General features: G+C 47.5%; 1 protein-coding gene across 2 annotated transcripts; it reads right to left on the bottom strand.

The window, feature by feature from the left end:
- Positions 1-24,460: 24,460 nt before the first annotated feature.
- Positions 24,461-39,424, bottom strand: LOC119921717 (zinc finger protein 695-like). Of its 2 annotated transcripts, none has more exons than XM_038741782.1 (4): positions 38,687-39,424; positions 31,579-31,678; positions 28,168-28,238; positions 24,461-25,009 (listed from the first exon to the last, which is right to left on the bottom strand). In XM_038741782.1, the coding sequence occupies exon 4, from the start codon at positions 24,894-24,896 to the stop codon at positions 24,528-24,530; it is 369 nt and encodes a 122-aa protein (XP_038597710.1). In that variant the 5' UTR covers positions 24,897-25,009; positions 28,168-28,238; positions 31,579-31,678; positions 38,687-39,424; the 3' UTR covers positions 24,461-24,527. The 2 variants fall into 2 exon arrangements, with proteins under 2 accessions (XP_038597710.1, XP_038597708.1); XM_038741780.1 differs by having other exon boundaries at positions 24,900-25,009.
- Between the last annotated feature and the right edge of the window lie 32,665 nt (positions 39,425-72,089).

Genomic DNA, 72,089 nt, shown 5'->3' with positions numbered 1-72,089 from the left:
AGCACTTTCTACTTGTCAGGCACTGTACTAAGGGCTGGGATGCAGCGTGGCTCGGCGGAAAGAGCCCGGGCTTTAGAGGTCAGGGGTTCAAAGCCCGGCTCCGCCAATTGCCAGCTGGGTGACTTTGGGCAAGCCACTTCACTTCTCTGGGCCTCAGTTACCTCATCTGTAAAATGGCGATTAAGACTGTGAGCCCCTTGTAACCTCCCCAGCGCTTAGAACAGTGCTTTGCACATAGTCAGGACTTAATAAATGCCATCGTTATTATTATTATTATGATTATTACTTCAATTCTCTGTGCCTCAGTTCCCTCATCTGGAAAATGGGGAGGAAGACTGTATTTTTATTTTATTTGTGCATATTTATTCTATTGATTTTATTTTGTTAATATGTTTTGTTTTGTTGTCCGTCTCCCCTTTCTAGACTGTGAGCCCGCTGTTGGGTAGGGACCGTCTCTCGATGTTGCCAACTTGGACTTCCCAAGCGCTTAGTACAGTGCTCTGCACACAGGAAGCGCTCAATAAATACGAATGAATGACCGAATGAATGAGCCCCACGTGGGACAACCTGCTCACCAGTGCTTGGCACGTAGTAAGCGCTTAATAAATGCCATCATTATTGCCATTAGGAACCTCCCCAGCGTTTAGCACAGTGCTTGGCCCGTAGTAAGCGCTCAATAGATGTTATTATTATTATTATTATTATTATTATTATTATTAATAATAAAATAATTATTAATTATTATTCCCAGCCCAGTGCCCCCAGCGGGCTGCAGCCCCCGCCCCGGCTCGCCCCCACCCCCTGGGGGGTCTGCCGCTCCTTTCCCTACCGCCCGCCCTGGGCCCGAGGGCTCCGGGGGGGTAGGGGACCGTCTGTCTCTCTAGGTTGCCGACTCGTACTTCCCCAGCCAGCGCTTAGTGCAGTGCTGTGCCCACAGGAAGCGCTTAATCCATCCGCCTGAATGAAGGCCTGAATGACTGAGCGCCCCGCGGCCTCTGCCCTGCCCCGTGGGGGCGGCCCGGCTCAATGCGGCGACGGAAGCGGGGGATTCGCGGCTCCTCCTCCTCCCCTTCCCCCTGCCTCCCCTCCCTCCTCCCCCTCCTTCCTCCCTCCACCCCTCCATCCTCCTCCTCCTCCTCCCTTCCACCCCTCCATCCTCCTCCTCTCCTCCTCTTCCCCCTCCTCCCCCCCTCCTCTCTCCTCCTCCCCTTTCCCCTCCTTCCTCCTCCCCCTCGCTCCTTCTCCCCCTCACCTCCCTCCTCTCTCCTCCCTCCTCCCCTTCCCCCTCCTCCCTCCTCCCCTCGCTCCTCCTCCCCCCCTCCCCTCCGTCCTCCTCTTCCTCTTCTCCCTCCTCCCCTCCTCCCCTCCCTCCTCCTCCCCTCCTTCCCCTTCCTCTCCCCTCCTCATCCCCTCCCCCTCCTCCCCCTCACCTCCCTCCTTCCCTTCCCCCTCCTCCCATTCTTCTTCAATCGTATTAATTGAGCACTTACTGTGTGCAGAGCACTGTACTAAGCGCCTGGGAAGTTCATGTTGGCAACATATAGAGACGATCCCAACCCAACCGTGGGCTCACCTCTCTCCTCTTCTCCTGCTTTCCTTCCCCCTCTGCTCCCCCTCCTCCTCCCCTTCCCCCCCCCTCCCCTCCCTCCTCCTCCTTCACTCCTCCCTCCTCACCTCCCTCCTCCTCCTCCCCCTCCCCCTCCCCTCCCTCCACTCCTCCCCTTCCCCCTCCTTCCCTTCCTCCTCCTCCTCCACTCCTCCCCCTCCCCTCCCTCCTCCTCTTCCCCCTCCTCCCCTTCTTCCTCCTCCTTCACTCCTCCCCCTCCTACCTCCCTCCTCCTCCTCTCCTTCCCTCTCCTCCCCTCCTCCCCTTCCCCCTTCTCCCTTTCCCCCTCCACCCCTCCTCCCCTCCCTCCTCCTCCTCCCCTCCTTCCTCCTCCTCCTCTCTTTCCCCCTCCTCCCCTCCTCACCTCCCTCCTCCTCCCTTTCCCCCTCCTCACCCTCACTTCCCTCCTCCTCTTCCCCCTCCTCCCCTTCTTCCTCCTCCTTCACTCGTCTCCTTTCATTTATTCATTCATTCAATCGTATTTATTAAGCACTTACTGTGTGCGGAGCACTGTACTAAGCACTTGGGAAGTACAAGTTGGCCACATATAGAGACGGTCCCTACCCAACAGTGGGCTCCTTCCCCCCTTCCCCTCCTCCCCTCGCTCCTCCTCCCCTCACCTCCCTCCTCCGTCCTCATTCATTCATTCATTCAATCGTATTTATTGAGTGCTTACTGTGTGCAGAGCACTGGACTGAACGCTTGGGTAGTACAAGAAGTATAGAGAAGCTGCGTGGCTCAGTGGAAACAGCGTGGGCTTTGGAGTCCGAGGTTATGGGTTCAATTCCCGACTCCGCCACTTGTCAGCTGTGTGACTTTGGGCAAGTTACTTCACTTCTCTGGGCCTCAGTGACCTCATCTGGAAAATGGGGAATAAGGCTGGGAGCCCCACGTGTGACAACTTGATCACCTTGTATTCCACCCCGGCACCTAGAACAGTGCTTTGCACATAGTAAGCAATTAACAAATACCATTATTATTATTATTATTATTATTATTATTATTATTATTATTATCATTACCTCATCTGTAAAATGGAGATTAAGACTGTGAGCCCCACGTGGGACAACGTGATCACCCTGTATCCCTCCAGGGCTTAGAACAGTGCTTTGCACATAGTAACTGCTTAATAAATGCCATTATTATTATTATTATTATTATTACAAATCATCAACAGATAGAGACGGTCCCTACCCAACAGTGGGCTCACAGTCTCCCATATGGGGCTCAGTGTTTAATTTTCATTTTCCAGATAATAATAATAATAATAACAATAACAATAACAATAATAATAATAATAATAATAATAATAGCATTCTGAAGCGCTTACTATGTGCAAAGCACTGTTCCAAGCGCTGGGGAGGATACAAGGTGATCAGGTTGTCCCGCGTGGGCTAACAGTCTTAGTCCCCATTTTGCAGAGGAGGTAACTGAGGCCCGGGAGATGTGAAGTGACTTGCCCAAGGCCACACAGCTGACAATAGGCGGAGCTGGGATTAGAACCCAGGTCCTTCTGACTCTACTCACTATGTCACTTTGCTTCTCTTGGGAGCAGCCTGGGGGCCAGCAGACATGGGCACCCACTGGGTAGGCCTCACCCTGCTGACATCTGCTTTCATTCATTCATTCAGTCCTATTTATTGAGCGCTTGCTGTGTGCAGAGCACTGTACTAAGCACTTGGGAAGTCCAAGTTGGCAACATACAGAGACGGTCCCTACCCAACGACGGGCTCGCAGTCTAGAAGGGGGGAGACGGCCAACAAAACAAAACAGATTAGCAAAATAAAATAAATCGAATAGTAAATATGTCTGCTGTGTGACCTTGGCCAAGTCACTTCGCATCTCTAATATCAACCCCTTCCCCTCCCCACGGCACCCGTATATACTTGTACATATTTACTACTCTATTTTATTAATAACGTGCCTATATCTATAATTCTATTTATTCTGACGGTTTGGACACCTTTCTATATGTTTTGTTTTGTTGTCTGTCTTCCCGTTCTAGACTGTGAGCCCATTGTTGGGTAGGGACCGTCTCTACATGTTGCCGACTTGTGAATCTTCAATCAATCAATCGTATTAATTGAGCGCTTACTGTGTGCAGAGCACTGTACTAAGCGCTTGGGAAGTAAAAGTTGGTAACATGTAGAGACGGTCCCTACCCAGAAGCGGGCTCACTGTCTAGAAGGAGGAGACGGAGAACAAAACAAAGCATATTAACAAAATAAAATAAATAGAATAGATATGTACAAGTAAAATGTTCTTTATGACTTGTTCTTTGTAATCGGTTAGTACAGTGCTCTGCACACAGTAAGCGCTTAATAAATATGATCGGATGGATGGAAAAGAGCCCTGGCTTTGGAGCCAGAGGTCATGGGTTCAAATCCCGACTCTGCCACCAGTCAGCTGGGAGACTTTGTGCAAGTCGCCTCACTTCTCTGGTCCTCGGTGATCTCATCTGGAAAATGGGCTGTGAACCCACCGTGGGCCAGCCCGATCACCTTGTGATCTCCCCAGCGCCTAGAACAGTGCTTTGCACATAGTAAGCGCTTAATAACTGCCATCATCATGTCAGCATTAAACCATCAGCCCCACCCAAATCCCCAAGTGTGAGAAGCTCGGGAATTCATTCATTCATTCAAGCGTATTTATTGATTTGAGAAGCTCGGGAATTCATTCATTCATTCAATCGTATTCATTGATGATGATGATGATTATGATGGCATTTGTTAAGCGCTTACTATGTGCAAAGCACTGTTCTAAGCCGCTGGGGAGGATACAAGGTGATCAGGGTGTCCCACGTGAGGCTCACAGTAATCCCCATTTTACAGATGAGGTAACTGAGGCACAGAGAAGTTAAGTGACTTGCCCAAAGTCACACAGCTGAGCGCTTACTGTGTGCAGAGCACTGGACTAAGCGCTTGGGAAGTACAAGTTGGGAATGCGTTTGGGAGATGGCATCTTGGACACCTGTAAACAAACGGTTGCCACCGTAGGCGGGCGGCCACCTGTGGGCCTGCAATTCAGGAACAGCATCCCGCAAAGCTATTTTAAATTGTGTTTAAGGTGAGACCTCCTTTTTTAAAAAAATGGCATTTATTAAGCGCTTACTATGTGCAAAGCACTGTTCTAAGCGCTGGGAAAGATACAAGGTGATCAGGTTGTCCCTCGCGGGGCTCACAGTCTTAATCCCCATTTTACAGATGAGGTAACTGAAGCCCAGAGAAGTTAGGACCCCTGCCCAAAGGAGACTCCCGAGTGCAATCAATGCTGCCGATAGGCCGGGCAATATCTGAGGACTATGGGAGATCAATAAGATCAAAAGAGCACAGACGAAACCTTCTCAATTTTGTAAAGGAAGTAGGGTGACATCTGGGATTCGAAGAGAAGTTCGAAGCTGAGGGGGAGGGAAGATAGATTCCAGGTCACAATTTACTACCGGTTAGTTTTTGAAGAAAAAGTCTGACCTACTCCCTGTTGTCCGCAAGCAAACTTGGCCTGACGGACTCCATCTTGTGCATGCCACCAGTAACCCTTTATTTTGTGCAGACCGAAAGCACTCCGGTGTTTGTAAAGTAACATCAACCCAAGTGGCTCCTCTCTGTCTGGAATGTCCCCATCCCGTGTTGACCTTTATCTCCTGAGAACATCTTGTAAGCGGGGATTTTAACACTCACCAAACCGTGCCAAACAAACGGTTGCACTTCAACTTGGGATCTAGGAATGCCAATGCCTCACGAGGGTACCACTCTCGGGAATCCTTTGTATAGCTCAGATTTGAAACCCAATAAAAGCGAAAGAAGTGGCTGGGATCGGTCGGGGGCTGCTTGGCACTCGTCCCTCTCCCGGGAGGTGAAGGGGCAGGGAGCCACTTTCCTTCTTTCCTTCTCTATCTGAACTCCTGTCTCCGAGCATTTTTCCCCTCTGCCTCACCCACCCTGGGTACAACAACCCTGCGGCCGATTGACACCGGTTAACCTATTGTGCACCCTACTTGTCGATAACATTGCCCCTCCTCACCTCGCTCCTCCCCCCCCTCCTCCTCCTTTCTCTCCTTCCTCCTCCTCCCTCCTTCTCTTCCTCCTCCTCTTCCTCCTTCTCTCCTTCCCTCTCCTCCCTCCTTCTCTCCTTCCCCCTCCTCCCTCCTCCCCTCCTTCCCCCTCCTCCCCTCGCTCCTCCCCCTCCTCCCCTCACTCCTCATCCTTCTCTCCTTCCCCCTCCTCCCTCCTCACCTCCCTCCTCCTCCTCCTCTCCTTCCCTCTCCTCCCTCCTTCTCTCCCTCCCACTCCTCCCTCCTCCCCCGCTTCCCCCTCCTCCCTTCTCCCCTCCTTTCCCCTGCTCCCCTCGCTCCTCCTCCCCCTACCCTCCCTCCTCCTCCTCCTCTCCTTCCCCCTCCTCCCTCCTCACCTCCCTCCTCCTCCTGCTCTCCTCCCCTCTCCTCCCTCCTCCTCCCCTTCCCCCTCCTCCCTCCTCACCCCCTCCTCCTCTCTTTCCCCTTCCTCTCCCTCCTCACCTCCCTCCTCCTCCTCCTCCCCTTCCCCTCCTCCCCCTCCTCGCCTCCCTTCTCCTCCTCCCCCACCTACCTCCTCCTCCTTCTTGCCTTCCCCCTCCTCACCTTACTCCTCCCCCTTTCACCTCCCTCCTCCTCCTCCTCTCTTTCCTCACCTCCCTCCTCCTCCTCCCAATCCCCCTCCTCACCTCCGTCCTCCTTTCCTTCCCGCTCCTCTCCTCCCTCCTCCTCCCCTTCTTCCTCCCCTTTCCCCTCCTCCCTCCCCACCCTCTTCCTCCCTCCTCACCTCCCTTCTCCTCCTCTCCTTCCCTCTCCTCCCCCCTCCTCACCTCCTTCCTCCCCGTCCCCTCCCTCCTCCTCCTTCACTCCTTCCCCCTCCTCTCCCTCCTCCCCTCCCTCGTCCTCGTCCTCGTCCTCCTCCTCCTCCTCCTCATCCTCCCCCTCCTCCTCCTCCTCCTCCTCCTCCTCCTCCTCCTCCTCCTCCTCCTCATCCTCCCCCTCCTCCTCCTCCTCCTCCTCCTCCTCCTCCTCCTCCTCCTCCCAGGCCCAGGGGCAGAGAAGGTGCCCCCCAAATGGCAAGCGAGGTGGTCCAGCCAGCACACCTCCACACCCGGGGCTTGCGCACCCCTGCCCGCTGTTGCTTGGCCTCCCTCCCACTCAGCTGGGCAAGGCTGGTTCCAGGCTTTTCTCTCAGGAGAAAGCAAGCTAATCCTTCACTTATTCATTGATGATGCTGATGATGGCATTTATTAAGCGCTTACTCTGTGCAAAGCGCTGTTCTAAGCACTGGGGAGGTTCCCAGGTCATCAGGTCGTCCCACGAGGGGCTCACAGTCTTAATCCCCTTTTTCCAAATGAGGTCACTGAGGCCCAGAGAAGTGAAGTGACTTCTGATAACAATAATAATAATAATAACAATGATAATAGTAATGATGGCCTTTAGTAAGCACTTACTATGTGCAAAGCACTGTCCTAAGCACTGGGGAGGTTCCCAGGTCATCAGGTCGTCCCACGAGAGGTTCGCAGTCTTAATCCCCGTTTTACAAATGAGGTCACTGAGGCCCAGAGAAGTGAAGTTACTTGCCCAAAGTCATCCAGCTGGCAATTGGTGGAGCCGGGACTTGAACACATGACCTCCGACTCCAAAGCCTGTGCTCTTTCCACTGAGCCACGCTGCTTCTCATTCCATCCATCCAATTCATTCATTCCATTGTATTTATTGAGTGCTTACTGTGTGCAGAGCACCTTACTGAGCGCTTGGGAAGTACAAGTCGGCGACATATAGAGACGGTCCCTACCCAACAGCGGGCTAATCCTCAGGTGAGCCCGTGCCCGGCCCTGCAATAATAATAACAATTATTATTATTATTCTAGACTTCTAGACTCTGAGCCCGCTGTTGGGTAGGGACCATCTCTATATGTTGACAACTTGTACTTCCCAAGCGCTTAGTACAGTGCTCTGCACACAGTAAACGCTCAATAAATACGATTGAATGAATTATGTTGGGATTTGCTAAGCGCTTACTATGTGCCAAGCAAAATTCCAAGCACTGGGGTTTATTAATGGCATTTATTTATTTATATATGTTTATTTATAATTTATATATATATAATTTATAATTCATATATATATATTTATTTATTTATTATAAATGGCATTATTACTATGTGCAAAGCACTGTACTAAGTGCTGAGGAGGTTACAAGGTGATCAGGTTGTCCCACGGGGAGCTCACACTCTTAATCCCCATTTTACAGATGCAGGAACTGAGGCCCAGAGAAGTGAAGTGACTTGCTGACAAGCGGAGGAACCGGGATTTGAACCCACGACCTCGGACTCCCAAGCCCGGGCTCTTTCCACTGAGCCACGCTGCTTCTCTAATCCCAATTCTGCCACCTGTCTGCTGTGCGACCTCGGGCAAGGCACTTGACTTCTCTGGGCCTCAGTTACCTCATCTGGAAAATGGGGCTTAAGTGTGTGAGCCCCTCGTGGGACAACCTGATCACCTTGTGTCTAACCCAGCGCTTAGAACAGTGCTCAGCACATAGTAAGCGCTTTAAATATACCAACATTATTAACAGCGTGGCTCAGTGGAAAGAGCCCGGGCTTTGGAGTCCGAGGTCATGGGTTCAAATCCCGCCTTTCCACTTGTCAGCTGTGGCAGACTTTGGGCAAGTCACTTCACTTCTCTGGGCCTCAGTGACCTCATCTGGAAAATGGGGATTTACTGTGAGCTCCCCGTGGGACAACCTGATCACCTTGTAACCACCCCAGCATTTAGAACAGTGCTTTGCACATTGTAAGTACTTAACAAATGCCATTATTATTATTATTACTATTATTATAATGTTAGAACAGTGCTTTGCACATAGTAAGCACTTAACAAATGCCATTATTATTATTATTATTACTATAATAATGTTAGAACAGTGCTTTGCACATAGTAAGCGCTTAACAAATGCCATTATTATTCTTATTATCATTATTAACAGTGCTTTGCACATAGTAAGTGCTTAACAAATGCCATTATTATTATTATTATTATTATTATTACTACTATGAGTATAATCACGTTAGAACATGTGCTTTGCACATAGTAAGCGTTTAATAAATACCGTTATTATTATTATTATTATTATTATTATTACTATAATAATGTTAGAACAGTGCTTTGCACATAGTAAGCACTTAGCAAATGCCATTATTATTATTATTATTATTATTACTATAATAATAACTATAAACTATAACTATAAAATGGGGATTAAATACCCGCTCTCCCTCCTCCATAAACTGTGAGCCCTATTTGGGACAGGAACTGTGTCCATCCTTGTATTCATTCATTGATTCAATCGTATTTATTGAGCGCTGACTGTGTGCAGAGCACTGTACTAAGCGCTTGGGAAGTCCAAGTTGGCAACATATACCTGATCACCTTGTAACCTCCCCAGAGCTTATAACAGTGCTTTGCACATAGTAAGCGCTTAATAAATACCATCATTATTATTACTATTATTATTACAAGTCGGCAACATATGGAGACGGTCCCTGCCCAACAGCGGGCTTGTATCTCTCCCAGCAAAGTGTTGTTTGACATATAGTAAGCGCCTAACAAATCCATAAAAAAAAATTGAGAGTTTGGGTCTAATTCCCAAATCTGTGGCTAATTCATTCAATCGTATTTATTGAGCACTGACTGTGTGCAGAGCACTGTACTAAGCGCTTAATTCTTACCTGTATACGCTTTCCCAGTGCTTAAGATGGTATTCCGACCAAAGTGAGCGCTTAAATACTGTTACTACTAGAACAGTTATGTGCAGCTGTACTAGAGAATTGGGGCTTTGGAGTCAGAGGTCATGGGTTCGAATCCTGACTCCGCTACGTGTCAGCTGTGTGGCTTTGGGGCCAGTCGCTTCACTTCTCTGAGCCTCAGCCACCTCATCGGGAAAATGGGGATTAAGACTGTGAGCCCCCCATGGGACAATCTGATCACCTTGTAACCTCCCCGGTGCTTAGAACGGTGCTTTGCACATAGTAGACGCTTAATAAGTGCCACATTATTATTATTCTCTGAGCCTCAGTTATCTCATCTGTAAAATGGGGATTAAGACCGTGAGCCCCACGTGGGACAATCTGATCACCTTGTAACCTCCCCAGCGCTTAGAACGGTGCTATGCACATAGTAAGCGCTTAATAAATGCCATTAAGAAAAACTGATTAATCCTAGATATGGGATATAGAGCCATACAGAGCACTGTACTAAGCGCTTGGGAAGTACAAATCGGCAGAATATAGAGACGGTCCCTACCCAACAAAGGGCTCACAGTCTAGAAGGGGGAGACAGACAACAAAACAAAACATGGAGACAGGTGTCAAAATCGTCAGAACAAATAGAATTAAAGCTATATGCACATCATTAACAAAATAAAGCGAATAGTAAATATGTACTAAACGTTTTCCAATGGCTGTTAACACTGTCCAAATATTTCCTAACCTAGTGTTGTGATGACCCAGCCAAGAGGAAAAAGCCTCAATCGTATTTTCAACACAGCTGTCTCTTAAATATCTGATGCAAAAAGAAATATTTGATACCACCAGCATCTGAACCTTCTTTGTCCCATAGCAGGGCATTGGAGAATTTCATTGTTTGGAGAAAGTCTTGTAGACAGATAACCTCTACCTAGTCAGTGAGTAACAAATATCCTATGAATTGTACATACCAGTGTAAAAAAACAAAACACTTCAGGGGGACGGGCAGGGGGTTGGTAGATCAGACTCAAACTTCCCCATTAATCGAACTTTCCCGATTGCTGCTCCTGCATATTCCCCTCGGAGCCAGGATGCCAGCAATCCCCACTACAGTCTTCCCCACATCGCTCATTCTGGCTCGACAGCTTCGGGAGACGAAGGGTCTTTGTTAAATGCTTTAATAAGAACGGCATTTATTAAGCGCTTGCTATGTGCAAAGCACTGTTCTAAGCGCTGGGGAGGCTACAAGGTGACCATCCCCATTTTCCAGATGAGGCCACTGAGGCCCAACTACGAAGAGGCTGGAAAAAGACATGAAATGCGCCGATGTAACATTTGCCACAGACATACAATCTGTCAATTCCACGGTCTTTCCGCTGGCGATGTCTGGATCCGAAAGCCAGACGGTGAAAAAACAGGATAGAAATGACAACGATTTTTTTTGAATGGGGTGTTGGAGAAGGTTTCTGCAAGTACCGTGGACCACCAGAAAAGCGAACCAGTGGATATTGAAGCAAATGAAACCAAAGTGGTCTTTGGCAGGCCAAATGACTCGACTTAGATTAGCATATTTTGGACGCATCATAAGGAGGACTAATTCCCTTAGAAGACACTAATGCTAAGAAAAGTCCAGGGAAAACGTGGAAGAGGCAGAAGAACCGTTAGCAAGGTTAAAGATTATGGCAGAAGATGGGACGTTCTGGAGAAAATATATCCCTAGAGTCGCTATGAATCAGAAACGACTCGGCAGTACTTGAAGATGAAAATAATAACTGAGGCCCAGTGAAGTGACCTGTCCAAGGTCACACAGCGGATAAGTAACAGAGCCGGATTAGAACCCAGATCCTTCTCACTTCTAGGCTTGTGGTCTGTCTGCTAGGCCACGTTGCATCTCTTGAGCAGTTATGCATGCAACATTGTAAAACTCACGCATTATGAAACTATTTTCCCAGGAAACATACTTTTTTCTACCCCAAATCATCTTCCCTATGTTCTCTTTCTGATTTCCCAATACTTCCCTCTTCCCTTTCATTTCCTTCAAAGGAAAGTGGAGCATAGTTATACCTGGTGAACAAAAAAAAAGCCAACAGCCCCAATTCATTCGTTCATTCAATCGTATTTATTGAGCGCTTACTGTGGTGCAGAGCACTGTACTAAGCGCTTAATTCACCCCCTAAAATGACTTTATCAGAGAGCAGGCAGTTCTGCTGCCCTGTCTGTAGGTCCCCAGCACAGCGAAACGTTCAAAATACAAAATCAAAGTCTCTAAAAGAGATAGATTATAGTTTCGTCCTGCAGAATGTTTCATAAAGTGGCAACTATTGATACTGATGGTAACGTGAGAGATAATACTCATTGCAGCTTTTAATATGTGTGTTTCTATGAGCCTCTATTCCGCATTCTTTGTATTTTAATAAAAAATACCCGCCCTAGGGAAGGATAGCATATCCGATTTGTAGTTTAGTTTAGTATCTGTCTCCCTCAGTAGATTATAAACTCTTTGACGGCATGATCATGAATTCAGTCTGCTCCCAAGTGCTTAGTACCGTTCTCTGCACGGAGTAACAATAATAATAATGCCATTTATTAAGCACTTACTATGTGCTAAGCACTGTTCTAAGAGCAGAGTAGGCGCTCAATAAATATCATCGATTGATTGACCGGTTGAATGGGCCCTCAGGATGGTGTAGAGGAAAGGCGGGCTCTCCTTCACGGATTCTGGGCCTCCGAAGATTGCCCATGCATCGCTGCATCAAACAGAAACTCCTTCAGTCAGTCGTATTTATTGAGCGCTTATTGAATGCAGAGCACTGTACCAAGCACTTTAAAATCACACCTCCTCCAAAGGACCTTCCCTGACATAGCCCCACTTTCCTGTCTGAGACCTGCCTTTGGCGTCCTCTAGGCACTTGGGTATGTTCCTCTTAATCACTGTGATAGTCACCCCTTCCAGCCCCATGGCGCTCATGTATAGACCTGTATCTGTGTATATATGTTTGTATGTCTTTATTATTCTATTTATTTATTTTATTTGTACGTATTTATTCTATTAATTTTATTTTGTTAATATGTTCTGTTTTGTTCTCTGTCTCCCCCTTCTTGACTGGGAGCCCAATGTTGGGTAGGGACCGTCTCTAGATGTTGCCAAGTTGGACTTCCCAAGCTCTTAGTACAGTGCCCTGCACACAGTAAGCGCTCAATTAATACAATTGAATGAATGAATGAATGTAATTTACGTTAATGCCTGTCTCCCTCTCTAATCCCGTAAATTCACTGTGGCCAGGGATATCTGGGCCAGTGATATCTGGGCCGTTCTCTGCACACAGTAAGGTGCTCAATAAGCGCTTAGTACAGTGCTGTGCACACAGTTAGCGCTCAATAAGCGTTCAGTACAGTGCTCTGCCCGCAGGTAGCGTTCAATAAGTACGACTGAATGAATCGTCTTTATTGAGCGCTTTCGGGGTGCAGAGCATTAAATTCATGCATTCAATCGTATTTATTAAGCGCTTACTGTGTGCAGAGCACTGTACTAAGCAGTTGGGAAGTACAAGTTGGCAACATATGTATTCATCCGTGTTTTTGTGTCAGTTATTTTGTCTCTGTTCACACATTTGACTATGATCCATTTGTCAATTTATGTCTCCTGTCTTACTGATTTGGTTGAAGGTTCTTCAAGGACTGGGATGTTGAATTTTGCTTCAGTATATCTTTCAAGTGTGCACTTTAGTGCTTTGTATCCAGTAGGGACTAACGAGTGCTGTCAACTTTGAAAATATAGGACGGTTAATAAATGAACCACCTACCCAGAGTCTTAACCTTGCTAACACTGGGGAAAAGTAGGAAAGTAATTAGATTTCTAGAGGTCAACAATTCATATATTATTGACTACGCTTTGGAAAAATTGTCGGAAAGTTTATGTTCATTACGCAGTTCGAAATTTAACCATATTGAATGAAATACCATTGGTCGAATGTGTAAGTGGGGCTACATGGCGGCTGTGAATCCAATAGCTTAATCTATCATTCTGGGAGAGTTTTAATCACTCATATTTATTAAGCGCCTACTATGTGCAGATAATAATAACAATGATGGCATTTATTAAGCACTTACTATGTGCAAAGCACTGTTCTAAGCGCTGGGGAGGTTACCAGGCGATCTGGTTGTCCCACGGGGGGCTCACAGTCTTCATCCCAATTTGGCAGATGAGATAACAATAATAATAGTAATAATGATGGCATTTGTTAAGTGCTTACTACGTGCAAAGCACTGTTCTAAGCGCTGGGGGTGTTACGAGGTGACCAGGTTGTCCCACGGGGGGCTCGCAGTCTTCATCTCCATTTTACAGAGGAGGGAACTGAGGGACAGGGAAGTAAAGTGACTTGCCTAAAGTCACACAGCTGACAATTGGCAGAGCCGGCATTTGAACCCTTGACCTCTGACTCCAAAGCTCGTGTTCTTTCCACTGAGCCACGCTGCTTCTCTTCTGCGTCTACCTGATGCCCAACTTAATCAATCAATGAGTTTTATTGGGCACTTACTGTGTACAAAACACTGAACTAAGGGCTTGTGAAAGTACAATACAACAGAGCGGGAGAAAGTGATCCCTGCCCACAGAAAGCTTACAGTCTACAGGGGGAGACGGACATTAAAATAAAGTACAGATAGGAGTAGTAGAATAATTATAATAACAATAATAATAATAATGGCATTTATTAAGCGCTTACTATGTGCAAACACTGTTCTAAGCGCTGAAGGCTTTGGAGTCAGAGGTCACGGGTTCAAATCCCAGCTCCGCCAGTTGTCAGCTGTGTGACTTTGGGCAAGTCATTTCACTTCCCTGAGCCTCAGTTCCCTCATCTGTAAAATGGGGATGAAGACTGTGAGCCCCCCGTGGGACAATTTGATCACCTTGTAACCTCCCCAGCGTTTAGAACAGTGCTTTACACATAGTAAGCGCTTAATAAATGCCATTATTATTATTATTATTATTATTATTATTATTATTATTATTATATAGAGAAGCAGCGTGGCTCCGTGGAAAGAGCACGGGCTTTGGAGTCAGAGGTCGTGGGTTCAAATCCCAGCTCTGCCAATGGTCAGATGAGTGACTTTGGGCAACTCACTTCACTTCTCTGGGCCTCAGTGCCCTCATCTGGAAAATGGGGATGAAGACTGGCAGCCCCCCGTGGGACAACTTGATCACCTTGTAACCTCCCCAGCGTTTAGAACAGTGCTTTGCACATTGTAAGCGCTTAATAAATGCCATCGTTATCATTATTATGATATGTACATATGTTATGCGGGACTGGTATGAGTATCAAACTGCTTATGGGGGAGACAGACATTAAAATAAAGTACAAATGGGAGTAGCAGAAAAAGAATATGAACATAAGTCACGTGGGGCTGGCATGCGTATCAAAGTGCGTCAATAAATACGATTAAATGAATGAAAGAATGAATGAATGAATGAATGAATGAATGAATGAATGAATGAATGAATGAGGAGGGCTGACACTGATCAAGGCGGCTACGCCCTGCCTGAAAAGACCCAATTCTGTGTGGGCGAACTCTCTTGCTAACATCTCCTGCTAATAGGGTGCTAAAGTTTTCCCACGCTAGGGAATACTTTGTGGAGCTCGTTTAGAGAACCAAAAAAAATGGGAAAAAGCTGCTGGAATAGGGGCTGTTCATCCCTGGTACTCTCAGGAGGTGACAGGGGCGAGCAGTCGGCCTTCCTGCCTCTACCAATCCATCTGAACTCGGAGTTCAGGCCTCTGAACTCAGGTCTCTTTGGGTTCTCGAACCCTTCAGCCGATTTACCCCGGTTGACTTAGTTTCCCCCCTCCTTGGCGATAACAGTGGCTAATTTGAGCGACCGGAGTGCCGTGATCTGGAGAGGAACGACCTCCGCAGGTGAGAACGGTTGACTTTCATCGTCGACGGCCTTGTCAGTAAGGATCCGCTCTTAGGGTCCGAGTCTCCCTTTCTCTTCTGGTGGGTTGTTAATTTGGAGGGTCCGGGTGAGCGGATTTCCCTTCCCTGATTGGAGGGGAACCCCCTGTATTAAGAGGTAAGCGGGTTGTAGTCCTCAGAAGACAGACAACTTCTGAGGGGCCTAGGAGACGTCTTAGGGGTTCTTTCCCGGATAAACGGAAAGAGGGTCCTGGTTTTCGGAACCATGGGCTCGAGCCACTCTAAATTAGACTCATGTCTGTCTAAAATTCCCCAGTCATGGGACGAGGGTCACCTGCCCGTAACCAAAGGAATGTCTAAGAAACAACTTGTCGGGTGTCACAAGGTCTGGACTCAGTTCCGATTCCTGCAGGGTAATTATTTCTGGCCCGAGGGAGGATCTTTTGATCCCCAACATCTCCGTAAACTCCGGGATATTCTATCCTGTTCCCGGTTCGACGAAATGTTCTATTGGTATTGTTGTGATAAAATGAGCGAGACCCAGTCCTCTCCGTCCGAAGTAGGAACGTCGTCGCTTGTAGGAGGAAAGGCCGTGTTGCCTTCGGGCTCGAGTCTGCAGCCCCACTCGGGGGACCTGATGGGGGCTTCAGCTCCCCCCCCGACATGTTTATCCTCTGGTGCCACTTTTACCTTCCATAGACCCAACTTGGCAGCAGTTCCCAGCTCAGGATGGGATCATTCGAATGGCTGGGGTAAGGGCCCATGTCCCTCTTGACCCCCAAACCCTTATAACCTGGCAGGAGAATACTCCGCCCTTCCAGAAAAATCCGCAGGAAGTGTATCGGAGGGTCTCGGGAATTTTCCGGATGCATCTTCCATCGTGGGCGGATGTAGAGGAGTTGCCCGACCTCTTTTTCACTGCCGAGGAGCGCTCCCGTCTTAGGGCCCTGACTGTCAAGTTGGAAAATGACGGTCCGCCTCGTGTGGCGTGGCCGACAGCCGAACCGATCGGCACTTTGGTGTGGACGCAGATTGGACCCTCCTGGGCCAGGCGCGGCAGACCCTCTTGGCTGCCATCAAAAAACTGGGCCGTAAACCGCCTGATTGGGCCTCCTTTCATGGGTTGATCCAGGAGGAAGGGGAAACTTCTGATAAATTTTTCACTGGGCTTAGCGAGGGAGCCGAGTCGTTAGTGCAGTTAAACCTGGAGAACGAAAGAGATGCCAAGGCCCTGGCCACTGCCTTTGTGAAACAGGGAAGGTTGGCTGACTATTTTGAGAAGTATATTCCCTCATGGGCGGCAAAACCTCCGCCCGAACTGAGGGAGATCGCGCGTCATGTTCAGAATATGAAGTCCGCCAACGCCACCGAAGTCCTGACTGTGGGCACCACCGTACCCGCGGGATGTTGCTTTTATTGTCATCAGGAGGGTCACTTTAAGCAAGAATGTCCCCTATTGTGGCACAACGTCAAACGGGGCGGACACCCGCGGTTTCCAGTCCCGGGCCGTGCGAGCTACGCAATGCGTAGACGCATTGACGCATTAGACGCAATGCGGGTCCGGTCCCGTGGTATAGGCCCCATATGCCCCGGGCTCAAAATGCAGGTCCCGATTTTGACCCCACTGGGCCCTGGGGTCTGCAGGGACCCCAGTGACTACCGTCTCCCCTGAACGGGCGATCACCTGGATACGAGTGTCTCCAACGTGGGTGCCTTACTGGCAGGATACTCCCTGGGGATTGACATCCCTCATCCAAGCCCCGTTGATGAACCACGGGTAGAGCCATACGGTATGATTCCTGTGGTGACCCGTGACCCCGAGGCGTTCTTTGAATTAACCATTAATGTAAAGTCTTGTAAGTTGTTGGTTGATACGGGTGCGACCTATAAGGTGCCCCCGTCCTTTCCCCCTGGTGCTTGAGAGAAGGATAGGGTAAGTGCAGCGGTGATAGGTGAAAAGGTTCAAACTGTTCCTAGAACGCAGCCCCTTCAGTGCTGGCCACGGGAGGTTTACGTCTACCACCCGTTACTTGTCGTTCCTTCCACTCCATCTCCCTTAGTGGGACGACATCTGTTATGCTATTCGAAAGTGACTTTGGTTTGTGACGATCAGGAAGGAATCGCCTTGATTCTAGGAAGCCTCCCGGGCGCGGCTGTCGTCACCCTAACTTCTGTGCTGTGGACCGGCTTCTTGTGGCGCACAGGCAGCTGGGCCTGAAGCCCTTACACGGACAGTGTTCCTCGGTAAGGGACCATCTATACGGACTCCGGGTGTGCCTTTGGGGTCCGTCACGCTACAGGGGCCCTGTGGCAAAGTCGTGGGTGCCTCACCTCAGCTGGCCTTCAGGTTGCTGATGGGGAGCGTATTGGGCTCCCGGTCGAGGTGACCGTTGTGCGTGTGCGTGGCTCACACCCGAAGAAGTGATTCTCCGAGTCTGGGCGATCTCCAAGCCGACCAGGCCTCTCGTCGGGCAGCCCGGCATGCCCCCGCTGCTCGGGTAGCTCCTGCTGTGGCCATGGGCCCTACGTCTATGCCCGGCAGTCCGGTGCCCTCCCCGATTACCGATGAGGAAAGAGCTGAGTGGCCTCGGCGACGTGAGGCGCTGGAACGGGATGGACCCTTTTGGGTCCCCGATGGACGCCCTGTACTGCCCGCCGCCGCGCTGCGACCCATTTGCCCGAGCATTCGCCAGGAGAGCCGCTTTGGGGCAGATGCCTTGGCAGCCGCAGTCCTCCTAATCAGGTTTGCTCCAGGTACGCATCCCGTTGCCAAACGTGATACAGCCGGTTGCGCTACCCACCACAGCGTTAATGCCCATCCTGGTCATCGGGTTCCCTTGAGGGGACGCCCCTGGGTCTCTCCCCCCTTCGAGGGATTGCAGGTTGATTTTGTGCCACTTCCGGGGGCCGGTAGGTTTCGATAACTGCCGGCTATTGTCGATGGCCTGACTGGGGGGATGGAGGCCTTCCATTCCTCTCGAGCAGCTGCTCTTACGGTGGTGAAATGCCTCTTGTCGGAAGTCGTTCCCCGCTCTGGGCCACCCGCTGTTATCGATTCCGATCGGGGATCGCACTTTACTCGGTCTGTTCAATCCGCAATGTATCGATCTCTCGGGATTGAACGTTGCTTCCGCGCACCGTACCATCCCCGGAGTTCAGGAAAGGTGGACCGTGCCAATAGTGAGTTTAGAACACCTCTGGGGATACGTTGTACGGAAGCTTATCTCAAACAGCCGGAGGTCCTGCCTCCCACCCTTTATCGTCTACGATGTCGCCCCCGGGCACCTTGGAATGCATCACCTTCCGAGCGGCTGCTTGGTCATCCCCCGTTCTGGGGAAGCCTCTCGGATCCTCGACCTCCTCCGACCTTGCAAGCACGCGATGACGCCCTGCGAGCCTATGTTTTGTCTCTCCAGGCGACTCTCGTTAGGTTGTGGGCTGCCAGAGTCCTCCATCAGCGCGCCCCTGTCACCGATCACCCGCGTCCGTTCGTCGACGGAGACTGGGTTTGGGTTGAGCCCGTGGTCGGCCACATTTCACTTAAGCCGTCCTGGGAGGGACTCTGCCGGGTTCTCTCGTCTTCCTTTTCTGCCAGTTCGTGTAGCTTTGGATCCACCCCTCCCAGGTGAAGCCCGCCATCCCGGCCCCACGGCCGCGTCGAACTTCTACCGGCTGGGCCTCCGGGACGACCTGTGTGTAGAGCACTGTACTAAGCGCTTTGGAAGTCCAAGTTAGCAATATAGAGAGACGGTCCCTACCCGACAGCGGGCTCACAGTCTAGAAGGGGATAAAAATTATGGACAGATATTGGGAACGAGGAGGAAGAGCGAGGATATGACCGGAAATTGTACAGATGTATCTGGAAGAAAATAGCCAAATAAATCAATGACGAGTCAAAAAAATGCAGTGGTAAATAAAGCGCTGATGCTAGGAACAAAATTCATTCAATCGTATTTATTGAGCGCTTACCGTGTGTGGGGCACTGTACTGAGCGCTTGGGAAGTAGAAGTTGGCAACATGTAGAGACGGTCCCTACCCAACAGCGGGCTCACAGTCCAAAAGGGGGAGACAGATGACAAAACAAAACATTCATTCATTCAATTGTATTTATTGAGAGCTTACTGTGTGCAGAGCACTGTACTAAGCGCCTGGGAAGTATGAATTCACTCATTCAATCGTATTTATTGAGCAATTCCTGTGTGCAGAGCACTGTACTGAGCGCTCAGGATGTGGAAGTTGGCAACATATAGAGATGGTCCCTACCCAGCAACGGGCTCACCAGCTAGGAGGGGGAGACAGACAACAAAACAAAGCATTCATTCATTCAATCGCATTTACTGAGTGCTTACCGTGTGCAGAGCACTGTACTAAGCGCTTGGGAAGTATAAGTTGGCAACATAGAGAGACGGTCCCTACCCAACAAAGGGCTCACAGTCTAGAAGGGGGAGACAGACAACAATACAAAACAGGTGGACAGCTGTCGAGTCATGAGAAGCATCGTGGCTCAGTGGAAAGAGCCTGGGCTTTGAAGTCAGAGGCCATGGATTCGAATCCCGGCTCCGCCACTTGTCAGCTGTGTGACTTTGGGCAAGTCACTTCACTTCTCTGGGCCTCAGTTACCTCATCTGGAAAATGGGGATTGAGACTGTGAGCCCCCCGGGACAAACCTCATCACCTTGTAACCTCTCCAGCGCTTAGAACAGTGCTTTGCACATAGTAAGCGCTTAATAAATGCCATCATTATTACAAGAATAAATAGAAATAAAGCTAGATGCGCATCATTAAGGAAATAAATAGAATAGTCAATATGTACAGGAGTAAATATGTACAAGAAATGCAGTGGTGGGCTCAGATTGGCGGCACAGCACTCTGCAGGTGAGGTATTTAAATCAAGGTTCTGCCATGAACGCTTATTGAATAATAATAATAATAATAATGACATTTGTTAATAATAATAATTTTGGTATTTGTGAAGCGCTTACTATGTGCAAAGCACAGTTCTAAGCGCTGGGGAGGATACAAAGTGATCAGGTTGTCCCATGTGGGGCTCACAATCTTAATCCCCATTTTGCAGATGAGGTAACTGAGGCCCAGAGAAGTGAAGTGACTTGCCCAAAGTCACACAGCTGACAAGCAGTGGAGGTGGGATTTGAACTCATGACCTCTGACTCCAAAGCCCAGGCTCTTTCCCCTGAGCCAAGCGCTTACTATGTGCCAAGCACTGTTCTAAGCGCTGGGGGAGATACAAGGTGAGCCGGTTGTCCCACGGGGCGCTCCCAGTCTTCATCCCCATTTTCCAGATGAGGTCCCTGAGGCCCAGAGAAGTGAAGTGACTTGGCCAAGGTCACCCAGCTGACAACTGGCAGAGCCGCGATTTGAACCCATGACCTCGGACACCCAAGCCCGGGCTCTTTCCACTGAGCCACGCTGCTTCTCACCCGAGTTCCTAGTACAGTGCTCTGCACACAGTAAGTGCTCAGTAAAAGTCACCGATTAATTCACTGATTCATTCATTCATTCATTCAATCGTATTTATTGAGCGATTACTGTGGGCAGAGCACTGTACTAAGTGCTTGGGAAGTACAAGTCAGAAACATATAGAGACGGTCCCTACCCAACAGTGGGCTCAGCTCACAGTCTAGAAGATTGATTGATGATCATTCTAGATGATTGATCCTCATATGATCCGTTAGAACAGTGCTTTGCACGTAGTAGGCGCTTAATAAATGCCATCAGCATTATTATTATTATTCTTGATCCTTTTACCTCACACAGCGTGATTTCATACCTCACATAATAATAATAACAATAATAATAACAATAATAATAATAATAACAATAACAATAATAATAATAATAACAATAATAGCATTTGTTAAGCGCTTACTATGTGCAAAGCACTGTTCTAAGCGCTGGATGACTTCATACTTCACACCAGAAGTTACAGGACTGAGGCCCATTCCTCGTGCTCGTTGTGGGAAATCCGCTGTACTCTACTTTCCCAAGCGCTTAGTACAGTGCTCTGCCCACAAGAAGCGCTCAATAAATACGATTGAATGAATAAACACCAGTGATTGATTGACTGATCCGCCATTTTCAACGTGAGACGCCACGGTCACCGTGTACCCAATGGGGAGATGTGAGATAATCGGACTCGACGGCGTCCTTGATTCACATGAAGTGGACAGACTAAGCGGTAATAATAATCATTCATTCATTCAATCGTATTTATTGAGCGCTTACTGTGTGCAGAGCACTGTACTAACCGCTTGGGAAGTCCAAGTCGGCAACATCAAGAGCTGGTCCCTACCCAACAGCGGGCTCACAGTCTAGAAGGGGGAGACAGACGACCAAACAAAACATATTAACAAGATTGTACTTCCCAAGCGCTTAGTACAGTCCTCTGCACACAGTAAGCGCTCAACAAATACGATTGAATGAATGAATGATGATTATTACCACTTAGTCTGTCCACTTCATGGGAAGCAATAAATACGGTTGAATGAATAAATAAAAAAATAGAATAAACATGTACAAGTAAAATAAATACATAGAGTAATAAATATGTACAAAGAGTGTACTTCCCAAGCGCTTAGTACAGTGCTCTGCACACAGTAAGCGCTCAATAAATATGATCGAATGAATGAATGAGTAAAAAAATTGAATAAATATATACAAGTAAAATAAATAGAGTAATAAATATGTACAAAGACTGTACGTCCCAAGTGCTTAGTACAGTGCTCTGCACACAGTAAGTGCTCACTAAATACGATTGAATAAATGAATGAATGAATAAAAAAATCGAATAAATATGTACAAGTAAAATAAATACATAGAGTAATAAATATGTACAAAGATTGTACTTCCCAAGCGCTTAGTACAGTGCTCTGCACACAGTAAGCGCTCAATAAGTATGATTGAATGAATGAATGAATGCATAAAAAATAGAATAAATATGTACCAGCAAAATAAATACATAGAGTAATAAATATGTACAAACATATACATATATACATATAATAATGATGATATTTGTTAAGCGCCTACCATGTGGAAGTGAGATCAGGTATTTTATCTCAAATTCTGGGGCACATTATTGACTTTTTGCGGGGGTATTTATTAGATCTTATGTCAGGGCACTGAACTGAACACTAAGCTACTTACAAGATAGTCAGGTTGGACACAATCTACATCTCACATGGGGCCCACAGTAATAATGATAATAAAAATAACAATAATAATAATAATAATAATAAATAGCATTTGGTAAGCACTTCCGATGTGCCAAGCACTGATCTAAGCGCTGGGGGGGGGGGGATATAAATAGAGAAGCAGCGTGGCTCAGTGGAAAGAGCCCGGGCTTTGGAGTCAGAGGTCATGGGTTCAAATCCCGACTCTGCCATTTATCAGCTGTGTGACCTTGGGCAAATCACTTCAATTCGCTGGGCCTCAGTTCCCTCATCGGGAAAATGGGGAGGAAGACTGTGAGCCCCACGGGGGACAACCTGATCACCTTGTAAACTCCCCAGCGCTTCGAACAGTGCTTTGCACATAGTAAGCGCTTAATAAATGCCATTATTATTATTATAAGTAGGTAATCAGGTTGCCCCACGTGGCTTTCACGGGCTTCATCCCCATTTTCCAGATGAGGGAACTGAGGCTCTGGGAAGCGATGTGACTTGCCCAAGGTCACACAGCAGACATGTGGCAGAGCCGGGATTCGAGTCCACGACCTCTGACTCCCGAGCCCGGGCTCTTTCCACTGAGCCCCACGGCTTCTCTGATTCATTAATTATTCATTCATTAAGTATTAATCCTCATTTTACAGAGAAGGGAACTGAGTCACAGAGAAGCAAAATGACTCTCGCAAGGTTACGCGACCGGCAGTGGCAGAGCTGGAATTAAGACCCATGTTCATTCTCAGTCTCTTTTGCAGGCTCCTCCTCCCCTTCCCACCCTTTTACTGTGGGGGTTCCCCAAGGTTCAGTGCTTGGTCCCCTTCTGTTCTCAATCTACACGCACTCCCTTGGTGACCTCATTCGCTCCCACGGCTTCAACTATCATCTCTACGCTGATGACACCCAGATCTACATCTCTGCCCCTGCTCTCTCTCCCTCTCTCCAGGCTCGCATCTCCTCCTGCCTTCAGGACATCTCCATCTGGATGTCTGCCCGCCACCTAAAGCTCAACATGTCGAAGACTGAATTCCTTGTCTTCCCTCCCAAACCTTGTCCTCTGCCTGACTTTCCCATCTCTGTTGACGGCACTACCATCCTTCCCGTCTCACAAGCCCGCAACCTTGGTGTCATCCTCGACTCCGCTCTCTCATTCACCCCTCACATCCAAGCCGTGGCCAAAACCTGCCGGTCTCAGCTCCGCAGCATTGCCAAGATGCGCCCTTTCCTCTCCATCCATACTGCTACCCTGCTCATTCAAGCTCTCATCCTATCCCGTCTGGACTACTGCATCAGCCTTCTCTCTGATCTCCCATCCTCGTGTCTCTCTCCACTTCAATCCACACTTCATGCTGCTGCCCGGATTATCTTTGTCCAGAAACGCTCTGGGCATATTAATCCCCTCCTCAAAAATCTCCAGTGGCTACCAATCTGCGCATCAAGCAGAAACCCCTCACCCTGGGCTTCAAGGCTCTCCATCACCTCGTCCCCTCCTACCTCACCTCCCTTCTCTCCTTCTACAGCCCAGCCCGCACCCTCCGCTCCTCTGCTGCTAATCTCCTCACCGTACCTCGTTCTCGCCTGTCCCGCCATCGACCCCCGGCCCACGTCATCCCCCGGGCCTGGAATGCCCTCCCTCTGCCCATCCGCCAAGCTAGCTCTCTTCCTCCCTTCAAGGCCCTGCTGAGAGCTCACCTCCTCCAGGAGGCCTTCCCAGACTGAGCCCCTTCATTCCTCTCCCCCTCGTCCCCCTCTCCATCCCCCACATCTTACCTCCTTCCCTTCCCCACAGCACCTGTATATATGTATATATGTTTGTACATATTTATTACTCTATTTATTTATTTTACTTGTACTTATCTATTCTATTTATTTCATTTTGTTAGTATGTTTGATTTTGCTCTCTGTCTCCCCCTTTTAGACTGTGAGCCCACTGCTGGGTAGGGACTGTCTCTATATGTTGCCAACTTGTACTTCCCAAGCACTTAGTACAGTGCTCTGCCCCCAGTAAGCGCTCAATAAATATGATTGATGATGATGATGATGATTAGTAGTAGTATTAAAACTGAAAGTATTTAGGGCCAAACTGAATACATGAGTTGAACGAGGGAGGTGAGAGAGACGGGCAGTGACGACAGGAGAAAGAAATCCCTGGTAAAACCCAGATTCCGACCCAAAGAGTCCGAGTGCTTGCCCAGCGACGTGAGGTTCCGATAGTTTTCCAGCATCGTGTCCCGATAGAGGTTGCGCTGGGCGAGGTCCAGAAGCTGCCACTCTTTGCGGGTGAAGGTCATTGCCACGTCCTCGAATGTCACCGACCCCCGAAATGCCATGAGGTTCCCGGTCAGTTCACATCGCTCCCGGCCATCGCTCCGAGAACCCGTCCATTGCTCCGAGAACCCGACCACAACTCCGAGAACCCGACCACCGCTCCGAAAACCCATCCACTGCTCCTAGAACCCGTCCACCGCTCCGAGCACCCGTCCATCGCTCCGAGAACCCGTCCACTGCTCCAAGCACCTGTCCATCGCTCCGAGAACCTGTCCATCGCTCGGGCCTTTGGAGAAGGGGATACCTGGCTGCAGGTATTCCAAGAGGCCCTGAGAGGGAATAATGCTACTCCCAGGGGCCACATTGTGGAAAGGAGATGGGAGAGAAGGGTGGAAGGGTTGAAAGTTGCAGTAGAAGAGAAAAACAAAGATTGAGAAGCGACAGCAACATATTTACTACTCTGTTTTGTTTTGTTAATCTGTTCTGTTTTGTCATCTGTCTCCCCCTCCTTGCCTGTGAGCCTGCTGTTGGGTAGGGACCGTCCCTCTAGGTTGCCAACTTGCACTTTCCAAGCGCTTAGTACAGTGCTCTGCACACAGGAAATGCTCAATAAATACGATTGAATGAATGAATAAATAAATACAATTGAATGAATGAATGAATGAAATGGCGTTTCTTCCAGGCAGGGAGACTCTCTCGGTTTCCTGGGGGAGAATTTTTTTTTGCTTGTTATGGCATTTTGTTAATAATAATGATAATGATGGTATTTGTTAAGTGCTTACTATGTGCCAAGCACTGTTATAAGCGCTGGGGAGGTTACAAGGTGATCAGGTTGGCCCACGGGGGCCTCACAGTCTTCATTCCCATTTTAATAATAATAATAATGATGATGGCATTTATTAAGCGCTTACTATGTGCAAAGCACTGTTCTAAGCGCTGGGGAGGTTACATGGTGATCAGGTGGTTCCACGGGGGGCTCACAGTCTTCATCCCCATTTGACAGATGAAGTCCCTGAGGCTCAGAGAAGCGAAGTGACTTGCCCAAAGTCACACAGCAGACATGAGATGGAGCCAGGATTCGAACCCCTGACCTCTGACTCCAAAGCCCGGGCTCTTTCCACTGAGCCACGCTGCTTTAATAATAGTAATGATGGCATTTGTTAAGCACTTACTATGTGCCAAGCACTATTCTAAGCACTGGGGAGGTTACAAGGTGATCCGGTTGTCCCCGGGGGGCTCACAATCTTCATCTCAATTTTACAGATGAGGTAATAATAATAATAATAATAATAATAATAATAGCATTTAATAAGCACTTACTATGGGCCAAGCACTGTTCTAAGCGCTGGGCAGGTTACAAGGTGATCAGGTTGTCCCCCGGGGGGCTCACAGTCTTCATCCCCATTTTACAGATGAGGTAATAATAATAATAATGATGGCATTTGATAAGCACTTACTATGTGCCAAGCACTGTTCTAAGCGCTGGGGAGGTTCCAGGGTGATCAGGATGTCCCCCGGGGGGCTCACAGTCTTCATCCCCAGATTTACAGGTGAGGTAACAACAATAATAATAATAATAATAATAATAGCATTTGTTAAGCGCTTACTACATGCCAAGGACTGTTCTAAGCACTGGGGAGGTACAGGGTGATCGGGTGGTCCCACTTACTATGTGTTAAGCGCTAATCAGGTTGTCCCACATGGGTAAGCACTTATTACACGTTAAGCACTGAACTAAGAGCAAGGATGGATACAAGCTTACCAGGTTGGACACAATCCTTGTCCCATGGTCTAAACTGGAGGGAGAACTGAATCCGCAATTTACAGATGAGATAACTGAGGCACGGAGAATCCTCATCCCATGGTCTAAACTGGAGGAAGGAGAACTGAATCCCCAATTTACAGATGAGATTACCGAGGCACGGAGAATCCTCGTCCCACGGTCTAAACCAGAGGGGGGAGAACTGAATCCCCAATTTACAGATGAGAAAACTGAGGCACGGAGAATCCTCGTCCCAGGGTCTAAACTGGAGGCGGGAGAACTGAATCCCCAATTCACAGATGAGATAACTGAAGCACGGAGAATCCTCGTCACACGGTCTAAACTGGAGGGAGGAGAACTGAACCCCCAATTTGCAGATGAGATAACCGAGGCACGGAGAATCCTCGTCCCACGGTCTAAACTGGAGGGAGGAGAACTGAATCCCCAATTTACAGATGAGATAACCGAGTCACGGAGAATCCTCGTTCCACGGTCTAAACAGGAGGGGGGAGAACTGAATCCCCAATTTACAGATGAGATAACTGAGGCACGGAGAAAGAAGTAACCTGCCCAAGGTCTCCCCCTCCTAGACTGTGAGCCTGCTGTTGCGTAGGGACCATCTCTGCATGTTGCCAAGTTGGACTACCCAAGCGCTTAGTACAGTGCTCTGCGCACAAGAAGCACTCAATAAATACGATTGAATCAATGAATGAACACAGCGGACTAGAGAAGCAGCGAGCATGGCTCTGTGGAAAGAGCCCAGGCTTGGGAGTTGGAGGTCGTGGGTTCAAATCCCGGCTCTGCCAATTGTCGGCTGGGTGAATTTGGGCAAGTCACTTCACTCCTCCGGACCTCAGTTCCCTCATCTGGAAAATGGGGATGAAGACTGGGAGCCCCCCATGGGACAACCGGATCACCTTGTAGCCTCCCGATCGCTTAGAGCAGTGCTTTGCACATAGTAAATGCTTAATAAATGCCATTATTATTATTATTATTATTATTATTCTCTGTGCCTCAGTTCGCTCATCTGTCAAATGGGATGAAGACTGTGAGCCCCACGTGGGACAACCAGATCACCTTGTAACCTCCCCAGCGCTTAGAGCAGTGTTTTGCACATAGTAAGCACTTAATAAATGCTATTATTATTATTATTATTATTATTATTATTATTATTATTATTTTATTCTCGGGGCCTCAGTGACCTCATCTGTCATATGGCATGAAGACTGTGAGCCCCACGTGGGACAACTGGATCACCCTGTAACCTCCCCAGCGCTTAGCACAGTGCTTTGCACATAGTAAGCGCTTAATAAATGCCATTATTATTATTCTTATTCTCTGGGCCTCAGTTCCCTCCACTGGAAAGTGGGGATGAAGACTGTGAGCGCCCCCGTGGGCCAACCTGATCACCTTGTAACCTCCCGATCACTGCTTTGTACATAGTAAGCGCTTAATATATGCCATTATTATTATTATTATTATTGTTATTATTATTAGAAGGGGGAGACAGACAACAAAACATATATTAACAAAATAAAATAAATAGAATATGCAAATATGTACAAGAGAGAACTTGTACTTTTCAAGCGCTTAGTACAGTGCTCTGCACCCAGGAAGTGCTCAATAAATATGACTGCATGAGAAACAGGACCTCAAGAAGGGCAGAGGGAACCGCATCTCACCCGAGCACTGGTTTTCCGAGGCATGGGGGCCGTTGCTTGACTTCCCAGGCTCCTCTCTGGGAGATGAGGACCTGTGGGAAAAGGAAAGCCACTGTCCGTGAATCCAGTGCCACTTCCCAATTTCCCAGATAACATCACCAGAGATTGCCATGAGGAGCAGGGAGACCTGAGGAAGAAAGAAGGAAAACCACTGTCCGTGAATCCAGTGCCACTTCCCGATTTCTCAGATAACCCAACCGGAGAATGCCCTGAGGAGCAGGGAGACCTGAGGGAGAAAGAAGGAAAACCACAGTCCGTGAATCCAGTGCCACATCCTGATTTCCCAGATAATATCACCAGAGATTGCCCTGAGGAGCTGGGAGAACTGAGGGAGAAAGAAGGAAAACCACTGTCTGTGAATCCAGTTCCACTTCCCTATTTCCCAGATAACCCAACCAGAGATTGCCCCGAGGACCAGGAATACCTGGGGGAGAAAGAAGGAAAACCACAGTCCGTGAATCCAGTGCCACTTCCCAGTTTCCTAAATAACCCAACCAGAGATTGCCTCGAGGAGCAGGGAGACCTGGGGGAGGAAGAAGGAAAACCACTGTCTGTGAATCCAGTGCCACTTCCAAATTTCCCAGATAGCCCAAGACATTCCCCACCCATTCAAAAAGGTATAGATCCAGAAAAGAAGAGGGAGCGGGAAAAATGAGGGCTTTGGACGGCTTCTTGGAGAAGACGGGATTTTAATAAAACTCTGAAGGTGGGGAGTGTAGTGGCCTCCTACATGTGAAGAGGGACGTTGTCCCGGGCCGTGGGGAATGGGAGGAAGGAGAAGGGAAGGATATTGACATGTTTTTCAAAAGCCACAGCGTGGCTCAGTGGAAAGAGCCCGGGCTTTGGAGTCCGAGGTCATCGGTTCAAATCCCGGCTCCACCAATTGTCAGCTGGGTGACTTTGGGCAAGTCACTCAACTTCTCTGGGCCTCAGATCCCTCATCTGTAAAATGGGAGTGAAGACTGTGAGCCCCCAGTGGGACAACCTGATCACCTTGTAACTTCCCCAGCTTTGCACATAGTAAGGGCTTAATAAATGCCATTATTATTATTATTATTATTATTGTTAATAATAATTCTACGCGGATGAAGGAAAAGCAGGTGAAGATAACCTAGAGAAGGACCGACAGACGGATCTAGGAATAATCAGCTGTCTAGACTGCGAGCCCGTCGTTGGTTCCGGACTGTCTCTGTATGTTGCCAATTTGGACTTCCCAAGTGCTTAGTACAGTGCTCTGCACACAGGAAGCGCTCAATAAATAAGATTGAACGAATGAATGAATCTGTACAGATTTATTGCTCTATTTATTTGTCTTGTACATATTTACTATTCCATTTATTTTGACTAATGATGTGCTTATAGCTATAATTCAATTTATTCTGATGATATTGACAACTGTCTACTTGTTTGGTTTTGGTGTCCGTCTCCCCCTTCTAGACCACGAGCCCGTCATCAGGTCGGGACCGTCTCTATTTGTTGCCAATTTGGACTTCCCAAGCGCTTAGTACAGTGCTCTGCACTCAGGAAGCGCTCAATAAATACGACTGAATGAATGAATGAATCTGTACAGATTTATTGCTCTATTTATTTTACTTGTATACATTTACTATTCCATTTATTTTGACTAATGATGTGTTTATAGCTATAATTCGATTTATTCGATGGTATTGACACCTGTCTACTTGTTTGGTTTTGGTGACCGTCTCCCCCTTCTAGACCGCGAGCCTGTTGTCTCTATATTTTACTTGCGCTTTTAGTAAGTGCTCAATAAATATAATTGAATGAATGAATGAATCTATGTTGCCATCGTGTACGTCCCAAGCACTTAGTACAGTGCTCTGCACACAGGAAGCGCTCAATAAATATGATTGAATGAATGAATGAATATATGTTGTCGACTTGTACGTCCCAAGCGCTTCGTCCAGTGCTCTGCACATGGGAAGCGCTCAATAAGTATGATTGAATGGATGAATGAATATATGTTGCCAACTTGTACGTCCCAAGTGCTTCCTCCAGTGTTCTGCATACGGGAAGCACTCAATAAATACGATGGAAGGAATGAATGAAGAGGGCGGACTGGGTTGTAGTAAGGAAGTCGGGAGGAGAGCAAGCAGGGGGAGAAAGACCTCCGCCACTAACCTCCTAGCCGGGCCGCGTCCTCGCCTGTCCCGCCGTCGATCCCCGGCCCACGTCCTCCCCCTGGCCCGGAATTCCCTCCCTCCACACATCCCACCAAACTAGCTCTCTTCCTCCCTTCAAAGCCCTACTGAGCGCTCACTCCTTCCGGGAGGTCTTCCCGAACGGAGCCCCTTTTTCCCTCTGCTCCTCCTCCCCTCTCCGTCACCTCGACTCCCTCCCTCTGCTCTGCTCAAGCGCTTAGTACAGTGCTCTGCACACGGTAAGTGCTCAATAAATACGATTGAATGAAAGATAGGGAGACACAAGCAAGCGCTTAGTACAGTGCTCTACACACAGTAAGCGCTAAATAAATACGACAATGAATGAATGAATGAAAACAAGGATCCCCCTCTTCCCCCTCCCCATCCCCCGCCTAACCTCTTTCATTCATTCATTCAATCGTATTCATTGAGCGCTTACTGTGTGCAGAGCACTGTACTTCCCCTCCCCACAGCTCCTATATATATGTATATGTTTGTACATATTTATTACTCCATTTATTTTACTTGTACATATTTATTCTATTTATTTTATTTTGTTAATATGTTTTGTTTTGTTCTCTGTCTCCCCCTTCTAGCCTGTGAGCCTGCTGTCGGGTAAGGACTTTCTTTATATGTTGTCAACTTGTTCTTCCCAAGCGCTTAGTACAGTGCTCTGCACACAGTAAGCGCTCAATAAATACGATTGAATGAATGAATGAATTCATTACTCTATTTATTTTACTTGTACATATTTATTCTATTGATTTTATTTTGTTAATATGTTTTGTTTTGTTGTCTGTCTCCCCCTTCTAGACTGTGAACCCGTTGTCAGGTAGGGACCGTCTCTATATGTTGCCAACTTGGACTTCCCAAGCGCTTAGTCCAGTGCTCTGCACACAGTAAGCACTCCACAAAGACGATTGAATGAACAAATGAACAAGCAGGTTGGAAAGCAGTGGGGAAGAAGCTGTTGGAAAGGGAATGGTTGAGGGAACCGAGAAGGAACGTCACGGAGCAGGTAACTGGGGGAGCCAGGATCGGAATCCAGGGACGGCGATGAGGTGATAATAATAACAATAATAATAATAATAATGATGGCATTTATTAAGCGCTTACTATGTGCAAAGCGCTGGCTGGACAGCGGCCTCTGAGGGGAGAGGCGGAGGTCATGTTCCATCTGCGGCGGTGGAGGGGAGGGAGTTGAGCTCTTTACCTATCCGTGAGAAGCCGAAGCAGGGCGATGGGAACGACTCCTCCATGGCTCCCGGGAACGCCGCGTCCTCTGCCAGCAGTTTGTGCACCCGGGCCTCCGCCTGGGGAGATTCAAAACATTCACAAAGATGGGGCCGGGACGGGGAGAGACGTTCTTGGGGGGGTCAAATTTAAGGCTTCTGAGTTGCCACCGAGCCCGATCCGCGAACGTCAGATATTCATCCATTCAATCGTATTTATTGAATTATAAATTTATTAATTCATTCAATAAATTCATTCATTCATTCATTCAATAATATATTTATTGTCAAAGGCAGTTGAGAGGTCTAGGAAAATTAGGACGAATGAATGAATGAATCAAAATTCATTCATTCATTCAATCAATCATATATTTATTGTCAAAGGCAGTTGAGAGGTCTAGGAAGATTAGGATGAATGAATGAAAGTTCATTCATTCATTCAATTCATTCAATAAACAATATATTTATTGTCAAAAGAAGTTGAGAGGTCTAGGAAGATTAGGATGAACAAATGAATGAAAATTCATTCATTCATTCAATAAATAATATATTTATTGTCAAAAGCAGTTGAGAGGTCTATGTATATATGTTTGCACATATTTATTACTCTATTTATTTATTTATTTTACTTGTACATATCTATTCTATTTATTTTATTTTGTTAGGATGTTTGGTTTTGTTCTCTCCCCCTTCTAGACTGTGAGCCCACTGTTGGGTAGGGACTGTCTCTGTTGCCAACTGGTACTTCCCAAGTGCTTAGTACAGTGCTCTGCACACAGTAAGCGCTCAATAAATACGATTGACTGATTGATTGATAAGAAGTTTAGGATGAATGAATGAATGAAAATTCATTCATTCAAGTCATTCAATAAATAATATCTTTACTGTCAAAGGCAGTTGAGAGGTCTAGGAAGATTAGGGTGGATGAGTGAATGAAAGTTCATTCATTCATTCAATTTATGCAATAAATAATATATTTATTGTCAAAAGTAGTTGAGAGGTCTAGGAAGATTAGGATGAATGAAGGAATGAATTGATTGAATTCAATGAAAGAATGAATTCATTCAATGATGAATGAATGAATTCATTCAATGATGAATGATTGAATTGAATAAATAAATACGATTGAATGAATGAATGCACGAATTGAGCACTTCCGGTGTGCAGAGCACTGTACTAAACACTTGGGAAGTCCAAGTCGGCAACATCTAGAGACGGTCCCTACCTGACGGCAGGCTCACAGTCGAGAAGGAGGAGACGTGGCAACAAAACAAAACGTATTAACCAAATAAAATAAATAGAATAAATATGTGCAAATACAATGAATGGAGTCATAAATACATATCAACATCAGCGCTTAGAACAGTGTTTTGCATATAGTAAGCGCTTAACAAATACCATCATCATTATTATTCTTATTATAGATACATATATACATATATACTCAAATACCATCATCATTATCATCATTATATACACATATATACTCAAATACCATCATTATTACTATTATTATTATATATACATATATATATACTCAACCACCGTTAAAATCCACTTTCCTCATCCGGAGTTAGCCCCACGGAGGCGGAGAGGGTTGAATTTTCCACCCCGCACACCCGAGGGGAGCCAGCAAACCGGGTTTTCACTGAGGGTAGGGACCGTCTCTCTATGTTGCCAACTTGGACTTCCCAAGCGCTTAGTACAGTGCTCTGCGCACAGTAAGCGCTCAATAAATATGACTGATTGATTTTAGTACATTGTTTTCATCTTTATTGTACAGATTATTGCTTCTGGATGGATCTATTACTCTGTACATATTTACTATTCTATTGATTTTATTTTGTTAATATGCTTTGTTTTGTGGTCTGTCTCCACCTTCTAAAAATAATAATGGCATTTATTAAGTGCTTACTATGTGCCAAGCACTGTTCTAAGCGCTGGCTAGCTTACAAGGTGATCCAGTTGTCCCACGGGGGGCTCACCGTCTTAATCCCCATTTTCCAGATGAGGGGACTGAGGCCCAGAGAAGTGAAGTGACTCGCTCAAAGCCACACAGCTGACTCCATTCATTGTATTTGCACATATTTATTCTATTTATTTTATTTGGTTAATACGTTTTGTTTTGTTGCCCATCTCCTCCTTCTCGACTGTGAGCCCGCTGTCAGGTAGCCGAGATTTGAACCCATAATAATAATAACAATGGCATTTATTAAGCACTTACTATGTGCCAAGCACTGTTCTAAGCGCTGGGGAGGTTAGAAGGTGATCCGGTAGTCCCCCGGGGGGCTCACATTTAATCCCCATTTTGCAGATGAGGGAACTGAAGGCCCAGAGAAGTTAAGTGACTTGCCCAAAGTCACACAGCTGAGAAGTGGTGGAGCCGGGATTTGAACCCACTATAATGATAATAATGGCATTTATTAAGCGTGTACTATGTGCCAAGTGCTGTTTTAAGCGCTGGGGAGCTTACAAGGTGATCAGGTCATCCCACGGGGGGCTCACAGTCTTCATTCCCATTTTCCAGATGAGGTCACTGAGGCCCAGAGAAGTTAAGTGACTTGCCCAAAGTCACACAGCTGAGAAGTGGCGGAGCCGGGATTTGAACCCATAATAATAATAATAATAATAATAATAATAATAATAGCATTTATTAAGCACTTACTATGTGCCAAGTGCTGTTCTAAGCGCCGGGGAGGTTACAAGGTGATCAGGGTGTCCCACGGGGGGCTCATATTAATCCTAATTTTGCAGATGAGGGAACTGAGGCTCAGAGAAGCAAAGTGACTCGCCCGAAGCCACGCAGCTGAGAAGTGGTGGAGCCGGGGTTGGAACCCATGAATTCAGACTCCAAAGCCCAGGTTCTTTCCACTGAGCCACGCTGCTTCTAGACTGTGAGACCACTGTTTGGTAGGGACCGTCTCTATATGCGGCCAACTTGTACTTCCCAAGTGCTCAGTACAGCGCCCTGCACACAGTAAGCGCTCAATATATATGACTGACTGAATGAATGAATGAATGAACTGCTTAGTTTAGCACTCTGCGCAGAGCTGGTGCTAAATGGGATGAAATGATCTCCTCGTAACCTCCCCAGCGCTTAGAACAGTGCTTGGCACATAGTAAGCGCTTAATAAATGCCATCATCATTATTATTATTATATTTGTATCAAATAACTATCACCTGTCCACAAGTTTTGTTTTGTCGTCCATCTCCCCCTTCTAGACCGTGAGCCCGCTGTTGGGTAGAGACTGTCTCTCTATGTGGCCAACCTGGACTTCCCAAGTGCTTAGTACAGTGCTCAGCACACACGAAGCACTCAATAAATACGACTGAATCAATTAATGAACACTTAATATGACCTTGTCCAACAGCCCCCCTGATTGGCACAATTTTTATGCGAGGCAATTACCTGGATCACATGAGACTGAAGTCTATATGTTGTCAACCTGGACTTCCGGAGCGCTCAGTACAGTGCTCTTCACGCAGTAAGCGCTCAATAAATACAATTGAATGAATGAATGAATAAATATGACTGAATGAATGAATGAACTCTGGAGTTTGCAAATATTTACAGGTGTTTTGTCTGAACACGTGTTTGGAGTCAGAGGTCATGGGTTCAAATCCCTGCTCTGCCAATTGCCAGCTCGATGACTTGGGGCAAGTCACTTCACTTCTCTGGGTCTCAGTTTCCTCATCTGGAAAATGGGGATGAAGACTGTGAGACCCCCGTAGGATGACCTGATCACCTTGTAATCTCCCCAGCGCTTAGAACACTGCTTGGCACATAGTAAGTGCTTAATAAATGCCATTATTATTAAATCCCGGCTCTGCCAATTGTCAGCCAGGTGACTTTGGGCAAGTCACTTCATTGCTCTGGGCCTCAGTTCCCTCATCTGTAAAATGGGGATGAAGACTGGGAGCTCCCCGTGGGACAACCTGATCACCTTGTAACATCCCCGGTGCTTAGAACAGTGCTTCGCACATAGTAAACACTTAATAAATGCCATTATTATTAAATCCCAGCTCCGCCAATTGTCAGCCATGTGACTTGGGGTAAGTCACTTCACTTCTCTGTGCCTCAGTGACCTCATCTGTCATATGTGGATGAAGACTGTGAGCTCCCCGTGGGACGACCTGATCACCTTGTAACCTCCCCAGCGCTTAGAGTGGTGCTTGGCACATAGTAAGCGCTTAATCAATGCCATTATTATTAAATCCCGGCTCCGCCAGTCAGCCAGGTGACTTTGGGCAAGTCACTTCACTTCTCTGGGCCTCAGTTCCCTCATCTGGAAAATGGGGATGAAGACTGTGAGTCCCCCGTGAGACGACCTGATCACCTTGTAACCTCCCCAGTGCTTAGAACAGTGCCTGGCATATAGCAAGCGCTGAACAAATGCCATCATTATTATTCAGTGCTTAGAACAGTGCTTGTCACATAATAAGCGCTTAATAAATGCCATTATTATTATTTGGGCAACTCACTTGACTTCTCTGTGCCTCAGTTCCCTCATTGGGAAAATGGGGATAAGACTCTGAGCCCCCCGTGGGACGACCTGATCACCTTGTAATCTCCCCAGCGCCTAGAACAGTGCTTGGCACATAGTAAACGCTTAATACATGCCATTATTAATAAATCCCGGCTCCGCCAATTGTTGGCTATGTGAATTGGGGAAGTCACTTCACTTCTCTGTGCCTCAGTGACCTCATCTGTCATATGGGGATGAAGACTGTGAGCCCCCCGTGGAACGACCCGATCACCTTGTATCCTCCCCGGTGCCTGGCACCTAGTAAGCGCTTAATAAATGCCATTATTATTAAATCCCGGCTCCGCCAGCTGTCAGCTGTGTGACCTGGGGCAAGTCACTTCACTTCTCTGGGCCTCAGTTCCCTCATCCGGAAAATGGGGATGAAGACGGTGAGCCCTGCATAGGACGACCTGATCACCTTGTATCCTCCCCGGTGCTTGGCACATAGTAAGCGCTTAATGCATGCCATCATTATTATTAAGTGCTTACTACGTGCCAGGCACCGTAATAAGCGCCCAGGGAGGCACAAGTTAGAAAGGTCGGCCATGGTCCACGGCCCAAATCTGGCTCACCGTTCTGACCCCCTTTTCCTGATGAGGAAACCGAGGCACAGAGAAGGGAGGCGTCTTTCCCAAGGCCACACGGCAGCTAAGAGCCAAGACCAGAACCAGTCATATTTATCAAGCACTTACTGTGCGCCGAGCACTGTACTAACTGCTTGAACCAGATTCCTTCCGACGTCCCGTGCTCTAACCATTAGGCAGAGCTGCTTCTCCTGACTTACTTGTATTTCCCAAGTGCTTGGTACAGTGCTCCGCACACAGTAAGCGCTCAATAAATACGATTGAATGAATCCCTGCTCCGCAAACTGTCAGCTGGGTGACTCTGGGCAAGTCACTTCACGTCTCTGGGCCTCAGTTCCCTCATCTGGAAAATGGGGTTTAGGATTGTGAGCCCCCCATGGGACCACCTGATCACCTTGTAACCTCCCCAGTGCTTCGAACAGTGCTTGGCACATAGTAAGCGCTTAACAAATACTATTATTATTATTATTATTATTATTATTATTATTATTATTTCTGCGTTTTGGTTTCCCCCCGAGCTGCATCATGTTGCCGGCGCTGTGTCGCCCGTGGACAACGCAGTCCGATTGGCACCTTTTTATGACATCTTATGGTTTCAGAAAACGCGGAGGTGCCAACTTGGACTTCCCAAGCGCACACAGTAAGCACTCAAGAAATACCATTATTATTATCATTATTATTATTATTATTATTTCTGTGTTTTGGTTTCCCCCCGAGCTGCACCATGTTGCCAGCGCTGTGTTGCCCATGGACAACGGAGTCTGATCGGCAAATTTTTATGGCGTCTTATGGTTTCAGAAAACGCGGAGGTGCCAACTTGGACTCCCCAAGTGCACACAGTAAGTGCTCAATAAATACTATTATTATTATTATTATCATTATTTCCGCTTTTTTGTTTCCCCCCGATCTGCATCACGTTGCCAGCGCTGTGTCGCCCGCGGACAACGGAGCTCGATCGGCACATTTTTATAGCGTCTTATAGTTTCAGAAAACACGGAGGTGCCAACTTGGACTCCCCAAGCGCACGCAGTAAGTGCTCGATAAATACGATTGAACGAATTAAGGAATGAATGAGAATAAATATGACTGAAATAAATGCCATCACTATTATTATTATTATTATTATTATTTCTGCGTTTTGGTTTCCCCCGAGCTGCATCACGTTGCCGGCGCTGTGTCGCCCACGGACAATGGGGTCCGATCGGCACATTTTTATAGCATCATATGGTTTTGGGAAAACACGGAGGTGCCAACTTGGACTTCCCAAGCGCACACAGTAAGCGCTCGATAAATACAATTGAACGAATTAAGGAATGAATGAGAATAAATAAGACTGAAATAAATACCACCATTATAATTATTATTATTATTTCTGCGTTTTGGTTCCCCCCGTGCTGCATCACATTGCTGGCACTGTGTCGTCTGCGGACAACGGAGTCCGATCGGCCGACTTTTATGGCATCTTAAGGTTTCAGAAAACGTGGAGGTGCCAACTTGGACTTCCCAAGCGCACACAGTAAGCGCCCAATAAATAACATCATTGTTACTATTATTTCTGCGTTGTGGTTTCACCCCGCGCTGCATCATGTTGCCAGTTCTGTTTCGCCCGCGGACAATGGAGTCCAATCGGCCCATTTTTATGGCGTCTTATGGTTTCAGAAGACGTGGAGGACTTCCCAAGTGCACACAGTAAGTGCTCAATAAATATTATTATTATTATTATCATTATTATTATCATTATTTCTGCATTTTGGTTCCCCCCGCACTGCATCACGTTGCCGGCGCTGCGTCGCCCACGGACGACGGAGTCCAATCGGCCACTTTTTATGGCGTCTTACGGGTTCGGAAAACGCGGAGGTGCCAACTTGGACTCCCCAAACGCACGCAGTAAGCGCTCGATAAATACGACTGAAAGCACGAACGAGAAACGCACCTTTAAACATGATCGAACGACTTAAGGAATGAATGGGACACGTACCTTCTCTGTCTTCCGAATGAATTAAGGAATGAATGAGAATAAATACGAATGAAAGAAACTTCTCCGTCTTCCGATCTGCCGCGTCCCCCGTCCATGACGGGAAGTAATCCCGTTCTAGGCGTCGTCTCCTTAGGGATTTCTGAAACTCCAACACCTTGCGAGGAAAACCCTCTGGCAACCCCCAGCGCAGTGCCGCACGTCTCCAGAGGCACAGTTTGTTCTGCCGCATGAATCGGCTCATCCAGCCTTGACTGGCTTTAAATTCCGTTTCGGCGACGTTTTGTTCCCTGGCGACTTCCCGGGCCTCGGATTTGAGCATCTTGGGCGACAGGGTGCGCCCGCTGTCCCTCAGCTAGGTCACGTTATTCCAAGATCCTGCTGTCGATCTCGGGGTATTTCCCACCCTTTGGGCCCCGGAAGGCCCGGCACGTCGCCTTAGCGCTCATCAGCTGCTCCTTCTGTTTCCACTGGTATCGCAGCTGCTTGGGATCTGCCGAAAATTCCCGCACCGCCGCCCGGACGCCATTTGTTTCAGAAAAGGATACAACGCACAGCTTAAAGTGGGCCGTGTAATTGTTGCATTTACCCATGTCGGGGGCAGACGTTCGCTCCGTTACGGATCCTTCAGCTTTGAATTCTGCAACTCGCTTGGCGGGCTCAGATTTGTCCGCGTCGGGTCGGCCGAAATAAGCGGACCACTTGGGCCCTGGCCACCGTCTAGACACGCGACGGCTACTTCAGCCCATTTGGGGGTTCATTCCTCACCCGGCCGAGACGCCGAGGGAGCGCTGAACACCACAAAAACACAAATTTAATAATGATAATGGCATTTATTAAGCGCTTATCTTTAGAAGAAGAAGAATAATGGCATTTATCAAGCGCTTACCTTTAGAATAATAATAATAATGGCATTTATTAAGCGCTTACCTTCAGAATAATAATAATAATAATGACGGCATTTATCAAACGCTTACCTTTAGAATAATAATACTAACAATAATGATGGCATTTGTTAAGCACTTTCCTTTAGAATAATAATAATAATAATAATAATAATAATAATAATGCCGGCATTTATTAAGCGCTTACCTTTAGAATAATAATAATAATAATAATGATGACGATGATGGCATTTATTAAGCGCTTACTATGTGCCAAGCACTGCCCTAAGCACTGGGGGCGGTTACAAGGCGATCACGTTGGCCCACAGGGAGGCTCACGGTCTTCATCCCCACTTTACAGACGATGGAACTGAGGCATGGAGCAGTTAATATCAGTTCTCTGACGGCTATGCTATTTTTGCGTCCCACTCATTCCGTCGATCGTTATTTATTGAGCACTTTACCGCGTGCAGAGCTCTGTACTAAGCGCTTGGGAAGGACAAGTCGGCAACATATAGAGATGGTCCCTACCCGACACAGGCTCACGGTCTAGAAGGGGGGGTAGACGGACAACAAAACAAAACATTCAGTCATTCAATCATATTTATTGAGCACTTACCGTGTTGTGCAGAGCACTGTACGAAGCACCTGAGAAGTATTCATTCATTCATTCCTTCAATCATATTTATTAAGAGCGCCCGGCTTTGGAGTCCGAGGTCATGGGTTCAAATTCCGGCTCCTCCAATTGTCGACTGGGTGACTTTGGGCAAGTCACTTCGCTTCTCTGGGCCTCTGATCCCTCATCTGGAAAATGGGAATGAAGACTGGGAGTATTCCAGGGGATGGCCGGATCACCTTGGAACCTCCCTGGCACTTAGAACAGTGCTTTGCACATAGTGAGCGCTTAATAAATGCCATCATTATTATCATTTATAAAATGGGGATTAAGACTGTGAGCCCCACGGGGGACAACTTGATCACCTTGTATCTTAGAGAAGCAGTGTGGCTCAGTGGAAAGAGCCCGGGCTTGGGAGTTGGATGTCATGGGTTCAAATCTCGGCTCCACCAATTGTCAGCTAGGTGACTTTGGGCAAGTCACTTATCTTCTCTGGGCCTCAGTTCCCTCATCTGGAAAATGGGGATGAAGACTGAGAGCCCCATGTGGGACGATTTGATCACCTTGCATCTTAGAGAAACAGCGTGGCTCAGTGGAAAGAGCCCGGGCTTGGGAGTCGGAGGTCATGGGTTCAAATCCTGACTCCACCGCTTGTCAACTGGGTGACTTTGGAAAAGTCACTTCACTTTTTTTATATATAATGGCATTTATAAAGCATTTACTCTGTGCCAAGCACGGTTCTAAGCACTGGGGTGGTTACAAGGTGATCAGGTTGTCCCATGGGGCGCTCACAGTTTTAATCCCCATTTTCCAGATGAGGGAACTGAGGCCCAGAGAAGTGAAGTGACTTGTCCAAAGTCACACAGCTGACAAGTGGCGGAGTCGGGATTTCAACTCATGACCTCTGACTCCAAAGCCCGGGCTCTTTCCACTGAGCCACGCTGCTTCTGCTTCTCCCTTTCTAAGCTGTGAGCCCACTGTTGGGTAGGGACCATCTTTATATGTTGCCAAATTGTACTTCGCAAGCCCTTAGTACAGTGCTCTGCACACAGTAAGCGCTCAATAAATACGATTGAATGAATGAATGAATGCCTCGGTTCCCTCATCTGTAGAATGGGGATGAAGACTGTGAGCCCCCCTCCCCCCGTAGGCCAAACTGATCACCTTGTAAACTCCCCAGCGCTTACAACAGGGCTTGGCACATAGTAAGTGCCTAATAAATGCCACTGTTGTTATTATTATTAATAATAATAATTATTATTATTATTAATTATTAATTTTATTATTATTAATAATAATAACAATGAGAAGCAGCGTGGCTCAGTGGAAAGACCCCGGGCTTTGGAGTCAGAGGTCATGGGTTCAAATCCCGGCTCTACCACTTGTCAGCTGTGTGACTTTGGGCAAGTCACTTCACTTCTCTGGGCCTCAATGATCTCATCTGGAAAATGGAGATGAAGACTGGGAGCCCCCCGTGGGACAACATGATCACCTTGTTAACCTCCCCAGCACTTAGAACAGTGCTTTGCACCTAGTAAGCGCTTAATAAATGCTATTATTATTATTATTATTATTATTATTATTACCCCAGCGCTTAGAACAGTGCTTGGCACATAGGAAGCGCTTAACAAATACCATCATTATTCTTTTCTTTTCTTTTATTTTGTTAAAATGTTTTGTTCTCTGTCTCCCCCTTCTAGACTGTGAGCCAGCTGTTGGGTAGGGACCGTCTCTATATGTTGCCAATTTGGACTTCCCAAGCGCTTAGTACAGTGCTCTGCACACAATAAATACGATTTATTTATTTATTTATTATTTATAAAGCTCAATAAATACGATTGATTGATTGATTACTTATCATTATTATTTGACTGTGAATACCACATGGGACAAAGACTCATGTCCAACCCCAGTGTTTGCCTCATAGTAGGTGCTCTACAAATACCATCATTATTATTATTCACAAATTTGAACGGCGTGACTCAGTGGACAGAGCTCGGGCTTGGGACTCGGAGGTCGTGGGTTCAAATCCCAGCTCTGCCAATTGTCAGCTGTGTGACTTTGGGCAAGTCAATTCACTTCTCTGCGTCTCAGTGACCACATCTGGACAATGGGGATGAAGACTGTGAGTCTCCCGTGGGCCAACCTGATCACCTTGCAACCTCTCCAGCACTTAGAATAGTGCTTTGCACATAGTAAGTGCTTAATAAATGCCATTATTTAGTATTCTCGATTGTGACCCTGCTGTTGGGTAGGGACTGTCTCTATATGGTGCCAACTTGTACTTCTCAAGCGCTTAGTGCAGTGCTCTGCACACAGTAAGCACTCAATAAATACGATTGAATGAATTATTATTATTATTATTATTATTAGTGTTCTCTGGGCCTCAGCTCCCTCATCTGTAAAATGGAGATGAAGACTGTGAGCCCCATGTGGGACAACCGGATCACCTCATAACCTCCCCAGCGTTTAGAACAACGCTTTGCACATAGTAAGCGCTTAAAAACTACTATCATTATTATTATTATTCTCTGGGCCTGTGACCTCATCTGTAAAATGTGGATGAAGACTGTGAGCCACCCGTGGGCTAACCTGATCACCTGGTAACCTCCCCAGCGCTTAGAACAGTGCTTTGCACATAGTAAGCACTTAATAAATGCCATCATTATTATTATTCTCTGTACCTCAGTTCCCTCATCTGGAAGATGAGGAGGAAGACTGTGAGCCCCCCCGTGGGACAACGTGATCACCTCCCCAGCGCTTAGAACAGTGCTTGACACATAGTAAGTGCTTAAGAAATACCAACATTATTATTATTATTCTCTGTGCCTCAGTGACCTCATCTCTAAAACGGGAATGAACACGTGGGCCAACCTGATCACCTGGTAACCTCCCCAGCGATTATAACAGTGCTTTGCACATAGTAAGCGCTTAATAAGTGCCACTATTATTAATATTATTCTCTAGGCCTCATTTCCCTCATCTGTAAAATGGGGATGAAGGCTGTGAGCCCACCCGGGGGACAACCTGATCACCTGGTAACGTCCCCAGCGCTTAGAACAGTGCTTTACGCATAGTCAGCGCTTAATAAATGTCAATATTATTATTATTATCATTATTATTGTTATTATTATTATTCTCTGGGCCTCAGTTCCCTCATCTGTAAAATGGGGATGAAGACTGTGAGCGCCCTGGGAGACAACCTGATCACCTGGCAGCCTCCGTAGCGCTTTGCACTTAGGAAGCACTTAATAATGCCATTATTATTATTATTATTATTCTCTGGGCCTCAGTTTCCTCACCTGTAAAATAGGGAGGAAGACTATAAAGCACCGTGGGACAACCTGATCACCTGGTAACCTTCCCAGAGTTTAAAACAATGCTTTGCACCGAGTAAACGCTTAATAAATGCCACTAATTATTATTATTATTTTTATTATTATTATCTGTGCCTCAGTTCCCTCATCTGTAAAATGAGGATGAAGACTGTGAGCCCCCCGTGGGACAACCTGTACACCTAGTAACATCCCCAGCGCTTAGAACAGTGCTTTGCACATAGTAAGCGCTTAATATATACCAACATTATTGTTGTTATTATTATGATGATGATTATGACTATGATTGTTATTATTATCTGTGCCTCAATTCCCTCAGTCTCCCGCAAACCAGCCCCCCGCAAGGAAGATTCCGCGCTCGACTCACCAGCCTCCCAGCGGCGGAAAGCGCAGCCCAGCGCGACCGGAAGCGCTGCCTTGTGGGGTCCTTCTAGGCCGCCGGAGGCCTCGCCGACTCTGTGGTAGTCCGCCTCCGCCGAGGGGGCGGGTTCTAGATTCTCCAGCGTCCAATCACGTCGCTCCCGGGACGCGCCGGGGACAGCTGATTGGTCGAGGGGTGAGTCACTCTGCACGCAGGCGGCTCGGTCGCCGGAGCACGAGGCCTAACGGGAGAGGACAGAGCGGAGGGGGTGGGAGATGGTGCTCGGTCATTCGTTCGTTCATTCGGTCATTCATTCATTCGTTCGTTCATTCATTCATTCATTCGGTCGATCATTCATTCATTCAATCATTCAGTCAGTCATTCAGTCAGCCAGTCATTCATTCTCTCATTCATTCATTCAGTCAGTCATTCAGACAGTCATTCAATCAATCAATCAATCGTATTTATTGAGCGCTTACTGTGTGCAGAGCACTGTACTAAGCGCTTGGGAAGTACAAGTTGGCAACATATAGAGACAGTCCCTACCCGACAGTGGGCTCACAGTTTAAAAGGGGGAGACAGAGAACAAAACCAAACACACAAACAAAATAAAATAAATAGAATAGATATGTACAAGTAAAATAAATAAATAGAGTAATAAATATGTACAAACATATATAAATATATGCAGATGCTGTGGGGAACGGAAGGAGGTTTCAGCCATTCATTCATTCAGTAATTCAGTCAGTCATTCAGTCAGTCAGTCATTCAATCAGCCAGTCATTCAGTCAGTCAGTCAGTCATTCTGACAGTCATTCATTCAGTCAGTCAGTCATTCAGACAGTCATTCATTCATTCATACTGTCAGTCAGTCATTCAGTCGGTCAGTCAGTCAGCCAGTCATTCATTCATTCAGTAATTCAGTCAGTCAGTCAGTCATTCAGTCAGCCAGTCATTCATTCATTCAGTCAGTCAGTCATTGTCAGTCAGTCATTCAGTCATTCAGTCAGTCATTCAGACAGTCATTCATTCATTCATTCAGTCAGTCAGTCAGTCATTCAATTGCATTTACTGAGCATTTACTGTGTACAAAGCACTGTACTAAGCGCTTGGGACGTGCAAGTTGGCCACGGTCCCTACCCAACACAGGGCTCACAGTCTCGAACAGCGCTTTGAACTGTGCTTTGCACATAGTAAGCACTTAAGAAATGCCATCATTATTCATTCATTCAATCGTATTTATTGAGCGCTTACTGTGGGCAGAGCACTGTACTACGCGCTTGGGAAGCACAAGCTGGCAACCTATAGAGACCGTCCCTACACAACAATCATTATTATTATTATTAGAAGGGGGAGACAGACAACAAAACAAACGTGGACAGCTGTCAAGTCGACAGAATAGATAGAAGTAAACCTAGATGCACATCGTTAACAAAATCACTAGAATAGTAAATGTGGACAAGGAAAATTAGTAGAAAAATATGGAACGCTTCACGAATTTACATGTCATCCTTGCACAGTCATTCATTCAGTCGTATTTATTGAGCGCTTACCGTGGGCAGAGAACTGTACTAAGCACTTGGGAAGTACAAGTTGGCAACATAGAGAGACGGTCCCTACCCGACAACGGGCTCACAGTCTAGAATGGGGGGACGGACAACAAAACAAAACACGTGGGCAGGTGTCAAGTCGTTAGAACAAATAAAATTGAAGCTAGATGCAGATCGTTAACAAAATTAATTCATTCAGTCGTATTTATTGAGCGCTTACCGGGTGCAGAGCACTGTACTAAGCGCTTGGGAAGGACAAGTTGGCTCCCCTTCCCTTCCACATCACCTCGACTCACTCCCCTTGCTCTCCCCCACCTCTCCCTTCCCCACAGCATATATATATAGTATACTATATATACTGTATATATATACATATAGTATAGTATGTATACTATAGTATATATGTATCTATCTACAATTCTATTTATATATATTGATGCCTGTTTACTTGTTTTGATGTGTCTATATCTATAATTCTATAACTGATGCGTGTTTCCTTGTTTTGACTGTAAGCCCAGTGTGGGCAGGGATTGTCTCTTTTTATTGCTGAATTGTACTTTCCAAGGACTTAATACAATGCTCTGCACACAGTAAGTGCTCAACTGTCTGTCTCCCCCTTCTAGACTGTGAGCCCGTTGTCGGGTAGGGACCGTCTCTATATGTCGCCAACTTGTGCTTCCCAAGTGCTTAGTCCAGTGCTCGGCACACAGTAAGCGCTCAATAAGTATGATCAAGCGAACGAATGAATGAACATATAGAGACGTACCTACACAACGGCGGGCTCACCGGCTAGAAGGGGGAGATGGACAACAAAACCAAACACGCGGACAGATGTCAAGTCATCAGAATAAATAGAAGTAAAGCTAAATGCACATCATTAACAAAATAAATAGAATAGTACGATTTGGACAAGTAAAATAAATAGAGTAATAAATTTGTACAAACATAAATACGGGGCTCTGGGAAGGGGAAGGAGGGGAGGGAAAAGGGGGTTCAGTTTGGGAAGGCCTCTTGGAGGAGGTGAGCTCTCACTAGGAAATAATAGAAAAAGTCAACACTTGTTATTTGGTCAGTCAGTCGTACTTATTGAGCACTTACGGAGCACAGAGCACGGTACTAAGCATGTGGGAAGTCCAAATCGGCAACATATAGAGACGGTCCCTGCCCAACAACGAGCTGAGCGCTTCCAGGGATGTTACGTGACTGCCATTCCATCGTAGTTATTGAGCGCTCACTGTGTGCAGAGCACTGTACTGAGCACTTAGCCCAAGGTCACACTGTAGCCAAGTGGCGGGGCCAGGATTAGGATTCTCAGACTAAGGCCCTTTATGCTTGTCAACAGACTGACTGGCTGAGGCTGGAGGAAAAAACATCATCATCATCATCATCAATCGTATTTATTGAGCGCTTACTATGTGCAGAGCACTGTACTAAGCGCTTGGGAAGTATAAATTGGCAACATATAGAGACAGTCCCTACCCAACAGTGGGCTCACAGTCTAAAAGGGGGAGACAGAGAACAAAAACAAAACCAAACATACTAACAAAATAAAATAAATAGAATAGATATGTACAAGTAAAATAAATGAATAGAGTAATAAATATGTACAAACATATATACATATATACAGGTGCTGTGGGGAAGGGAAGGAGGTAAGATGTGGGGGACGGAGAGGGGGACGAGGGGGAGAGGAATGAAGGGGCTCAGTCTGGGAAGGCCTCCTGGAGGAGGTGAGCTCTCAGCAGGGCCTTGAAGGGAGGAAGAGAGCTAGCTTGGCGGATGGGCAGAGGGAGGGCATTCCAGGCCCGGGGGATGACGTGGGCCGGGGGTCGATGGCGGGACAGGCGAGAACGAGGTACGGTGAGGAGATTAGCAGCAGAGGAGCGGAGGGTGCGGGCTGGGCTGTAGAAGGAGAGAAGGGAGGTGAGGTAGGAGGGGACGAGGTGATGGAGAGCCTTGAAGCCCAGGGTGAGGGGTTTCTGCTTGATGCGCAGATTGGTAGCCACTGGAGATTTTTGAGGAGGGGATTAATATGCCCAGAGCGTTTCTGGACAAAGATAATCCGGGCAGCAGCATGAAGTGTGGATTGAAGTGGAGAGAGACACGAGGATGGGAGATCAGAGAGAAGGCTGATGCAGTAGTCCAGACGGGATAGGATGAGAGCTTGAATGAGCAGGGTAGCAGTATGGATGGAGAGGAAAGGGCGCATCTTGGCAATGCTGCGGAGCTGAGACCGGCAGGTTTTGGCCACGGCTTGGATGTGAGGGGTGAATGAGAGAGCGGAGTCGAGGATGACACCAAGGTTGCGGGCTTGTGAGACGGGAAGGATGGTAGTGCCGTCAACAGAGATGGGAAAGTCAGGCAGAGGACAAGGTTTGGGAGGGAAGACAAGGAATTCAGTCTTCGACATGTTGAGCTTTAGGTGGCGGGCAGACATCCAGATGGAGATGTCCTGAAGGCAGGAGGAGATGCGAGCCTGGAGAGAGGGAGAGAGAGCAGGGGCAGAGATGTAGATCTGGGTGTCATCAGCGTAGAGATGATAGTTGAAGCCGTGGGAGCGAATGAGGTCACCAAGGGAGTGCGTGTAGATTGAGAACAGAAGGGGACCAAGCACTGAACCTTGGGGAACCCCCACAGTAAAAGGGTGGGAAGGGGAGGAGGAGCCTGCAAAAGAGACTGAGAATGAACATGGGTCTTAATTCCAGCTCTGCCACTGCCGGTCGCGTAACCTTGCGAGAGTCATTTTGCTTCTCTGTGACTCAGTTCCCTTCTCTGTAAAATGAGGATTAATACTTAATGAATGAATAATTAATGAATCAGAGAAGCCGCGGGGCTCAGTGGAAAGAGCCCGGGCTCGGGAGTCAGAGGTCGTGGACTCGAATCCCGGCTCTGCCACATGTCTGCTGTGTGACCTTGGGCAAGTCACATCGCTTCCCAGAGCCTCAGTTCCCTCATCTGGAAAATGGGGATGAAGCCCGTGAAAGCCACGTGGGGCAACCTGATTACCTACTTATAATAATAATAATGGCATTTATTAAGCGCTTACTATGTGCAAAGCACTGTTCGAAGCGCTGGGGAGTTTACAAGGTGATCAGGTTGTCCCCCGTGGGGCTCACAGTCTTCCTCCCCATTTTCCCGATGAGGGAACTGAGGCCCAGCGAATTGAAGTGATTTGCCCAAGGTCACACAGCTGATAAATGGCAGAGTCGGGATTTGAACCCATGACCTCTGACTCCAAAGCCCGGGCTCTTTCCACTGAGCCACGCTGCTTCTCTATTTATATCCCCCCCCCCCCCAGCGCTTAGATCAGTGCTTGGCACATCGGAAGTGCTTACCAAATGCTATTTATTATTATTATTATTATTATTGTTATTTTTATTATCATTATTACTGTGGGCCCCATGTGAGATGTAGATTGTGTCCAACCTGACTATCTTGTAAGTAGCTTAGTGTTCAGTTCAGTGCCCTGACATAAGATCTAATAAATACCCCCGCAAAAAGTCAATAATGTGCCCCAGAATTTGAGATAAAATACCTGATCTCACTTCCACATGGTAGGCGCTTAACAAATATCATCATTATTATATGTATATATGTATATGTTTGTACATATTTATTACTCTATGTATTTATTTTGCTGGTACATATTTATTCTATTTTTTATGCATTCATTCATTCATTCAATCATACTTATTGAGCGCTTACTGTGTGCAGAGCACTGTACTAAGCGCTTGGGAAGTACAATCTTTGTACATATTTATTACTCTATGTATTTATTTTACTTGTACATATTTATTCGATTTTTTTATTCATTCATTCATTTATTCAATCGTATTTAGTGAGCGCTTACTGTGTGCAGAGCACTGTACTAAGCACTTGGGACGTACAGTCTTTGTACATATTTATTACTCTATTTATTTTACTTGTATATATTTATTCAATTTTTTTACTCATTCATTCATTCGATCATATTTATTGAGCGCTTACTGTGTGCAGAGCACTGTACTAAGCGCTTGGGAAGTACACTCTTTGTACATATTTATTACTCTATGTATTTATTTTACTTGTACATGTTTATTCTATTTTTTTATTTATTCATTCAACCGTATTTATTGCTTCCCATGAAGTGGACAGACTAAGTGGTAATAATCATCATTCATTCATTCAATCGTATTTGTTGAGCGCTTACTGTGTGCAGAGGACTGTACTAAGCGCTTGGGAAGTACAATCTTGTTAATATGTTTTGTTTTGTCATCTGTCTCCCCCTTCTAGACTGTGAGCCCGCTGTTGGGTAGGGACCAGCTCTAGATGTTGCTGACTTGGACTTCCCAAGCGGTTAGTACAGTGCTCTGCACACAATAAGCGCTCAATAAATACGATTGAATGAATGAATGATTATTATTACCGCTTAGTCTGTCCACTTCATGTGAATCAAGGATGCCGTCGAGTCTGCTTATCTCGCATCTCCCCATGGGGTACATGGTGACCGTGGCGTCTCACGTTGAAAATGGCGGATCAGTCAATCAATCACTGGTGTTTATTCATTCAATCGTATTTATTGAGCGCTTCCTGTGGGCAGAGCACTGTACTAAGCGCTTGGGAAAGTAGAGTACAGCGGATTTCCCACAACGAGCACGAGGAATGGGCCTCAGTCCTGTAACTTCTGGTGTGAAGTATGAAGTCATCCAGCGCTTAGAACAGTGCTTTGCACATAGTAAGCGCTTAACAAATGCTATTATTGTTATTATTATTATTATTGTTATTGTTATTATTATTATTATTGTTATTATTATTGTTATTATTATTATGTGAGGTATGAAATCACGCTGTGTGAGGTAAAAGGATCAAGAATAATAATAATAATGCTGATGGCATTTATTAAGCGCCTACTATGTGCAAAGCACTGTTCTAACGGATCATATAAGGATCAATCATCTAGAATGATCATCAATCAATCTTCTAGACTGTGAGCTGAGCCCACTGTTGGGTAGGGACCGTCTCTATATGTTGCCGACTTGTACTTCCCAAGCACTTAGTACAGTGCTCTGCCCACAGTAATCGCTCAATAAATACGATTGAATGAATGAATGAATGAATGAATCAGTGAATTAATCGGTGACTTTCACTGAGCACTTTTTGTGTGCAGAGCGCTGTACTAGGAACTCGGGTGAGAAGCAGCGTGGCTCAGTGGAAAGAGCCCGGGCTTGGGTGTCCGAGGTCATGGGTTCAAATCGCGGCTCTGCCAGTTGTCAGCTGGGTGACCTTGGCCAAGTCACTTCACTTCTCTGGGCCTCAGTGACCTCATCTGGAAAATGGGGATGAAGACTGGGAGCCCCCCGTGGGACAACCGGCTCACCTTGTATCTCCCCCAGCGCTTAGAACAGTGCTTGGCACATAGTAAGCCCTTGGCTCAGGGGAAAGAGCCTGGGCTTTGGAGTCAGAGGTCATGAGTTCAAATCCCACCTCCGCTGCTTGTCAGCCATGTGACTTTGGGCAAGTCACTTCACTTCTCTGGGCCTCAGTTACCTCATCTGCAAAATGGGGATTAAGATTGTGAGCCCCACATGGGACAACCTGATCACTTTGTATCCTCCCCAGCGCTTAGAACAGTGCTTTGCACATAGTGAGCACTTCACAAATACCAAAATTATTATTATTAACAAATGCCATTATTATTATCATTATTATTCAATAAGCGTTCATGGCAGAACCTTGATTTAAATACCTCACCTGCAGAGTGCTGTGCCGCCAATCTGAGCCCACCACTGCATTTCTTGTACATATTTACTCTTGTACATATTGACTATTCTATTCATTTCCTTAATGATGTGCATCTAGCTTTATTTCTATTTATTCTTGTAATAATGATGGCATTTATTAAGCGCTTACTATGTGCAAAGCACTGTTCTAAGCGCTGGAGAGGTTACAAGGTGATGAGGTTTGTCCCGGGGGGCTCACAGTCTCAATCCCCATTTTCCAGATGAGGTAACTGAGGCCCAGAGAAGTGAAGTGACTTGCCCAAAGTCACACAGCTGACAAGTGGCGGAGCCGGGATTCGAATCCATGGCCTCTGACTTCAAAGCCCAGGCTCTTTCCACTGAGCCACGATGCTTCTCATGACTCGACAGCTGTCCACCTGTTTTGTATTGTTGTCTGTCTCCCCCTTCTAGACTGTGAGCCCTTTGTTGGGTAGGGACCGTCTCTCTATGTTGCCAACTTATACTTCCCAAGCGCTTAGTACAGTGCTCTGCACACGGTAAGCACTCAGTAAATGCGATTGAATGAATGAATGCTTTGTTTTGTTGTCTGTCTCCCCCTCCTAGCCGGTGAGCCCGTTGCTGGGTAGGGACCATCTCTATATGTTGCCAACTTCCACATCCTGAGCGCTCAGTACAGTGCTCTGCACACAGGAATTGCTCAATAAATACGATTGAATGAGTGAATTCATACTTCCCAGGCGCTTAGTACAGTGCTCTGCACACAGTAAGCTCTCAATAAATACAATTGAATGAATGAATGTTTTGTTTTGTCATCTGTCTCCCCCTTTTGGACTGTGAGCCCGCTGTTGGGTAGGGACCGTCTCTACATGTTGCCAACTTCTACTTCCCAAGCGCTCAGTACAGTGCCCCACACACGGTAAGCGCTCAATAAATACGATTGAATGAATTTTGTTCCTAGCATCAGCGCTTTATTTACCACTGCATTTTTTTGACTCGTCATTGATTTATTTGGCTATTTTCTTCCAGATACATCTGTACAATTTCCGGTCATATCCTCGCTCTTCCTCCTCGTTCCCAATATCTGTCCATAATTTTTATCCCCTTCTAGACTGTGAGCCCGCTGTCGGGTAGGGACCGTCTCTCTATATTGCTAACTTGGACTTCCAAAGCGCTTAGTACAGTGCTCTACACACAGGTCGTCCCGGAGGCCCAGCCGGTAGAAGTTCGACGCGGCCGTGGGGCCGGGATGGCGGGCTTCACCTGGGAGGGGTGGATCCAAAGCTATACGAACTGGCAGAAAAGGAAGACGAGAGAACCCGGCAGAGTCCCTCCCAGGACGGCTTAAGTGAAATGTGGCCGACCACGGGCTCAACCCAAACCCAATCTCCGTCAATGAATGGATGCGGGTGATTGGTGACAGGGGCGCGCTGATGGAGGACTCCAGTAGCCCACAACTTAACGAGAGTCGCCTGGAGAGACAAAACATAGGCTCGCAGGGCGTCATCGTGCCCTTGCAAGGTCGGAGGAGGTCGGGGAACCGAGAGGCTTCCCCAGAACGGGGGATGACCAAGCAGCCGCTCGGAAGGTGATGCATTCCAAGGAGCCCGGGGGCGACATCGTAGACGATAAAGGGGGGGGAGGCAGGACCTCTGGTCGTTTGAGATGAGCTTCCGTACAACGTATCCCCAGAGGTGTTCTAAACTCACGATTGGCACGGTCCACCTTTCCTGAACTCCGGGGATGGTACGGTGCGCGGAAGGAACGTTCAATCCCGAGAGATCGATACATTTTGGATTGAACAGACCCAATAAAGTGCGATCCCCGATCGGAATCGATAACAGCGGGTGGCCCAGAGCGGGGAACGACTTCCGACAAGAGGCATTTCACCACCGTAAGAGCAGCTGCTCGAGAGGAAGGGAAGGCCTCCATCCACCCAGTAGGGCCATCGACAATAACCGGCAGATATCGAAACCTACCGGCCCTCGGAAGTGGCACAAAATCAACCTGCAATCCCTCGAAGGGGGGAGAGACCCAGGGGCGTCCCCTCAAGGGAACCCGACGACCAGGATGGGCATTAGATCTGTGGTGGGTAGCGCAACCGGCTGTAACACGTTTGGCAACGGGATGTGTACCTGGAGCAAACCTGTTTCGGAGGACTGCGGCTGCCAAGGCATCTGCCCCAAAGCGGCTCTCCTGGTGAAAGCTCGGGCAAACGGTTCTCAGCGCGGCGGCGGGCAGTACAGGGCGTCCATCGGGGACCCAAAAGGGTCCATCCCGTTCCAGCGCCTCACGTCGCCGAGGCCACTCAGCTCTTTCCTCATCGGTAATCGGGGAGGGCACCGGACTGCCGGTCCCATGGCCACAGCAGGAGCTACCCGAGCAGCGGGGGCATGCCGGGCTGCCCGACGAGAGGCCTGGTCGGCTCGGAGATCGCCCAGACTAGGGGAATCACTTCCTGGCGTGTGAGCCACGCACACGCACAACGGTCACCCCGACCGGGAGCCCAAAATGCTCCCCATCAGCAACCTGAAGGCCAGCTGAGGTGAGGCACCCACGACTTTGCCACAGGGCCCCTGTCACGTGACGGACCCCAAAGGCACACCCGGAGTCCGTATAGATGGTCACACGCTTCCCCTTACCGAGGAACACTGCCCGTGTAAGGGCTTCAGGCCCAGCTGCCTGTGCGCCACAAGAAGCCGGTCCACAGCACAGAAGTTAGGGTGACCACAGCCGCGCCCGGGAGGCTTCCTAGAATCAAGGCGATTCCTTCCTGATCGTCACAAACCAAAGTCACGTTCGAATGGCGTAACAGATGTCGTCCCACTAAGGAAGATGGAGTGGAAGGAACGACAAGTAACGGGTGGGGGATGTAAACCTCCCGTGGCCAGCACTGAAGGGGCTGCATTCTAGGAACAGTTTGAACCTTTTCACCTATCACCGCTGCACTTACCCTATCCTTCTCTCAAGCACCAGGGGGAAAGGACGGGGGTGCCTTATAGGTCGCACCCGTATCAACCAACAACTTACAAGACTTTACATTAATGGTTAATTCAAAGAACGCCTCGGGGTCACGGGTCACCACGGGAATCATACCGTATGGCTCTACCCGTGGTTCATCAACGGGGCTTGGATGAGGGAAGTCAATCCCCAGGGAGTATCCTGCCAGTAAGGCACACACGTTGGAGATACTCGTATCCAGGTGATCGCCCATTCAGGGGAGACGGTAGTCACTGGGGTCCCTGCAGACCCCAGGGCCCAGTGGGGCCAAAATCGGGACCTGCATTTTGAGCCCGGGGCATATGGGGCCTATTCCACGGGACCGGACCCGCATTGCGTCTAATGCGTCAATGCGTCTACGCATTGCGTAGCTCGCAATGGCCCGGGACTGGAAACCGCGGGTGTCCGCCCCGTTTGACGTTGCACCACAATAGGGGACATTCTCGCTTAAAGTGACCCTCCTGATGACAATAAAAGCAACATCCCGCGGGTACGGTGGTGCCCACAGTCAGGACTTGGGCGGCGTTGGCGGACTTCATATTCTGAACATGACGCGCGATCTCCCTCAGTTCGGGCAGAGGTTTTGCCGCCCATGAGGGAATATACTTCTCAAAATACTCAGCCAACCTTCCCTTTTTCACAAAGGCAGTGGCCAGGGCCTTGGCATCTCTTTCGTTCTCCAGGTTCAACTGCACTAACGACTTGGCTCCCTCGCTAAGCCCAGTGAAAAATTTCTCGGAAGTTTCCCCTTCCTCCTGGATCAACCCATGAAAGGAGGCCCAATCAGGCGGTTTATGGCCCAGTTTTTTGATGGCAGCCAAGAGGGTCTGCCGCGCCTGGCCCAGGAGGGTCCAATCTGCGTCCACACCAAAGTGCCGATCGGTTCGGCTGTCGGCCACGCCACACGAGGCGGACCGTCATTTTCCAACTTGACAGTCAGGGCCCTAAGACGGGAGCGCTCCTCGGCAGTGAAAAAGAGGTCGGGCAACTCCTCTACATCCGCCCACGATGGAAGATGCATCCGGAAAATTCCCGAGACCCTCCGATACACTTCCTGCGGATTTTTCTGGAAGGGCGGAGTATTCTCCTGCCAGGTTATAAGGGTTTGGGGGTCAAGAGGGACATGGGCCCTTACCCCAGCCATTCGAATGATCCCATCCTGAGCTGGGAACTGCTGCCAAGTTGGGTCTATGGAAGGTAAAAGTGGCACCAGAGGATAAACATGTCGGGGGGGAGCTGAAGCCCCCATCAGGTCCCCCGAGTGGGGCTGCAGACTCGAGCCCGAAGGCAACACGGCCTTTCCTCCTACAAGCGACGACGTTCCTACTTCGGACGGAGAGGACTGGGTCTCGCTCATTTTATCACAACAATACCAATAGAACATTTCGTCGAACCGGGAACAGGATAGAATATCCCGGAGTTTACGGAGATGTTGGGGATCAAAAGATCCTCCCTCGGGCCAGAAATAATTACCCTGCAGGAATCGGAACTGAGTCCAGACCTTGTGACACCCGACAAGTTGTTTCTTAGACATTCCTTTGGTTACGGGCAGGTGACCCTCGTCCCATGACTGGGGAATTTTAGACAGACATGAGTCTAATTTAGAGTGGCTCGAGCCCATGGTTCCGAAAACCAGGACCCTCTTTCCGCTTATCCGGGAAAGAACCCCTAAGACGTCTCCTAGGCCCCTCAGAAGTTGTCTGTCTTCTGAGGACTACAACCCGCTTACCTCTTAATACAGGGGGTTCCCCTCCAATCAGGGAAGGGAAATCCGCTCACCCGGACCCTCCAAATTAACAACCCACCAGAAGAGAAAGGGAGACTCGGACCCTAAGAGCGGATCCTTACTGACAAGGCCGTCGACGATGAAAGTCAACCGTTCTCACCTGCGGAGGTCGTTCCTCTCCAGATCACGGCACTCCGGTCGCTCAAATTAGCCACTGTTATCGCCAAGGAGGGGGGAAACTAAGTCAACCGGGGTAAATCGGCTGAAGGGTTCGAGAACCCAAAGAGACCTGAGTTCAGAGGCCTGAACTCCGAGTTCAGATGGATTGGTAGAGGCAGGAAGGCCGACTGCTCGCCCCGTCACCTCCTGAGAGTACCAGGGATGAACAGCCCCTATTCCAGCAGCTTTTTCCCATTTTTTTTGGTTCTCTAAACGAGCTCCACAAAGTATTCCCTAGCGTGGGAAAACTTTAGCACCCTATTAGCAGGAGATGTTAGCAAGAGAGTTCGCCCACACAGAATTGGGTCTTTTCAGGCAGGGCGTAGCCGCCTTGATCAGTGTCAGCCCTCCTCATTCATTCATTCATTCATTCATTCATTCATTCATTCATTCATTCATTCTTTCATTCATTTAATCGTATTTATTGACGCACTTTGATACGCATGCCAGCCCCACGTGACTTATGTTCATATTCTTTTTCTGCTACTCCCATTTGTACTTTATTTTAATGTCTGTCTCCCCCATAAGCAGTTTGATACTCATACCAGTCCCGCATAACATATGTACATATCATAATAATGATAACGATGGCATTTATTAAGCGCTTACAATGTGCAAAGCACTGTTCTAAACGCTGGGGAGGTTACAAGGTGATCAAGTTGTCCCACGGGGGGCTGCCAGTCTTCATCCCCATTTTCCAGATGAGGGCACTGAGGCCCAGAGAAGTGAAGTGAGTTGCCCAAAGTCACTCATCTGACCATTGGCAGAGCTGGGATTTGAACCCACGACCTCTGACTCCAAAGCCCGTGCTCTTTCCACGGAGCCACGCTGCTTCTCTATATAATAATAATAATAATAATAATAATAATAATAATGGCATTTATTAAGCGCTTACTATGTGTAAAGCACTGTTCTAAACGCTGGGGAGGTTACAAGGTGATCAAATTGTCCCACGGGGGGCTCACAGTCTTCATCCCCATTTTACAGATGAGGGAACTGAGGCTCAGGGAAGTGAAATGACTTGCCCAAAGTCACACAGCTGACAACTGGCGGAGCTGGGATTTGAACCCGTGACCTCTGACTCCAAAGCCTTCAGCGCTTAGAACAGTGTTTGCACATAGTAAGCACTTAATAAATGCCATTATTATTATTATTGTTATTATAATTATTCTACTACTCCTATCTGTACTTTATTTTAATGTCCGTCTCCCCCTGTAGACTGTAAGCTTTCTGTGGGCAGGGATCACTTTCTCCCGCTCTGTTGTATTGTACTTTCACAAGCCCTTAGTTCAGTGTTTTGTACACAGTAAGTGCCCAATAAAACTCATTGATTGATTAAGTTGGGCATCAGGTAGACGCAGAAGAGAAGCAGCGTGGCTCAGTGGAAAGAACACGAGCTTTGGAGTCAGAGGTCAAGGGTTCAAATGCCGGCTCTGCCAATTGTCAGCTGTGTGACTTTAGGCAAGTCACTTTACTTCCCTGTGCCTCAGTTCCCTCCTCTGTAAAATGGGGATGAAGACTGTGAGCCCCCCGTGGGACAACCTGGTCACTTCGTAACACCCCCAGCGCTTAGAACAGTGCTTTGCACGTAGTAAGCACTTAACAAATGCCATCATTATTACTATTATTATTGTTATCTCATCTGTCAAATGGGGATGAAGACTGTGAGCCCCCCGTGGGACAACCTGATCACCTTGTAACCTCCCCAGCGCTTAGAACAGTGCTTTGCACATAGTAAGTGCTTAATAAATGCCATCATTGTTATTATTATCTGCACATAGTAGGCGCTTAATAAATATGAGTGATTAAAACTCTCCCAGAATGATAGATTAAGCTATTGGATTCACAGCCGCCATGTAGCACCAGTTACACATTCGACCAATGGTATTTCATTCAATATGGTTAAATTTCGAACTGCGTAATGAACATAAACTTTCCGACAATTTTTCCAAAGCGTAGTCAATAATATATGAATTGTTGACCTCTAGAAATCTAATTACTTTCCTACTTTTCCCCAGTGTTAGCAAGGTTAAGACTCTGGGTAGGTGGTTCATTTATTAACCGTCCTATATTTTCAAAGTTGACAGCACTCGTTAGTCCCTACTGGATACAAAGCACTAAAGTGCACACTTGAAAGATATACTGAAGCAAAATTCAACATCCCAGTCCTTGAAGAACCTTCAACCAAATCAGTAAGACAGGAGACATAAATTGACAAATGGATCATAGTCAAATGTGTGAACAGAGACAAAATAACTGACACAAAAACACGGATGAATACATATGTTGCCAACTTGTACTTCCCAACTGCTTAGTACAGTGCTCTGCACACAGTAAGCGCTTAATAAATACGATTGAATGCATGAATTTAATGCTCTGCACCCCGAAAGCGCTCAATAAAGACGATTCATTCAGTCGTACTTATTGAACGCTACCTGCGGGCAGAGCACTGTACTGAACGCTTATTGAGCGCTAACTGTGTGCACAGCACTGTACTAAGCGCTTATTGAGCACCTTACTGTGTGCAGAGAACGGCCCAGATATCACTGGCCCAGATATCCCTGGCCACAGTGAATTTACGGGATTAGAGAGGGAGACAGGCATTAACGTAAATTACATTCATTCATTCATTCAATCGTATTAATTGAGTGCTTACTGTGTGCAGGGCACTGTACTAAGAGCTTGGGAAGTCCAACTTGGCAACATCTAGAGACGGTCCCTACGCAGCATTGGGCTCCCAGTCAAGAAGGGGGAGACAGAGAACAAAACAGAACATATTAACAAAATAAAATTAATAGAATAAATACGTACAAATAAAATAAATAAATAGAGTAATAAAGACGTACAAACATATATACATAGATACAGGTCTATACATGAGCGCCATGGGGCTGGAAGGGGTGGCTATCACAGTGCTTAAGAGGAACATACCCAAGTGCCTAGAGGACACCAAAGGCAGGTCTCAGACAGGAAAGTGGGGCTATGTCAGGGAAGGTCCTTTGGAGGAGGTGTGATTTTAAAGTGCTTGGTACAGTGCTCTGCATTCAATAAGCGCTCAATAAATACGACTGACTGAATGAGTTTCTGTTTGATGCAGCGATGCATGGGCAATCATCGGAGGCCCAGAATCCGTGAAGGAGAGCCCGCCTTTCCTCTACACCATCCTGAGGGCCCATTCAACCAGTCAATCAATCGATGACATTTATTGAGCGCCTACTCTGCGCTTAGAACAGTGCTTAGCACATAGTAAGTGCTTAATAAATGGCATTATTATTATTGTTACTCCGTGCAGAGAACTGTACTAAGCACTTGGGAGCAGACTGAATTCTTGATCACGCCGTCAAAGAGTTTATAATCTACTGAGGGAGACAGATACTAAAATAAACTACAAATCGGATACACTATCCTTCCCTAGGGCAGGTATTTTTTATTAAAATACAAAGAATGCGGAATAGAGGCTCATAGAAACACATATATTAAAAGCTGCAATGAGTATATTCTCTCACGTTACCATCAGTATCAATAGTTGCCACTTTATGAAACATTCTGCAGGACGAAACTATAATCTATCTCTTTTAGAGTCTTTGATTTTGTATTTTGAACGTTTCGCTGTGCTGGGGACCTACAGACAGGGCAGCAGAACTGCCTGCTGGCTGATGAAGTCATTTTAGAGGGTGAATTAAGCGCTTAGTACAGTGCTCTGAACCACAGTAAGCGCTCAATAAATACGATTGAATGAACGAATGAATTGGGGCTGTTGGCCTTTTTTTTGTTCACCAGGTATAACTATTCTCCACTTTCCTTTGAAGGAAATGAAAGGGAAGAGGGAAGTATTGGGAAATCGGAGAGAGAACATAGGGAAGATGATTTGGGGTAGAAAAAAGAATGTTTCCTGGGAAAATAGTTTCATAATGCGTGAGTTTTACAATGTTGCATGCATAACTGCTCAAGAGATGCAACGTGGCCTAGCAGATGGACCACAAGCCTAGAAGTGAGAGGGATCTGGGTTCTAATTCCGGCTCTGTTACTTATCCGCTGTGTGACCTTGGACAGGTCACTTCACTGGGCCTCAGTTATTATTTTCATCTTCAAGTACTGCCGAGTCGTTTCTGATTCATAGCGACTCTAGGGATATATTTTCTCCAGAACGTCCCATCTTCTGCCATAATCTTTAACCTTGCTAACGGTTCTTCTGCCTCTTCCACGTTTTCCCTGGACTTTTCTTAGCATTAGTGTCTTCTAAGGGAATTAGTCCTCCTTATGATGCGTCCAAAATATGCTAATCTAAGTCGAGTCATTTGGCCTGCCAAAGACCACTTTGGTTTCATTTGCTTCAATATCCACTGGTTCGCTTTTCTGGTGGTCCACGGTACTTGCAGAAACCTTCTCCAACACCCCATTCAAAAAAAATCGTTGTCATTTCTATCCTGTTTTTTCACCGTCTGGCTTTCGGATCCAGACATCGCCAGCGGAAAGACCGTGGAATTGACAGATTGTATGTCTGTGGCAAATGTTACATCGGCGCATTTCATGTCTTTTTCCAGCCTCTTCGTAGTTGGGCCTCAGTGGCCTCATCTGGAAAATGGGGATGGTCACCTTGTAGCCTCCCCAGCGCTTAGAACAGTGCTTTGCACATAGCAAGCGCTTAATAAATGCCGTTCTTATTAAAGCATTTAACAAAGACCCTTCGTCTCCCGAAGCTGTCGAGCCAGAATGAGCGATGTGGGGAAGACTGTAGTGGGGATTGCTGGCATCCTGGCTCCGAGGGGAATATGCAGGAGCAGCAATCGGGAAAGTTCGATTAATGGGGAAGTTTGAGTCTGATCTACCAACCCCCTGCCCGTCCCCCTGAAGTGTTTTGTTTTTTTACACTGGTATGTACAATTCATAGGATATTTGTTACTCACTGACTAGGTAGAGGTTATCTGTCTACAAGACTTTCTCCAAACAATGAAATTCTCCAATGCCCTGCTATGGGACAAAGAAGGTTCAGATGCCGGTGGTATCAAATATTTCTTTTTGCATCAGATATTTAAGAGACAGCTGTGTTGAAAATACGATTGAGGCTTTTTCCTCTTGGCTGGGTCATCACAACACTAGGTTAGGAAATATTTGGACAGTGTTAACAGCCATTGGAAAACGTTTAGTAAATATTTACTATTCACTTTATTTTGTTAATGATGTGCATATAGCTTTAATTCTATTTGTTCTGACGATTTTGACACCTGTCTCCATGTTTTGTTTTGTTGTCTGTCTCCCCCTTCTAGACTGTGAGCCATTTGTTGGGTAGGGACCGTCTCTATATTCTGCCGATTTGTACTTCCCAAGCGCTTAGTACAGTGCTCTGTATGGCTCTATATCCCATATCTAGGATTAATCAGTTTTTCTTAATGGCATTTATTAAGCGCTTACTATGTGCATAGCACCGTTCTAAGCGCTGGGGAGGTTACAAGGTGATCAGATTGTCCCACGTGGGGCTCACGGTCTTAATCCCCATTTTACAGATGAGATAACTGAGGCTCAGAGAATAATAATAATGTGGCACTTATTAAGCGTCTACTATGTGCAAAGCACCGTTCTAAGCACCGGGGAGGTTACAAGGTGATCAGATTGTCCCATGGGGGGCTCACAGTCTTAATCCCCATTTTCCCGATGAGGTGGCTGAGGCTCAGAGAAGTGAAGCGACTGGCCCCAAAGTCACACAGCTGACACGTAGCGGAGTCAGGATTCGAACCCATGACCTCTGACTCCAAAGCCCCAATTCTCTAGTACAGCTGCACATAACTGTTCTAGTAGTAACAGTATTTAAGCGCTCACTTTGGTCGGAATACCATTTTAAGCACTGGGAAAGCGTATACAGGTAAGAATTAAGCGCTTAGTACAGTGCTCTGCACACAGTCAGTGCTCAATAAATACGATTGAATGAATTAGCCACAGATTTGGGAATTAGACCCAAACTCTGAAATTTTTTTTTTGGATTTGTTAGGCGCTTACTATATGTTGAACAGCACTTTGTTGGGAGAGATACAAGCCCGCTGTTGGGCAGGGACCGTCTCCATATGTTGCCGACTTGTAATAATAATAGTAATAATAATGATGGTATTTATTAAGCGCTTACTATGTGCAAAGCACTGTTATAAGCTCTGGGGAGGTTACAAGGTGATCAGGTATATGTTGCCAACTTGGACTTCCCAAGCGCTTAGTACAGTGCTCTGCACACAGTCAGCGCTCAATAAATACGATTGAATCAATGAATGAATACAAGGATGGACACAGTTCCTGTCCCAAATAGGGCTCACAGTTTATGGAGGAGGGAGAGCGGGTATTTAATCCCCATTTTATAGTTATAGTTTATAGTTATTATTATAGTAATAATAATAATAATAATAATAATGGCATTTGCTAAGTGCTTACTATGTGCAAAGCACTGTTCTAACATTATTATAGTAATAATAATAATAATAATAATAATAATAACGGTATTTATTAAACGCTTACTATGTGCAAAGCACATGTTCTAACGTGATTATACTCATAGTAGTAATAATAATAATAATGATAATAATAATGGCATTTGTTAAGCGCTTACTATGTGCAAAGCACTGTTCTAACATTGTTATAGTAATCATAATAATAATAATGATGGCATTTGTTAAGCGCTCACTATGTGCAAAGCACTGTTCTAACATTATTATAGTAATAATAATAATAATAATGACATTTGTTAAGTGCTTACTATGTGCAAAGCACTGTTCTAACATAATAATAATAGTAATAATAATAATAATGGCATTTGTTAAGTACTTACAATGTGCAAAGCACTGTTCTAAATGCTGGGGTGGTTACAAGGTGATCAGGTTGTCCCACGGGGAGCTCACAGTAAATCCCCATTTTCCAGATGAGGTCACTGAGGCCCAGAGAAGTGAAGTGACTTGCCCAAAGTCTGCCACAGCTGACAAGTGGAAAGGCGGGATTTGAACCCATGACCTCGGACTCCAAAGCCCGGGCTCTTTCCACTGAGCCACGCTGTTAATAATGTTGGTATATTTAAAGCGCTTACTATGTGCTGAGCACTGTTCTAAGCGCTGGGTTAGACACAAGGTGATCAGGTTGTCCCACGAGGGGCTCACACACTTAAGCCCCATTTTCCAGATGAGGTAACTGAGGCCCAGAGAAGTCAAGTGCCTTGCCCGAGGTCGCACAGCAGACAGGTGGCAGAATTGGGATTAGAGAAGCAGCGTGGCTCAGTGGAAAGAGCCCGGGCTTGGGAGTCCGAGGTCGTGGGTTCAAATCCCGGTTCCTCCGCTTGTCAGCAAGTCACTTCACTTCTCTGGGCCTCAGTTCCTGCATCTGTAAAATGGGGATTAAGAGTGTGAGCTCCCCGTGGGACAACCTGATCACCTTGTAACCTCCTCAGCACTTAGTACAGTGCTTTGCACATAGTAATAATGCCATTTATAATAAATAAATAAATATATATATATGAATTATAAATTATATATATATAAATTATAAATAAACATATATAAATAAATAAATGCCATTAATAAACCCCAGTGCTTGGAATTTTGCTTGGCACATAGTAAGCGCTTAGCAAATCCCAACATAATTCATTCAATCGTATTTATTGAGCGTTTACTGTGTGCAGAGCACTGTACTAAGCGCTTGGGAAGTACAAGTTGTCAACATATAGAGATGGTCCCTACCCAACAGCGGGCTCAGAGTCTAGAAGTCTAGAATAATAATAATAATTGTTATTATTATTGCAGGGCCGGGCACGGGCTCACCTGAGGATTAGCCCGCTGTTGGGTAGGGACCGTCTCTATATGTCGCCGACTTGTACTTCCCAAGCGCTCAGTAAGGTGCTCTGCACACAGTAAGCACTCAATAAATACAATGGAATGAATGAATTGGATGGATGAAATGAGAAGCAGCGTGGCTCAGTGGAAAGAGCACAGGCTTTGGAGTCGGAGGTCATGTGTTCAAGTCTCGGCTCCACCAATTGCCAGCTGGATGACTTTGGGCAAGTAACTTCACTTCTCTGGGCCTCAGTGACCTCATTTGTAAAACGGGGATTAAGACTGCGAACCTCTCGTGGGACGACCTGATGACCTGGGAACCTCCCCAGTGCTTAGGACAGTGCTTTGCACATAGTAAGTGCTTACTAAAGGCCATCATTATTATTATCATTGTTATTATTATTATTATTTTTATCAGAAGTCACTTCACTTCTCTGGGCCTCAGTGACCTCATCTGGAAAAAGGGGATTAAGACTGTGAGCCCCTCGTGGGACGACCTGATGACCTGGGAACCTCCCCAGCGCTTAGAACAGCGCTTTGCACAGAGTAAGCGCTTAATAAATGCCATCATCAGCATCATCAATGAATAAGTGAAGGATTAGCTTTCTTTCTCCTGAGAGAAAAGCCTGGAACCAGCCTTGCCCAGCTGAGTGGGAGGGAGGCCAAGCAACAGCGGGCAGGGGTGCGCAAGCCCCGGGTGTGGAGGTGTGCTGGCTGGACCACCTCGCTTGCCATTTGGGGGGCAACTTCTCTGCCCCTGGGCCTGGGAGGAGGAGGAGGAGGAGGAGGAGGAGGAGGAGGAGGAGGAGGGGGAGGATGAGGAGGAGGAGGAGGAGGAGGAGGAGGAGGAGGAGGAGGAGGAGGGGGAGGATGAGGAGGAGGAGGAGGAGGACGAGGACGAGGACGAGGGAGGGGAGGAGGGAGAGGAGGGGGAAGGAGTGAAGGAGGAGGAGGGAGGGGACGGGGAGGAAGGAGGTGAGGAGGGGGAGGAGAGGGAAGGAGAGGAGGAGAAGGGAGGTGAGGAGGGAGGAAGAGGGTGGGGAGGGAGGAGGGGAAAGGGGAGGAAGAAGGGGAGGAGGAGGGAGGAGAGGAGCGGGAAGGAAAGGAGGACGGAGGTGAGGAGGGGGATTGGGAGGAGGAGGAGGGAGGTGAGGAAAGAGAGGAGGAGGAGGAGGGAGGTGAAAGGGGGAGGAGTAAGGTGAGGAGGGGGAAGGCAAGAAGGAGGAGGAGGTAGGTGGGGGAGGAGGAGAAGGGAGGCGAGGAGGGGGAGGAGGGGAAGGGGAGGAGGAGGAGGGAGGTGAGGAGGGAGAGGAAGGGGAAAGAGAGGAGGAGGGGGTGAGGAGGGAGGAGGGGGAAGGGGAGGAGGAGGGAGGAGAGGGGAGGAGAGCAGGAGGAGGAGGGAGGTGAGGAGGGAGGAGGGGGAAGGAGAGGAGGAGGAGGAGGGAGGGTAGGGGGAGGAGGAGCGAGGGGAGCAGGGGAAAGGAGGGGAGAAGGGAGGAGGGGGAAGCGGGGGAGGAGGGAGGAGTGGGAGGGAGAGAAGGAGGGAGGAGAGGGAAGGAGAGGAGGAGGAGGAGGGAGGTGAGGAGGGAGGAGGGGGAAGGAGAGAAGGATGAGGAGTGAGGGGAGGAGGGGGAGGAGCGAGGGGAGGAGGGGGAAGGAGGGGAGGAGGGAGGAGGGGGAAGGAGAGAAGGAGGGAGGAGAGGGAAGGAGAGAAGGAGGAAGAGGAGGAGGAAGAGAAGGAGGGAGGAGGAGGAAGGAGAGAAGGAGGAGGAGGGAGGGGAGGAGCGAGGTGAGGAGGGGCAATGTTATCGACAAGTAGGGTGCACAATAGGTTAACCGGTGTCAATCGGCCGCAGGGTTGTTGTACCCAGGGTGGTGAGGCAGAGGGGAAAAATGCCTCGGAGACAGGAGTTCAGATAGAGAAGGAAAGAAGGAAAGTGGCTCCCTGCCCCTTCACCTCCCGGGAGAGGGACGAGTGCCAAGCAGCCCCGACCGATCCCAGCCACTTCTTTCGCTTTTATTGGGTTTCAAATCTGAGCTATACAAAGGATTCCCGAGAGTGGTACCCTACGTGAGGCATTGGCATTCCTAGATCCCAAGTTAAAGTGCAACCGTTTGTTTGGCACGGTTTGGTGAGTGTTAAAATCCCCGTTTACAAGATGTTCTCAGGAGATAACGGTCAACACGGGATGGGGACATTGCAGACAGAGAGGAGCCACTTGGGTTGATGTTACTTTACAAACACCGGAGTGTTTTCGGTCTGCACAAAATAAAGGGTTACTGGTGGCATGCACAAGATGGAGTCCGTCAGGCCAAGTTTGCTTGCGGACAACAGGGAGTAGGTCAGACTTTTTGTTCAAAACTAACCGGTAGTAAATTGTGACTGGAATCTATCTTCCCTCCCCCTCAGCTTCGAACTTCTCTTCGAATCCCAGGTGTCACCCTACTTCCTTTACAAAATTGAGAAGGTTTCGTCTGTGCTCTTTTGATCTTATTGATCTCCCAGAGTCCTCAGATATTGCCCGGCCTATCGGCAGCATTGATTGCACTCGGGGGTCTCCTTTGGGCGGGGGTCCTAACTTCTCTGGGCCTCAGTTACCTCATCTGTAAAATGGGGATTAAGACTGTGAGCCCCGCGAGGGACAACGTGATCACCTTGAATCCTTCCCAGCGCTTACAATAGTGCTTTGCACATAGTAAGCGCTTAATAAATGCCATTAAATAAAAGGGAGGTCTCACCTTAAACACAATTTAAAATAGCTTTGCGGGATGCTGTTCCTGAATTGCAGGCCCACAGGTGGCCGCCCGCCTACGGTGGCAACCGTTTACAGGTGTCCAAGATGCCATCTCCCAAACGCATTCCCAACTTGTACTTCCCAAACGCTTAGTCCAGTGCTCTGCGCACAGTAAGCGCTCAGCTGTGTGACTTTGGGCAAGTCACTTAACTTCTCTATGCGTCAGTTACCTCATCTGTAAAATGCGGATTACTGTGAGCCTCACGTGGGACACCCTGATCACCTTGTATCCTCCCCAGCGTCTTAGAACAGTGCTTTGCACATAGTAAGCGCTTAACAAATGCCATCACTATCATCATCATCATCAATGAATACGATTGAATGAATGAATGAATTCCCGAGCTTCTCAAGTCAATAAATACGCTTGAATGAATGAATGAATTTCTGAGCTTCTCACACTTGGGGATTTGGGTGGGGCTGATGGTTTAATGCTGACATGATGATGGCATTTATTAAGTGCTTACTATGTGCAAAGCACTGTTCTAGGCGCTGGTGAGGTCATAAGGTGATCGGGCTGGCCCACGGAGGGGTCACAGCCCATTTTCCAGATGAGGTCACCGAGGCCCAGAGAAGTGGAGCGACTTGCCCAAAGTCTCCCAGCTGACAGGTGGCAGAGTCGGGATTTGAACCCATGACCTCTGGCTCCAAAGCCAGGTCTCTTTTCCATCCATCCGATCGTATTTATTAAGCGCTTACTGTGTGCAGAGCACTGTACTAAGCGCTTACAAAGAACAAGTCATAAAGAACATTTTACTTGTACATATCTATTCTATTTATTTTATTTTGTTAATATGCTTTGTTTTGTTCTCCGTCTCCTCCTTCTAGACAGTGAGCCCGCTTCTGGGTAGGGACCGTCTCTACATGTTACCAACTTTTACTTCCCAAGCGCTTAGTACAGTGCTCTGCACACAGTAAGCGCTCAATTAATACGATTGATTGATTGAAGATTCACAAGTCGGCAACATGTAGAGACGGTCCCTACCCAACAATGGGCTCACAGTCTAGAACGGGAAGACAGACAACAAAACAAAACATATAGAAAGGTGTCCAAACCGTCAGAATAAATAGAATTATAGATATAGGCACGTTATTAATAAAATAGAGTAGTAAATATGTACAAGTATATACGGGTGCTGTGGGGAGGGGAAGGGGTTGATATTAGAGATGCGAAGTGACTTGGCCAAGGTCACACAGCAGACATATTTACTATTCGATTTATTTTATTTTGCTAATCTGTTTTGTTTTGTTGGCCGTCTCCCCCTTCTAGACTGCGAGCCCGTCGTTGGGTAGGGACCGTCTCTGTATGTTGCCAACTTGGACTTCCCAAGTGCTTAGTACAGTGCTCTGCACACAGCAAGCGCTCAATAAATAGGACTGAATGAATGAATGAAAGCAGATGTCAGCAGGGTGAGGCCTACCCAGTGGGTGCCCATGTCTGCTGGCCCCCAGGCTGCTCCCAAGAGAAGCAAAGTGACATAGTGAGTAGAGTCAGAAGGACCTGGGTTCTAATCCCAGCTCCGCCTATTGTCAGCTGTGTGGCCTTGGGCAAGTCACTTCACATCTCCGGGCCTCAGTTACCTCCTCTGCAAAATGGGGACTAAGACTGTTAGCCCACGCGGGACAACCTGATCACCTTGTATCCTCCCCAGCGCTTGGAACAGTGCTTTGCACATAGTAAGCGCTTCAGAATGCTATTATTATTATTATTATTATTATTATTGTTATTGTTATTGTTATTATTATTATTATTATCTGGAAAATGAAAATTAACACTGAGCCCCATATGGGAGACTGTGAGCCCACTGTTGGGTAGGGACCGTCTCTATCTGTTGATGATTTGTAATAATAATAATAATAATAATAATGGCATTTATTAAGCAGTTACTATGTGCAAAGCACTGTTCTAAGCCCTGGAGGGATACAGGGTGATCACGTTGTCCCACGTGGGGCTCACAGTCTTAATCTCCATTTTACAGATGAGGTAATGATAATAATAATAATAATAATAATAATAATAATAATAATAATGGTATTTGTTAATTGCTTACTATGTGCAAAGCACTGTTCTAGGTGCCGGGGTGGAATACAAGGTGATCAAGTTGTCACACGTGGGGCTCCCAGCCTTATTCCCCATTTTCCAGATGAGGTCACTGAGGCCCAGAGAAGTGAAGTAACTTGCCCAAAGTCACACAGCTGACAAGTGGCGGAGTCGGGAATTGAACCCATAACCTCGGACTCCAAAGCCCACGCTGTTTCCACTGAGCCACGCAGCTTCTCTATACTTCTTGTACTACCCAAGCGTTCAGTCCAGTGCTCTGCACACAGTAAGCACTCAATAAATACGATTGAATGAATGAATGAATGAGGACGGAGGAGGGAGGTGAGGGGAGGAGGAGCGAGGGGAGGAGGGGAAGGGGGGAAGGAGCCCACTGTTGGGTAGGGACCGTCTCTATATGTGGCCAACTTGTACTTCCCAAGTGCTTAGTACAGTGCTCCGCACACAGTAAGTGCTTAATAAATACGATTGAATGAATGAATAAATGAAAGGAGACGAGTGAAGGAGGAGGAAGAAGGGGAGGAGGGGGAAGAGGAGGAGGGAAGTGAGGGTGAGGAGGGGGAAAGGGAGGAGGAGGGAGGTGAGGAGGGGAGGAGGGGGAAAGAGAGGAGGAGGAGGAAGGAGGGGAGGAGGAGGAGGGAGGGGAGGAGGGGTGGAGGGGGAAAGGGAGAAGGGGGAAGGGGAGGAGGGGAGGAGAGGGAAGGAGAGGTGGAGGAGGGAGGTAGGAGGGGGAGGAGTGAAGGAGGAGGAAGAAGGGGAGGAGGGGGAAGAGAAGGAGGGAGGTGGGGGGGAGGGGGAGGAGGAGGAGGGAGGGGAGGGGGGAGGGGGAGGAGGAGGAGGGAGGGGAGGGGGAGGGGGAGGAGGAGGAGGGAGGTGAGGAGGGAGGAGTGAAGGAGGAGGAGGGAGGGGAGGAGGGGGAAGGGGAGGAGGAGGGAGCAGAGGGGGAAGGAAAGCAGGAGGAAGAGGAGAGAGGTGAGCCCACGGTTGGGTAGGGATCGTCTCTATATGTTGCCAACATGAACTTCCCAGGCGCTTAGTACAGTGCTCTGCACACAGTAAGTGCTCAATTAATACGATTGAAGAAGGAATGGGAGGAGGGGGAAGGGAAGGAGGGAGGTGAGGGGGAGGAGGGGGAAGGGGATGAGGAGGGGAGAGGAAGGGGAAGGAGGGGAGGAGGAGGGAGGGGAGGAGGGGAGGAGGGAGAAGAGGAAGAGGAGGACGGAGGGGAGGGGGAGGAGGAGCGAGGGGAGGAGGGAGGAGGGGGAAGAGGGGGAAGGGGAGGGGGGAGGAGAGAGGAGGGAGGGGAGGGGGAGAAGGAGCGAGGGGAGGAGGAAGGAGGGGAAAGGGGAGGAGGAGAGAGGAGGGGGGGAGGAGGGGGAAGAGGAGGAGGAGGAGGAGGATGGAGGGGTGGAGGGAGGAGGAGGAGGAGGATGGAGGGGTGGAGGGAGGAAGGAGGGGAGGAGGGAGGGGAGGAGGGGGAAGGGGAGGAGGAGGAGCCGCGAATCCCCCGCTTCCGTCGCCGCATTGAGCCGGGCCGCCCCACGGGGCAGGGCAGAGGCCGCGGGGCGCTCAGTCATTCAGGCCTTCATTCAGGCGGATGGATTAAGCGCTTCCTGTGGGCACAGCACTGCACTAAGCGCTGGCTGGGGAAGTACGAGTCGGCAACCTAGAGAGACAGACGGTCCCTACCCCCCCGGAGCCCTCGGCCCAGGGCGGGCGGTAGGGAAAGGAGCGGCAGACCCCCAGGGGTGGGGGCGAGCCGGGGCGGGGGCTGCAGCCCGCTGGGGCACTGGGCTGGGAATAATAATAATAATTATTATTATTATTAATAATAATAACAATAATAACAATAATAATAATAATGGCATCTACTAAGCGCTTACTACAGGCCAAGCACTGTTCTAAGCGCTGGGGAGGTTCCTAATGGTAATAATGATGGCATTTATTGAGCGCTTACTACGTGCCAAGCACTGTTCTAAGGTGATCAGGTTGTCCCACGTGGGGCTCATTCATTCGTTCATTCATTCGTATTTATTGAGCGCTTCCTGTGTGCAGAGCACTGTACTAAGCGCTTGGGAAGTCCAAGTTGGCAACATCGAGAGACGGTCCCTACCCAACAGTGGGCTCACAGTCTAGAAAGGGGAGACGGACAACAAAACAAAACATATTAACAAAATAAAATCAATAGAATAAATATGCACAAATAAAATAAAAAAACAGTCTTCCTCCCCATTTTCCAGATGAGGGAACTGAGGCACAGAGAATTGAAGTAATAATCATAATAATAATAATAACGATGGCATTTATTAAGTGCTTACTATGTGCAAAGCACTGTTCTAAGCGCTGGGGAGGTTACGAGGGGGCTCACAGTCTTAATCCTCATTTTACAGATGAGGTAACTGAGGCACAGAGAAGTGAAGTGACTTGCCCAAAGTCACCCAGCTGGCAATTGGCGGAGCCGGGCTTTGAACCCCTGACCTCTGACTCCAAAGCCCGGGCTCTTTCCGCCGAGCCACGCTGCATCCCAGCCCTTAGTACAGTGCCTGACAAGTGGAAAGTACTGAACAATTACAATTAAAACTGAGAATAATAATAACGATGGTATTTGTTAAGCACTTACTATATGCAAAGCACCGTTCTAAGCGCTGAAGAGGTTACAAGGTGATCAGATTGGCCCACAGGGGGACTCACACTTTTCATCCCCATTTTACAAATGAGGTAACTGAGGCCCAGAGAATAATCATCATAATAATAATGGCATTTATTAAGCACTTACTATGTACCAAGCACTGTTCTAAGCGCTGGGGAGGTTACAAGGTGATCAGGTTGGCCCACGGGGGGCTCACAGCTTTCATCCCCATTTTACAGTTGAGGGAACTGAGACCCAGAGAAGTGAAGTGGCTGGCCCAAAGTCACCCAGCTGACAAGTGGTGGAGCCGGGATCTGAACCCCTGACCTCTTCCTCCAAAGCCCGGGCTCTTTCCACCGAGCTACACTGCAACCCAGCGTGCCTGACAAGTAGTAAGTGCTGAACAATTACAGTTAAAAATAATGATGATAATGATAATAAGGCGACTGCTTAGCTCTCTTCTCTCTCTTACTTCCTCTCTTCTTTCTCTGGCTCCTTTGTCTTCGCACTTCCATCCCCTCCGTCACTCTTCGGTGCTAAATCCAGGAGCCATCATCCCTGCCATGGCCAGCTGGTTTACGATGGGAGTTTCTGACTTGGCCTGATTCTTTCGTTTTGAGTAATATCAAGAACTCGCATTTCCACATTTGAAGCTAGAATGGCCTCGCTCTGGGCCGGTCGCACCAGCATCACGCGGGGCGAGACGAGGCAGACCTCAG

Source organism: Tachyglossus aculeatus, assembly GCF_015852505.1.
Source record: "Tachyglossus aculeatus isolate mTacAcu1 chromosome 12 unlocalized genomic scaffold, mTacAcu1.pri SUPER_6_unloc_4, whole genome shotgun sequence".
NCBI classification, from domain to species: Eukaryota; Metazoa; Chordata; class Mammalia; order Monotremata; family Tachyglossidae; genus Tachyglossus; species Tachyglossus aculeatus.
This window is presented reverse-complemented; position numbering and strand designations above follow the sequence as displayed.

Coding starts and splice junctions, on each gene's coding strand:
- LOC119921717 (XM_038741780.1), bottom strand. CDS start 39,005: ATGCTCAAATCCGAGGCCCGGGAAGTCGCCAGGGAACAAAACGTCGCC. Junction 31,679..38,686: donor TCATTCGGAAGACAGAGAAG/GTACGTGTCCCA, acceptor GAATCTCCCCAG/GCGGAGGCCCGGGTGCACAA. Junction 28,239..31,578: donor CTTCGGCTTCTCACGGATAG/GTAAAGAGCTCA, acceptor CTTTTCCCACAG/GTCCTCATCTCCCAGAGAGG.